Genomic DNA, 53,126 nt, shown 5'->3' on the forward strand with positions numbered 1-53,126 from the left:
CTGCCGATCTGACCCCGACCGAAGTTCTTGGCACAACAGACCTCCTGACTCTACTTACCTGCAGAAAGACAGACAGACAGACAACCTCCGTGGAAGCTCCTTCCCCATCTGCCCTGACAGCTGTAATCTGGAGGGAAAGAAACCCAAACTGTGATCTCTTCCCGCAGCCACCACTGCATTCCACACCCAGGACGCTCACGTTGGCTCCTCCCAAGACAGTATTAACAGATGATAAAAGTGTGAACACCTGGGGCAGGAAAGCCAGGTGTTACTGCAAAAACCACAGACTGGTCCTCAGATAAGGCCATGGATTGCACTCTCATCACTTGAAACTTGGAAGCCTGTGCCCCCCTTATGCCTTCCCTTGACCCCCCCCCATGCTGTGGCCTATGCCCCTTTTGTGCCTTCCATGTCTCAGCCTGTGGTCCCCTTAAAACCTGCTGTAGGACCCAGGGCCCTTCTGCCAGGACCTCTGGACACCCACAGTCTAGAAAGGGCATCTGTCACTTGGATGGGCTGGCGTCTGGATCCCTTTCTCCCTGGGGTGTGGCCTGGGACCTAGATTCATCCAGCAGGAGTGCCGTGCTGAACCTCTGGGGGCAGGGTGGGGACACTGAGGTGCTGGCTGCTCAAAGACCATTTTCCGCCAGGAGGGGGGAGGGGAAACAAGTCCCTGAAGACTGCCCTGGTGGGCCTCAGTCAGGCTCCCCACCCTTGGCCCCATGGCTCCCAGCTGGTTCTATGCCTGGTGTTCTAGCTATGCTATTCTGAGTCACGGGCACGGCCCAATACCCTCCGTGGCTCACAGGGGCCCAGACTGGCTGTAGTCCACATGGCGCAGAGCTCTGACCAGTCTGTCCACCTGACATGCAACACCCACCATTCACCACCCCGTGAGGTCACCCCACGGCGCATAGCCACCACTTTTCATATACTCCAGCTTCCCCAGTCACATGGGTCCTCAGAGCTCAGACCCACAACCCTCTCCTCTCTTCTCTCTCAGCCTGAAACAATTCCAATGCCACCTGTGCGCTGTCTCTTCCCTGACAACACTGTCACCTAGTGCTGTATAACAAAGTTCCCCCAAATCTAGCGGCTTACAACATTTCTTATTTCATAGCTCCTGTGGGTCAAGAATTTGGGAGCAGTTCTGGAATGGTTCTGGCTCAGGAACTGTCCTGGAATTACGGTCAGGCCGTGGGCTGAGGCTCCGGTCCCATGAAGGCTGGACGCAGATGCTGCTTCCAAGGAGGCCTCCTCATGTGGTCCCCCAAACAAGGCCTGAGGTCCTCACCACGTGGACTCTCCCCAGGGCTGCTTGGGTGTCCTCCCACGTGGCAGCTGGCCTCACAGGGTGAGCAGGTGGGGAGGGAGAGGCAAAAGGATCGACACCATTTAAGACAGTCTTGGAAGCCATTTGCCACATTCTGTTTATTAGAAGCAAGTCACTAAGCCCAGCCCACACGCAGGGGCTGTGGACATCTTCTAAGCCATCACTAACACCCACATCTCTCCCTGGAAGATTCTGGGTCCTGTTGTCGCACTGCAGTGCGGTCATCCCTCTGCCAGCAGCAGCCCTAATGACTGCCTCCGCAAGGGCCCTGCCCTGCAAGCTTCTCGAGGAGAGGAGCTGAGACTGTCAGTTCCCATCTGAGGTGTGAACAGGTGCGAGGTGCAAATGAGTGAACAGGGCGCAGAAGCAACAAAGGGCAGGGGCTGCGGTTCCTGAGAAGCGGCGGCAACAGGAGGGGAGGGAAGGGGCGCTAGAATAGGAGACCCTGTCCCGGTGTGCCCCTGGCCCCAGCAACGCTGGGAACACCTTGGCCGGACGATCAGGATCAGCCAAGTGGCGCACATATCGGAGGGGAGGGAGGGTCTTCGTGCAAGGGTGAGACCCCAAGGACGGGCGGGCCATGGGCCAGCCAAGACGAGGAGAGGTGAATCTCCACCGAGATCCTGCCCGAGCAAGTTGCGGGGCCCCAGGAAAAGGCCAGCACCCGCCCCCCACCCCAACGCGCTTGTCTCCGCACCCTCCACCGTGACTTCCTGGGATAGGTGGGGCGAGAGGGCTCTGGACTCCTCGCTGTGCGGGCGAGCCCGGCCCTCCCCTCGGGGCCCAAAGCCCGCCGCGGGAGCGGACGTCGGCGCGGAGCTCCCGCGGTCACAGCGCCCCTGGTGGACAAAGTCCAAAGCGGCCGGAGGACCCTCCGCGTCGGCCAACCCGGCCGCCGACCCCGGCCCCGGCCGCCGCCTTCCCGCACGAACCCGCAAGGCAGGTTTGGCCGTCTTCTGCACAGGCTCAGAGAGGAAGCTGACCAAACTCAGGGGTTGGTGGGGGCAGAGGGGAAGGCGGCGGGGCGGGGGGCCCAGGCGGGGCGGCGGAAGAGGCGGGAGGAAACGGGTCCGAGACGCGGTGGGGGTGGGCGGCGGGCGCGGCGCAGTCCTGCAGAGCTAGGGTTGCGACCCGCTTCCGCCGGCCTGCGGGCTGCTCGCAGGCTCCTCAGCCCAGCCGGCGCGGCGCCTCGACCGCGTCTCCGCACAGGTGCTCACTGCGGGCTTGGCCCTGGACGCGCAGGACGGTCAGCACCCCCAGGACCCCGCCGCCGCCGCGAAACCGCACGACAACCTGAGCACTCTTCATGTTCCTGCCGCTGTAGGCCCATCACTCCCAAATTTCCCTTGATGCTCAGTTTTGTTTTGTTTTTAAGATTTTATTTATTTATTTGACAGAGATAGAGACAGCCAGCGAGAGAGGGAACACAGCAGGGGGAGTGGGAGAGGAAGAAGCAGGCTCCCAGCGGAGGAGCCCGATGTGGGGCTCGATCCCACAACGCCGGGATCACGCCCTGAGCCGAAGGCAGACGCCTAACCGCTGTGCCACCCAGGCGCCCCGATGCTCAGTTTTTGTTTTAACAGCGAAGTGCCCATCATTAAAACTTGCATTGAACTGTACATTGGCCCCTCTGCCCGTGCCAGGACACCTCACCCCGAGCTCGCCCTGGCTGCCCCTCCGACGCCCCTCTTTCTGGGAGGGTCATCCGCCTGGAGGTCAACCTGGACAGAACCGGGTCCACACAGGAGCCAGGAGGCGTGTCCACATCTCAGGGCCACCAAGGGAAGCTGTTCTGCTCATCTTCCATCAAAACTCCCCTTGGGTCCGCTCAAGGAAGGGGAAAGGGGCTGGGACAGGGAGGGGGTGTGCTGAGATTAATGGTCTGAGAAAACCGTGTGACCCAGGGCGAAGAGCACCTTGCACCCTGGATCCACAGGGAACCTCCAGCGGCAGGGGGCAGGATGGAGTTGCAGCAGTTGGTTATTCAAGGAGAAGCTATTTGTGCTGAAGAAAAGGTAAGAGACCTCCAGGGAATCATGAACTAACCATGCCCCTCCAAGGGTACCGTCCCCTAAGGGCAGAGCCTGGCCAGGTGAGGAGCTCAGAGCATGAGGGAAGACTCACGACCTCAAGGGCCCCACCCCACGAGAGTCAGAAACACCTGCTCAGTGGGCAGGGATTTATTCTGGCCCCCAGTGACCCCTGGAGGCAGGGTCAGGGGTGGTTACATGTAGGGAAATCACACTTGTCGCATGCATAAATACATGAAGGTACGTGTGACACTAGCACAGAGCACAGATCTTTCAGCCTTGTCATGGAAATGCCCCGGCTGTGGCAGCTGCCGTCCCCCGAGCCTCCCAGGGCAGGCAGCACAGCTCCGTCCTTCCCAGGAACGACCCCCCAGAACCCAGGCTCCCTGCGGCAGAAGCCAGCCCAAAATCAGTGCTTCCTATTCTTTGCAGGTGCCTGAGGCCACCTGGCTGAGGTCTGTGGCCCAGCTCACAGGCAGAGGCAGAGTAGTCTTTCAGTGTGGCGAGTATTTCAGTAGTTTATCTGCAGGAAACAGTGTTTGCAAGGCCACCAGACTGCAGCTTCCATCTGCAGACCGGGGAGGGTGCTTCTCCGGTGACCACAGCAGGGAGACCCTCTCCCCCACACAGTGTTCCCACACCGGAGAGTTCTCACACTTGGCTCAAGGAGGCCCTGTTGAGCCCCACCCCTTGTACCAGCGCTGCGTGTGAAGCCACCCTGATGTGGCACCATTTCGGACAAATCCTGGTAACAGGAAGCTCAGGCCTCCCCCGCAGACACCTGGAGGCTTGTAAATGAAGCCAGCTCAGTCACTGGAGAGGCAGAGCAGAACCCATCCTCTTCCAAGTCCACCAGGACCCAGACAGGCGCAGGGCCTGGCCAGCTGCGTAGCTGCTGACCTCCGATTTCAAGAGAGTCAAGGAGGCCCCAGGGACCCCTAGACAGAGCACGGCAGAGCGCCCCCAGCACTGCACAGCCAAGACCAGGCATGCAGGGCTGTTTCAAGAATGACAGAGTGGCCTGAGGTGATCAAGCAGCCCACCGTCCTTCTGAGCCACCTCTGCACATCTGGACAGCCACATCTGTGGCTGATAGCTCTTCGTGCTTCTGGAGTGAAAAGCCTCTCTGAGAAAAGTGGGAGCAGGAGACAAGGACGTGACAGCAGTTGGGGCGCAGGCAAGTCCGAATCAGCAGCTCCAAGCCCCACTCCCACAGATGCCTGCCAGCTCTCCAGGCAGCTCCAAGCTCATCCAGCTGCCCCAAGGAGGGGCTGTAGGGCTCCATGCAGAGAGCACATGGCACAAGGGTGCGGGACTGACACACTGCTGTCACACCTCCAGGTATGTGCATACCAAGAGCACGCAGGGTGCAGCAGGGGAGAGGCCAGAAGAGTCCATGATGGGTAAAGGTGTTGGCGTGGGCTCTGGCCAGGCACATTCACTGGTGGGTGTCCCCTCTCTGCTCCGCACTAGGAGGGCAGCTTTAGTCTGACCTGTCCCATGATGTCACCAGGCCCTCTGGGGCCACAGTGAAGTCCACGAGTCTGACAATGCTCAGGACTCAGGTTGGGTGTCAGCCTAGAGAGCAGTGACCTGGGTGAGCTCCGTGTTGGGTGTTGACGGGCTCTGCGGGCTGACAGGCACCATGGGCAGGTCCACGCCTAGTCATGCGGGCCGTGGTACTGTCTCAGAGGTCTTGCAGGCAAGGGCCACGTCCTTGGCAATGCTGCGCACGCGGTCAGACACCTGCATCTCCCGGCGCAGGGCAGGAGCACAGCAGAACTTTCGGAAGCAGGCCTTGAAATTCTCGTCCAAGAAGGCGTAGAGGATGGGGTTGAGGCAGCTGTTGACATAGCCAAGGGCTGTGCAGAAGCGCAGGACAGCCACAGCAGTCTCACTGCCCGGCTGAACACCCAGCCCTTGGACCAGCACAAAGACCTGCACGGGCGTCCAGCAGCCCACAAACACTGCCACCACCACCAGCACCAGCCGCGTGATGCGCCGCAAGTTCCGGTCCTTCTCTCGGGAGCCAGAGAGCAGGCGGACACCACGCAGCCGCCGGATCATGAGGCTATAGCAGATGGAGATGATGAGCACGGGAATGATGAAGGAGAAGAGGAAGATGCAGATGGCAAACACGGGGCCCCAGTAGTCCTGTGGGGTGGGGATCTCCACCAGACACTCAATCTCTGCGGGGAGAAAAGCAGGGTCAGGGTGGGTAAACCAGGAGGGACCCTCTGGGATCCAGGAGACAACAGCACTGGGGAAAGGGGGCCACCCCACTGACCTTCATCCTCGACCTGTGCCGAGCCCATGATGGCAACAGGAACGCCGACGACAGACGCCAGAGCCCAGATGGCCACGTTGACAGCCTGGGCCTTGCTGGACGTCCGGACATCGAGAGCACGGATGGGGTGGCAGATGGCTACATAGCGGTCCACACTCATGGCAGTCAGTGTGAAGGTGCTGGTGAACATGTTGTAATAGTCGATGGCAATGACTGTCTTGCACAGGGCATTTCCAAACGGCCAGAAACCCAAGAGGACGTCTGTGCCCTGGAAGGGCAGGGTCAGCAGCACCAAAGTGTCTGCCAGGGCCAGGTTAAAGATGTAAATGTTGGTAGCTGTCTTCATCTTGGTGTGTCTGCGGAGAGCACAAGGAGAAGGAAGACTTCATCCAGTCCCCCTGGCTGGATCTAGCAGCAAAGGCCCAGGGCCCTTCTTATTGCCACCACGAGGAGCACCCAGTCTGAGCCCCTTGTTAAAATGCAGGTTCCTGGGCCAAGAACAAAGGCAGGGAGCCTGGGGGCTTCTGGCACACACAAAAGTGTTCCAAACCCAAAGTCTGGTCTTTGGAAAAGTTGGGTGTGTAGGGTAGCAGAGCACACACCTGACTCCACATGGGAACAAAAGGGTAGGAATCATAAGAAAAAGAACCTGTCCTCCTCCCTCCCTTTCAAGTCTCCTGAAGACCCTTCACGGACTACAAGGTTGGCCCTACAGATACTAGAGGTTTCTAAGGGCTCCAAAGTCTGTAAGAACACAACAACGGCCATCCCAGTCCATGTTGTGGTCTGGTGATAGAGACAGGAAATGGTGACAGGAATGGGAGAGGTGCTAATGAGGTTTGGTTGTATCCAAGGAACAGATCTGAGGACATTATGGCTACTTCATAAATATTTGTTGAATGAATTAATAGTTATGATAGTGGTGATGGTGGTGGTGGAGATGGTAATTATGGTGGTGATGGTAGAGGTGGTAATTGTGATGGCGGTGGTAGAGGTGGTAATTGTGGTGGCGGTGGTAGAGGTGGTAATTGTGGTGGCGGTGGTAGAGGTGGTAATTGTGGTGGCGGTGGTAGAGGTGGCAATTGTGGTGGCGGTGGTAGAGGTGGTAATTGTGGTGGCGGTGGTAGAGGTGGCAATTGTGGTGGCGGTGGTAGAGGTGGCAATTGTGGTGGCGGTGGTAGAGGTGGCAATTGTGGTGGCGGTGGTAGAGGTGGTAATTGTGGTGGTGGTAGAGGTGGTAATTGTGGTGGCGGTGGTGGAGGTGGTAATTGTGGTGGCGGTGGTAGAGGTGGTAATTATGGTGGTGGTAGAGGTGGTAATTGTGGTGGCGGTGGTAGAGGTGGTAATTGTGGTGGCGGTGGTAGAGGTGGTAATTATGGTGGTGGTAGAGGTGGTAATTGTGGTGGCGGTGGTAGAGGTGGTAATTGTGGTGGCGGTGGTAGAGGTGGTAATTGTGGTGGCGGTGGTAGAGGTGGCAATTGTGGTGGCGGTGGTGGAGACAACAGTGATGGTCGTAGTGATGATGGAGGTAGTAGAGGTGGGAGTAGTAATGGCGGTGGTGATAGTGTTGGCAGCGGCAACACCAGAGATGACAATGTTCCGTGTCAGTTAAGCTGCCATAAAGGAACCTGGGGTCAGTTCTGTGTCTTAGAGAGGGATTAGGAATAAGCACAAGCAGGCCTTCATGATGACCAAAGAACAGCAACAATGACCGCAGTGGCAGACACCTGTGCCAAGCTCTTCACGTGGATTTTATCTCATTTAAGATTTCAAAAATGCTATTTTGATCCCCCACTCTATGCAGAAGGACACGTAGGCTCAGAGGATCTAAATGGTCTTGAAAAGAGCTGGTGAAAAAGCAGAGAGGATCAAGAGAACTAAAGACGAGCCACAGACAGGAGGAAAGATTTGCCAAAGACACATCTGATACAGGACTGCTGTCAAGAATATACAAAGAACTCTTAAAACTCAACGATAAGAAAACAGACAACCTGGGGCACCTGGTTGCTCCATCAGTGGAAGTCTAACTCTTGGTTTCGGCTCAGGTCATGAGCTCAGGGTCCTGGAATCAAGACCCACCTTGGGCGCCATGCTCAGCGGGGAGTCTGCTTGAGATTTTCTCTCCCTCTCTCTCTCTCTCTCTCTCAAAAAAAAAAAAAAAAAGGGCCAAAGACTGTAACAGATACATCACCAGTTAGAACAACAGCAAGATACTACTACACACCTCTTAGAACGGGCCACGTCCAGAACACTGACACCAAAGCCTGGTGAGCATGTGGGGCGGCAGGAACTCTCACTGGTTGCCGGTGGGAATGCAAACTGGCGCAGCCACTTTGGAAGACAGGCTGGTGGTTTCTTACCAAGCTAAACACGCTCTTACATACAATCAGCAATCACACGCCTGGATATTTACCCAAAGGAGTTGAAAACTTGTATCTGCATAAAAACCTACATAGAGAGGTTTACAGCAGCTGTATTCATTGCCCAAACTTGGAAGCAACCAAGACGTCCTTCAGAAGTGATGGATTAGTAAACTGTGGTAGATCCAGAAAGTTGAATATTATTCAGTGATGAAATGAGCTATTGGGGGTGCCTGGGTGGCTCAGTTGGTTAAGCGTCTGCCTTCGGCTCAGGTCATGATCCCGGGGTCCTGGGATCAAGCCCCACATTGGGCTCCCTGCTCAGCGGGGAGTCTGCTTCTCCCCTCTCCCTCTGTCCCTCCCCCCTCCACTCGTGTTCTCTCTCCCTCTCTCTCTCTCTCATGAATAAATTTTTAAAAACCTTTTTAAAAAATGAGCTATTAAGCCGTGAAAGGACACGGAGGAACCTTAAATATATACCGCTAAGTGAGAGAAGCCAATCTCAGAAAGCTACACACTGTACGGTTCCAGCTGCATGACATTCTGGAAAAGGCAGAACTATGGAGACAGTGCAAAGATCAGCGGCTGTCGGGGCTGGGGGGTGAGGAGGGTTGAGCAGGCAGAGCACAGAGCGTTCGCAGGGCAGCGAGACTGTTCTGTGTGAGACTAAATGGGGGACACACGGCGTTTCGTATTTGTCAGAACCCATAGAACGTACACCAAGAGTGAACCATAGTGTCAGCTATGGACCTTGTGTGATAGGATGTGTCAGTGTAGGGTCGGCTGTAAAACTGAGTTGTAATTAATTATAAAATGCACTATTCTAGTGGGGATGTTGGTAACAGGGGAGACTATGCATGTGGGGGGACAGAGGGTATGTGGGAAATCTCTGTCCTTTCCTCTCAATTTTGCTTTTAACCTAAAACCGCTCTAAAAAAATAAAATCTCTTAAGAAGGGCGGGGCTTAGAACCGGTGTCTCTGACTCCTGAGGCAGCCGACCCCAGTCCACAGGCTCAGAATACGTACCCCGCACGTCAGTCTCTCTGGGGACCTTCCCTGTTTGCTCTCATCAGGACGTGGCTCTGAGTCTGGATGCCCCAGGGCAGAGGAGAGATGCACAGAAGCCGTGACGACGGGAAGAGTGAACAAGACCACCACAGGTTGGGGCACTTGTCAGCCACACACACCCTCCAGGCACAGAGGGGCATGAGTCCAGCCCCCGGGGTCAGCCCTGGGGACGGACAGCCGTTCTTCCTGGCCCCTTGCGTGAGCATGTGCACCATATTCACCAACACACACACCTTGCACATGTCCATGTGCACACCCACACGGACACACACCGGTTTTTACACATACGAGCACTCACGCATACATGTGCACACTCACGCTCGTATGTACATGTGAACGTGCTCATATATGCGTGTCCGGCTTTGAGGTACACGTGTGTGCACACATGTACACCATGCAGCACGCTAACTCATATGTGCACACTCTCGCACATACATGTGTGTGCACTAACAGTTGTGTGCCCACCCACGTGTGTGCATTCACACATCGGTGTGCGCACGTGTGTGTCCATGCTTGTACCTGTATGTACACATGAACACACACATAACTCATGCACATCCTCACACTGTCCCCATGCTGTTCCCCTACGATGTCCCCCATCGGGCAGTCTGGCCACCCCTCCTGATTCCACAGGCTTTCCCAGTCTGAGCACCAGCAGATGCTGGAGTCAGCCCAGACCCCAGCAGTGACGATGGAGCCCTGGAGCCGAAGGGAAGGGGATTTGGGCACCAGCCCAGCAAGCGCCCTGGAACAGGACGAGAGCTGCATCTCAGGGTCACTGTGAGATCTGTGAGATGCTCACACGGTGGCTCCGCAAGGAGCTGGGCCCACAGCTCGGATCAGGGAGGGTTACCTGTCAGGAGTCAGGGTAATGTTCCACCTGGGACACGGCTGCACCCTCCCTCCTCCCCACTGCCAGGACCATGGTGAGCAGGGCGGATCCTTTCCTCTCCCTCCCCCCCTCGTCAGGTGCCCCAACCATGAAGACGTGAGCATCCAGGGCCTCAGGACTGACCCTGACCCTGACGCTGCCCGATAGGATGAGCAGACACTGAATGGGCCAAGTGTGAGATCTCTGCGTGCCAGGCCCCCAAACAGCCCCGCCTGCTTCCCCTCGGCAGCCTACCTGAGGATGACGTACATGACGAGGCAGTTCCCCAGCAGTCCCCCGATGCAGACGGCCAGGTAAAGCCCCACGATGGTGACCTTGAGCCCGAGGGGCAGAAAGGCGCTGTGGCTGGCATTGAGCAGCAGGTCGGGGGGCAGCAGGCTGTGGTTGGGGCTCAGGAGGGACAGGTTGCCCTGCAGGTGGCTGCTGTAGAGGGCCTCCCAGAACGGGGCAGGGAAGAGGGACTCCATGCCACCTCCCTGTGTGTAAAGCCACCTGGTACCTGGGAGAGAACAGGAACACATGACCACAGCCCCCGACACCCGCCCAGCTTGGAGGCCTCCAAGCACAGTGTGTGCGGCCCACCAGGCACGTGGACCCCCCCCGACAGCCATAGACACGGAGGCACACACAGAAACAATGGAGACAAGCAGACACGTATGCACAGACAGGGACACATGTAGAGGCGTGTGTGCAGACAAGGACACGGTCTCGTTCGGCTTCAGACTCCCCCCAGGGACGTGCGGACGTAGTTATGCAGTTACACACCGAGACACGTGTCCACCCACAGGGACTCATGGACACACGGCCATCCATGTGCGCACACCGCCCACAGACATGTCCAAACCTGGCCTCATGCGCACACAGGCACAAAAGGGACGGAGACACACCCAGAAACCCCTGGGACGCAGGACACAGGCTGACCAAGCACACGACTTCCTCCTGCCCCTCCCCAGTCCTGCCTGAGGGCTGCAGTCTGTCCAGAGCCCACCCCCGACCCCCGACCCCCCGCAGCTTAGGCCTTACCGTGGCAACCTCCGTGGGAGCCGAGGCTGTGGAGACCGTAACCCTCAGCGCCGGCGGAGCAGGGCGGGGGTCCCACTGCCGCCTCCGCAGCCGATCTGCGTGGGGCTGCCGCAGGAGCGTGGAGCGGCTGCTTGCCAGTCGCTGCCAGACCAGACGTGGCAGCCTAGCGGAGCCGGGGGATGGGGTGGAGACTGCCGCTCCCGAGGAGGAGGGGGCCGCGCAGGCTGGAGGAGGGGGCCACAGGGAAGGGGGGTGGCCAGGCCCCACACTGGATGTCCTGTGGACAGAACCAAGGACCAGGGCACACACTTAGAGATGAACGACAGAGACAGGCTCCCACACACAGACGCAGGGACGCAGACGAACACAGGAACTGAGTCAAGGGACAGACATACACACAAGGACACACACACCAACATGGGACAGAGGCAAGATGCATAGACTGGGACGCAGAGGTGGGGCCTCGTCTAACACACGGAGACACTGCCTCGGGCGACTCAGACCAGCCTCGGTTGGCATTCTGTGCCCAAAACGGCACCCTCAGCTGGTCTCCCAGGGGAACTGAGCTGCGGCAGGCCAATAGGTGGGTGGGTACACAGCAGTGCCCCTGCCTGGCCAGGCCTAAGTGGATCAGAGCCTTGTGCACAGGCAGGATGTCTAGACCCCACCGTGCACTGCTGTGTGCCTGCTGCGTGCCCCACACGCCCATCATGAACACACACTCATCCGTCCCCACCACACCAGGTCACTGCCATCAGCATCACCTCTGTGCAGACAAGAGCATTAAGCCCCAACATTGTGAAGCCGCCTGTCGAAGTGGCAGAGACAGGCTCAAACCCAGATCCATCTGCCACTTTGAGGCACACCAAAGGTGTCTCTGCCACAGCTGGGTCCCAGAGCAACATCTGAGCATCACTCCCTCACAGCCTGGGCCCCCAGCACCTATGCAGCTGAACAGCTCCCGTGGAGCAGCCTCCTTCCCAGCACTGGGGTCACATGCCATGGGGGTGACCCCTGAGGGGAGTCATCAGCCTCGAAGTCATGGGGTCCTTCTTCCTGCACAGGCTCTACTCACATAGCCCAGACCCTGCTTGGAGCACCCGTCTCCAAGCATGGGGACCTGGTTGCTAGGCGACTGGCAGCAGCGTTGCTAGGATACCTGGCAAATCAGGAGAGGACAGAGCAGGCAGATGCCCTAGGACTCAGCATCCCAAGATCTCCCCCAGGACTTACCTCTGTATCTTCACTGCCGCTGATTCAGGGACAGTATGGAGATACAGGGCACGACCACAGAGACACTCACTCGGGACACGCAGACACACACAGCTTCACACGCCTGCGAACACACACAAAGGTGCCCAAATAGACACACAAGTGAACACACAAGCATGGGTGTATGCTCAGAAATGCACACACTCGCAGGCACAAACACATGGGCCACACACGCGTGAGCCCACACCAGCATGCACTCGAGACACGATAGACAGGAGAGCACGGGCAGACACACAGATCAAGGCCTTCAGACTGCCAGGAGGCACACACGCGCACCACACTCTCCAGCTGGCAGAGCTTGAAGCAGGACCCTGCTGACCAGCAGGGACAGGAGCCCAAGGAGGCTTGCCCTCCTGCAGCCTCCCCTCGCTGGGCTCACCAAGGTCTGAGCAGCCAAGTCCAGTCCCTCGTGCCCCAGCTGCCTGTGCCCACCTGCCCACTCAGGAGCCTACAGAGCTGCATTTCACGGTGGCCTTCAGTGGCCTCCCCGCTCAGGCACAGACTAGGAAAAGCGGGGGTGGGGGGCGTGAGGCTGGTCTGGAAAGACGTCCCATGTGATTGCACCCAGTGGGCCTGGCACAAAGGACAGCAGAGGCATATCCCTGGCCCCTCACAGGGACAGTCTTGGCCAAAGGACAGGCTCGGTCACCTGGCTCGTGGGTGGTCAGCCTGGGAGGCTGACTATACTCTCTGGACCGTGACGTTTCCCACAAAGGGAGCTGGCCGCACAGAGGACACAGCCCAGGCCTCTCTGGGCCCTTGAGGAGCCAGAGTAAGACCCAGAACATATGTGTCACACACAGGACAGCAGGGGACTCGTTATGCGAGAGAGCATTTGTGTCCCAGCAGGACACCCTCAAACACATGTCACATGCAGGCAAAACAAAACACACAGGTGATGTGGAAATGTGGGGGTTTGGAGACGACAGCCAAGAAAGAATTCTTAAGACATCTTCAATCGAGAAAGGTGTGTTTATTAAAGCACGGGGACAGGACCCGTGGGCACAAACAGCTGCACCGGGCCTGTGAGGAGCCGTTGATTATACACTTTGAAGTTGGGAGGAGGGTGGGGACACACAAGCCTCCAAGGTATTTTGGATGCAAGGTTTCCAGGACCTTGAGGGGGTAGCTATCGTTAGGAAAGGGTCATTTATTACTGACTTGTAAACCCTCAGTCATGAGACCCTTCCGAGATGTATATCGGTGGGTCATATGCTCGGGGGATGATTGCCAACGTACATCTTGGGGGTAGAGAGAAAGGAACTTTCCAAGGGAATTTCCATATGTTTAAAGTAGACCTCAGGGGCGCCTGGGTGGCTCAGCTGGTGAAGCGACCGACTCTTGATTTCAGCTCAGGTCATGATCTCAGGGTCATGAGATCGAGCCCCACGTCCAGCTCCGTGCTGAGTGGGGAGCCTGCTTGGGACCCTCCTCTCTCCCTCCCCCTCTACCCCTCCCTGCCACCCCCACCCACCCTGCTTGCACACCCTCTCTTTCTCTCAAAAAAAAAAAAAAAAAAAAAAAGAGTAGACTCCCAGGATCCTGGGGGCCGAGCTAAGATTGCCTTTTGCCCTCAGCAAAGTGCCCACATCCAGGCAGCTGAGTTCCCAGAGGAAGGTCTGCCTGTTTCAAGGACTTGTCAGTGGGCTGTAAGTAGTAGGACATTTAATTTTTCTTTGGCCTTTGTTTCCCACATCACAGGGAAACCAGGGACAGCCTAAGACACGCAGCTCCCGTGAATGAGCACAGAATTCGTGTCCACAAACCGTGGCTAGAGCTGCCTGGCTGTGCTCAGGAGTCATGGCATTTGGGGCAGGACCTGGTCCCGGAGAGAATTACACCCACAAAGCGGGGCGGATGCACTTTACTCTTGCCCAGTGAGCCAGAGCCCAGAAACGCCAGCACTCACAGACCCAGGCAGGCATGCTGTCTGCTCCCTTCCGTCGGCTTGCTTCCCTGGGCTGGGCTCAGGGGTCCCCATACAGTCACCGGAAGCCTCACACAGAACAGCCGCTCTGGGGCAGGTTAGCCCATTTGTGCTGTTAAAAAGTGAAATGATTTTAACGATTCTGAGTTTCATCATAATAAATTAGTTTGTGTGATTTTAACCGTATCATAGTTATAAAAGACAACAGGAGAATTGAGTTTTGTGTGGATTTTCAATATAATGTTAAATTCTGTAGTCATTTAATAAAGCTTTGAATTTTATTTTGGGGTTTTATTTTCAGGCTTTGGAGCCAACCAACATGCTTTTAGATCTCAGCATTTCCATCACCCCTTGAAAAACACATGAATCCTGGACACAGAAATAGATGGAAGACACCTCCCTGGTGGTCTCTCCCAGGTGCTGGGCCCCAGACACACAGGAAGCACCTCCCCCATCCCCCAGAGAACCACAAGGTGTGGGGAGAAGCTGGAAGAAACTACTTTCAGGAATGTGAGCTGTGTGGGCACCAAGCCCTCGGAGGATTTGGGAGGAAGGCTACCAAAATTTTTCCATCCTACAAAAACAGAGGGAAAGTTACAAGTCCCTTCTTCCAGGAAAGCATGCCCCCACTTGCCCTCTAAAACCCACTCCACTGCCAGGAGCCAGCAAGCAATTCCCCTGGCCCGGACCAGGGAAGCCGAGAGGAGAACCCAGACCCCCGTCTCCCCTTCTGCGAGCCCTCCTGGCCCAGACCAGAGAAGCTGAGAGAAGAGCCCAGACCCCTGTCTCCCAGAACTCACCAGTGTGGGAGCACAGAGCTGAGCCAGAAGCAGCCCCTCCCTGGGCTATATGTATCCAGGAGGCCTGCCTGGAGGAGGATGCCTGTTAGGTCGGACCCCCCCTAAGCCCTCACTGCTTCTGGATCCCAGAGACCTTTGTCTTCAACAAGCCCCAAGGTCTGTGCTGAATCCCAAGGCCCAGGCCACACCCCAAAGGCCCATGCTGGGCAGGAACAGGCAGCACACAGGGGCTTGTGCCAAGGCTTGGGGGCTGGAAGGATGGACAGTCGTTCTGTGCAGCTTGGGGCTGGCGCGGACTCTGGGATATAGGGGCACAAAGTCATAGTTTACCTTTTCACCAGGAAGCCAGAGCAAGCTTCCAAAAACCATGTGAACAATCAACAAGGTCCCGCACAAAGGCCAGAACCTCCGCTGAGACCCCAGCCCCAAAGCCAGGATAGTTCCCACCTCAGGGCAGCAGGTCCTAAGCCCCCAAGCCCTTGGCACACATCCATGAATGAAGGGGACAGTTGTGTAGGCACCATGGAAGTCACCCATGCATTCACGATTATGGACTTAATGCACTAACTTTGGCCTAATGTGAACTGTAGCATGACCGTACGAATTCATGAATTCTAGGATAAACTGATGAGTTGCATGAGTGAGTTGTAGAATTCATACATTGAGAAGTGAATTGGTTATAAAATAGTATGAAATTAACAAATACACAAATAGATCACAGAAATCTAAGTCCCAGGACCCAGAAATTTGGGGTTCAGCAAACGTGGCTCTGGGATCATGCAGGACCACCGAGACCCCAGACTTGCCCTGGAAGAGGTGAGGATCCTGAGCCCTACCCCAGTTTCCCTTTCCTGTGAACAACAGCAGCTGTGGGAGCCCTTTTGGGTGATGCATCAGGGAAAACATATCAGACAGGAAGGTCTCATAAGCTGTGCCCTCTGCTCCCAAAACTAGCCCCCCAAAGACCTCTCCAGCCAGGAAGCTGGGCTCACAGACCCCAAAAGAGTGCATTTGGGGCCGGAGGAAGGAAAGAAAGGGCACCCGGGCTGGAAAAACTGGCAGTCACCTCCTCCAGCCCGGAAGGGGCCAGGACAACCTCGGGCATTTCACCCCTTGAATTGAGGCACCCTCCAAGCACCACCCCCCACCCCCACCACCCACCCCCACCCCCCAAGCACCACCCCCCACCCCCACCCCCCAAGCACCACCACCCACCCCCACCCCCCAAGCACCACCACCCACCCCCACCCCCCACCCCCACCCCCCACCCCCACCCCCACCCCACCACCACTACCCACCCCCACCACCCCCACCACCCCCACCCCCACCACCCCCACCACCCCCACCCCCACCCACCCCCACCCCCCCACCCCACCCCCCCACCACCCCCACCCACCCCACCCACCACCCCCACCCACCACCCACACCCACCCACCCCACCCACCCCCACCCCCCCCACCCCCCAAGCACCACCACCCACCCCCACCCCCCAAGCACCACCACCCACCCCCACCCCCACTTCCCCCCTGCTCTGCTCAGGCCCCTCCTCCCCAGGGACAGCCCTGCTTTCCCGTCCCACCGTGGTGGTGGGGGTGGGGGCCTCGGAACTCCTGGTTGCCAGGCAACCGCGTCAACAAGCCCCAGTGAGTCAGGGCTCAGTTGGAGGCTCAGACCCTAGAAAGCAGAAAGTATGGGGTGTAGGGAAGCGGGACATGGAAGGGGGAGGAGGGCCAGGCCCTCCACCGCTGTAGCTAAGAATGGGGTGGGGAAGCGAGCTGGCCACCAGCAGATGCACTTTGTGGCTCTGCCTCCCATCCACAGTGGGCCAGGATGTGGCCCAGGGTCTGGGGCCTGAGGTGCTGTGGGCTAGGAAAGAGTCCGCAGGCTGAGCCAGGACCCTAGGGGCATTTCTCTCTCCCCACTTGTGGGCCCTAACTGGTCTATCACCACCCTGGGCTCTGCTCTCCCCTCCTCCTTCTAGACCCAGCAGGGGACAGGCTAGTAGCACAGGGCCCTCCCACCATCACCACCCCACCCCACCTTGGGCAGCAAGCCAGCTGTCCATTCTGCTTTCAGAGTCCCTGGCACACATGTGGGACCTCCCACAGACACACAGACTGACCCCCACACACACACACATCTCTGCCCACCCTCTCCGTCTCCAGCCCCTAACACTAAGACAGATGTGCCTAGGCCGGGGCTGGCAGACTAGAGCAGCCCTGGGGTTCCAGTGGGGTGGGGGTTTGCTGAGGGACTGGTAACTACAGACATGGGGGACTGGGGCACATCAAGGGTCCCAGAATTGTGGGGAAGGGTCTACAAAGTGTCACCCAGATCAGTCTAACATGGTCTCCATCCCTGCGTAGGGCCAGAGGTCAACTCAGGGGTCTCAGGATTTTCTCAGCGGATAAAGAAACAGCCCGTGGGCAGGAAGGGAATTTCCTGAAACTAAGTGAATCAGAAATTTCTGGCTGACTGCAAGGATAAATAGGACGTGCGCTAGGCTCGCCCAAAGGTGCAGAGGCTGGGGGCGCCTGGGTGGTGCGGTCGGTTAACCGACTCTTGGTTTCTGCTGAAGTCGAGATTGATGGGCGAGGGGCTCCCCGCTCAGCGTGGGAATCTGCTTAAGACTCTCTCTCCCTTTGCTCTTCGTCCCCCCCTCCCCCGCCCTCAAATACGTAGATATAAATCTTAAAGAAAAAAAAAAGGCGCAGAGGCTGGAGGAGCAGGACCGAAAGCCCTGGAATCTAGAGCGGCCAGGCCAGAGGGGCTGGTAGGTGACCAATGGGACTCACTCTTCCCTCGGCAGGGCCCAGGATGCCGTCGCCAGCGGGGAAGGAGGCTGCGCGCAGGGGCCCGCGGGAGCGAACAGGAAAGGGGTCCCGTGAGGAGCGAGCCAAGGGGCCGCCCGCCGCGGAGCCCCCCGCGCGGGGTTGGGCCCTATCGCTGGAGGGACTGGCGGCCATGCGCCCCCCGCAGCGTCGCCGCCACCTGCTCTTCGGGGACCTGCTTGAGGACGTGGGCACGGCCGCCTCCATCTTCCCCCGCGAGTCGGTGGAGCTCGGGTACCGCATGCCCGACCCGCGCGCGTGGACGCAGTCGCTGGAGCCGCCCGCGGTGCGCCAGGACCTGCTCCTCGGCGTCCTCAAGGCAGCCGAGGCCCGAGGACGCATCCGTGCCCTGCGGCTGCGCTACATCCGCATGCGGGTGAGGCCGGGGGCCGGAAGGAAGGGGCGCGCAGGCGGCAAGGTTGCGGGGCAGGCGGAGTGGGGAGACCGGCCCCGGTCCGCTGAGGAAAGGAGTGTGTGGGGATGGGTCAAACGGCGGGCGGGACCGGCCCGGGCGCCCCGCAGGAGGGGGCGGGCGGAGCCAGACACAACAACCCGTAGACTCAGAAACACCCCCGACCCGCACCCCGCGACCCGCAGGCGGAGGAGATCTCGCTCCTCATCCTGCAGCAGAAGTCCGCGCGCGCCGCCATCCGGCTGGAGCTGTTCCTGCCGCCGCAGCTGAAGCCAACGCGAATCCCGGACCCCTTGGACCGTCAAGAGGTGCCCACAGGCCCGGGAAGGGGGAGGGGGGCGCCCGCCTCCCCGCACACCTGGCCCCAGCCCCTCTCACCCACAGAGGAGGCGCGTGGAGACCATCCTAGAGGAGAAAGTTGATGGCAGCATCTTCCCACGTTGACTGGGACCCACAGTGGGGGAAGGCGCCCCACCCTCCCACATAAAGTTCTCATTGTCCAAGAGCCCCCTGGTCGTGACGCTGCCTCTGTCCAGGTTCCCTCCCCGGGAGGGAAGGGGAGAGTATGTGTGCTGCCTCCCCCGCATCCGGTGTCACAGACATCTGGATACTAGAGCAGGGCCTTTCCAACAAAGCCAGCAGTCAGGAGTCAGAGTAACAGAGGACGCAGGTAATCCCTCAAATCCCGCACTGCCCCCCTCAGGCAGCCTGGTGCCCTGCAAGTCTCTGAGAGCCCCCGGTCTGAGGGCGCAGGAGGGAGAATTGCGCGGGGCAACTGTCACAACCCCAGAGTGAAGGGCAAACTCAGGGAGAACGTGGGACCCAAGTGGAACCCCAGATTGTAGGTCATTCCATCAGGGATCAGAGAGGAGGGTGCCATTCTGGGCAGGACGAGTGACTGCACAAGCCAAGGGTGGCCTTTGGAGCCGGCTGTCCCCAGGAGGTCCTCCAGGGGACTGAGCCTGGGGGAGACTGGGGAAAGGGAGACTGCCGGAGGAAGGCCCCTACTTCTCCAGACAGAAAGTCACCTTTTCATTCTGAATGAGTTCCCCGGCTCTGCTCCATCCCTTACACACAGACACACATATACAGGAAGGAGACCACCCATCCCACTCTTTTTTTTTTTTTTTTAAAGATTTATTTATTTATTTATTTATTTGACAGAGATAGAGACAGCCAGCCAGAGAGGGAACACAAGCAGGGGGAGTGGGAGAGGAAGAAGCAGGCTCATAGTGGAGGAGCCTGACGTGGGGCTCGATCCCGGAACGCCGGGACCACGCCCTGAGCCGAAGGCAGACGCTTTAACCGCTGTGCCACCCAGGCGCCCCAACACCCATCCCACTCTGAACAAACCCACCTCCTGCAAAGGCCCTAGATCTGAAGAGTCTCCCAACTTTCTGGACAGACCTTCCCTTAGAGAACTTAACTCTGCTCCCTGACACGCGCTCTTTGCAGAGCCTAGAACTTGGCCGCGTCTCCCTTTTCTTCCCTCCTAGTCCCTAGCTGGCTGCAGAGGTGGGGGCCAAAAGGATTCAGACAAGCCCCCACCCATGCCAGGGAGGCCCGCTGAGTGGCCCTCGGTAAGCCCTTCTCCCCCTGCACCTGACCCTTCACCCTTTCTGTGCTGTTGCTGCACTTGGCCTTGGTCCCAGCCCACAAGTGCTTATGGAGCTGGGGTCTGCAGCAGCTCTGGGAGGAAGGCAAGAGCTATGCATGGCAGTCGTGGTGGGGGGTGGGCGGTTGAGCGGAGCTGGGGAAAGAGGAACGGGGGGGGGGGGGGAGGTAGCTTGGGTTGAGGACAAATCGACAGGGAAAGGGAGGTATTCTCTCTGTCCACGTACACCCTGTCATGAACAGGATGACAGCCGGCCCTGACTCCCCAGGACCCCAGCACTCTGTCTCTCGGGGATGTACTGGCCACCTAGGACCATTTCACCTGTTTGGTAAATGCATATCTCACTCGGTCTCTTCTCTGAGTCTCCATTTCTTTATATTTAAAATAGAGATCTTGAGGGTCTCACGCGGGCTGTGAGTGAGCACAGTGAAGGCTCCGTAAGGGTGTGGTCACTCTTCGTTGGGCGACCGCACAAAGCCCCGTGGAGAAGACCTGCAAGAGAGTGGCCTCACGGACAGCTGTGCACCAGGCACTGAGCTGACACCTGGGGGGCCCTTTGATCCCCACACCAGGGAGGGGGGCCCGAGGTCTGCAGGAGGCCAGGGAAAGTGGCTGAGGACATTTCTGTGGGGCCCAGAGGAGTCCTCCGCTGTGGAAGAGTGAGGCATGCAGGCCAGGGCCCAGTGTACTGGGGACTGTGAGGAGTCAGGTGCATTCCTGGAGCTGCAATCACGCTCATGCTCTGGACAGAGGGTCCTGGATTTAAATCCCATATCCACCATACCTGCTGCACGGCTTTGAACAAGTCCCTGCCCAGCCTGTCTGGACTCCTCCCATGGAATATGTGTATGCTCTGTGTAGAGACAGACTCACAGAGAAGGTGCAGGACACCCAAAACAGCTGGGGCAAGGGGAAGGGAGTGCACACCCAAGTGGCCAGAGGACACGGGTGAGTGGCCAGAGAAGGCACAGTGTATGGAGGGCTGGGAGGACAGAGGGAGTAGGGAATGGCATGAGTGGGGAGAGAAGCATGCTGACCTCTCCCCATGCTCAGCTGCGTGGCACATTTCTCAGGATGGAGACACACACCAAGCACCGTGGGATCAGCCTGGCTGTGTGGCGTTGCACAGGTGCTGGCCTGACTGTGGGACCGACCTCTCAGGACAATGACGTAGGCTAAATAAGCAGCAGCCACCTCCTCCTGTCTGGACAGGCTTCTGGGCTCTGCCCTGTCCTGGCCAGCCTGTCAGCTTGGCAGCCAGTAGCTCTGTGGTCATGCCAGCCAAGGCCCCTGAGCACAAAACACCAGGAGGCACCCCAGCCTCCAGGGCCCCTCTCACCTCTCTGACCTTGTCCCACACTCTCCTCCAGCTTGGCCTCCACTCTCCCAAGGCCCCCGTCCTGCCGTTCTGCCAACACTGTCCTTCGCCGAGTGACACCTCCCTCCTCTGCTCCGCGGCCCTCCTTAGCCCTCCTGACCTCTAACCCAGTCTGCCAGTCTGTTTCTTGGCTGCCCCAGGGCTGGTCGGTCTCGCTTGCTGCTGGGGCCCACTGTCTGGCTCACAGGGAACACCCAGATAATTGCTGAATGAATGAGGAGCACATGTAAAATCACCACTTCCCTTTCCATCTTGAAGAGTTCTGAGAAACGTGTGCATATCGACTTGTGCAACTGGAAGGCATTTTTTTTTTTTTAAGATTTTATTTATTTGACAGAGGTTCAGAGAGAGAGGGAACACAAGCAGGTGGAGTGGGAGAGGGAGAAGCAGGCTTCCCGCCGAGCAGGGAGCCGGATGCTTGCTGGTCCCAGGACCCTGGGATCATGACCTGAGCCCAAGGCAGACACTTAACGACTGAGCCACCCAGGCGCCCCTGGAAGGCATTTTGTGAGCCGGCCTCAGGCATCAGGAACCCACGGGGCTGAGTGCCTGCACGGGGGACAGGAGATGCACATGGTCCAAGGCCAGGGGGCACAGACACTCTGCAGAGCATTTCCAGAGCAGTGTCAGGGCCACGCTGACACTGGCCCAAAGCACGCTGGCATGAGAAATCTAACTGACCGCTGTAACGGATCATAAAATATCAGGAGAGTCAGCCAAAGAAAAGGCACAGGGCATCCGTGGCAAAAGGGAGGGTGTGGCTTTAAACTTTAGGACATCTTGGGGCAACTGGACGCTTTGGAAGAGCCTCACCCAGGCCCCACAGACAGGAACGTTTGGTGCCTCCAGATGTAAGAACCCATACCCCAGCATCCACCAGCACCGCGGCATCGGACCCACTTTCCTTGGGAAGCGCCCTAGAGCACGGTGTCACCACACTCGTAACCCCACTTTACGGGCGAGAGCAGAGAGGCTAGGGATGGGCCTGGAGGGCAAGGAGCGTCTAGGATCCCCTTGAGGGCTCTTGTGGCCAAACACTGGACCAAAGTCTCATGAACACACACAAGAATGGCAAAGCTTGACTGGCCCCCCTGAACAGAGTGGGGGACACGGCCACACCCCCATCTATTACAGTGCCAGCGCAGGCCGCCCTGGGTCCAGAGGCTTCATTATTAGCACCTCATCTCAACGCGCTACCCTAGGCGATGGTGGGGACCTGAGCGCCCCACCGGATCTGCCGGGTTGTGGGGAGGGGGCGGATGGGGCACAAGGCCAGGCGAGCGCGGGGCGGGGCGCGCCTGGCAGGGCGGGCCGGGCGCCTCCCGGCGCGAGGAAGTCCCGGCCCCGCGCTTTGGGGAAGTGCAGCCGAGGCGCCTGCGCACTGCGCCCTGCGCCCCCTCCCCGACGATCCGGCCGGACCTCGGGGCGCGCGGGCCAGCAGCGGCGGCGCGAGCGGCTCGGGAGCGCGGCCGGTGAGTGCGCGCGCGCGCGGCGCTGAGGACGGCGGCCCTGCCCCTCCCGGCCCGGGGCCCGGGGGCCGTACGGGGCGGGAGCCTCGGGAGCTGGCGCCCAGATCCGCACCCCAAGGACTCCAGCCGCGGGGTCCACGTGGACCCTGGGCCGCGGCGGGACTGGAGCCAGTCCCCCGCGCGTGGGGGAGGGGGCGCTGCAACCCGGTTCCCCTTTTTCTGCAGCTCAAAGCCTGGGGAAGTGATTGCTCAAAGGGGGGGCCCGGAAGAACCCAGGTTTCCGCGTCTCCCGCCCCCCCCCCCAGCCTGGTGGGGAGGGGCCGAGGCGGGACACCCTGTCCGCCCCCGCCCCTACCCCCTTGGATCTGGCAGCCACTCACCCTGCAAGGCGCAGGGGAGGCGCTGCGCCCCCGGCCCCAGCTGATCGGGGGCTCCCGGCGCCGGCCTCCCTCCAGAACGCCGCAGGAGTACCTCCTGCCGTCTGACTCGAGTCCCTGCTGCTGCAGTGCACGCCCCTTCGGCAGCCAGGGTGGGGCCCAGAGGGAACCTGGCCCCTCCCGCCCCCACCTCGCCTTTGGGTCGATGGTGAGTGGGGCGCCATGGCGAGTTCCTTGAGATAGGGGTGGGGGCGTCAGAGGCTGGAGGAAGGGGCCCCTAAAGGAGACAAGCTCTACCAGGCCAGACCTTGCCAGCGGAGAGAGGAAGAGAGAACTGGGTTGCCCCCACCACTGCAGAGGTGGGGTGGGGGCAAGGGTCACCAGGGTTAGAAAGACCTGGCCTGCCTTGGAGGAGTCAGGCTGGGGCTCCCCCACCAATTGAATGGGGAGCAGCAGACAGGAAAGGTACTGAGTACCATCAGAAGCAGAGAAAGGAGCCCCTCTGTCAGCCCTCCGCCCAAAGGTTATGGCATTTTTTTCTGGGATTGTCACATTTTCTTATTCTTTTTTTGGACTGGGCGGGCTCAGGGACGTTCTTTTTCCTTCTGTGGAGCAGAGTAGCAGCCACTCCCAAGGGAACCTCTGTCCCCAGAGGCCAGGCTTTTGCTGCCTGTCCAGCCTCTCCCATCCCAGACTTGGGGACCAAAGCCTAAGGGGCTGGGAAAAGGGAACGAGTCCCCTCCCAAATGCCAGGATGAGGGGCAGGAACCCCAATTCAGACCCTGTATCACCTCAGGAGAGAGTGGGTGAACAGGTGACCCCAGCCAGCCTAAGGAGGGTGAGGGAGCCAGGTCCAGGCCTGCAACTGGGACGGAAGACACTGACCCCAAATGTAGCCTCTAGCCCCAGGGCCCCCCTGGATCTGCACCCCCAGACAGAGCCCCTCCTCTAATTCAGAGCTGAGTCTTTGGGTGCTAGGGAGGGGACAGGGCCCTGCCCCCACTCACAGTGGGTGGGGGTGCAGAGGAGGAAGAGCAGTTTTCTGCCTGGCTACCAGACCTCAGAGGTTGCCACACCCCTTCCTTTCCCTAGAAGCTTGACCCCTGAGGGAAAGGCAAACTGTGGGGCTGCTGCTTCCCCATCTGCTTGCCCCGAGCCTGTGAGAGCCTGTGAGACCCGGTTGGGGGTCCCCTCCCCCATGATCTCAGGGCAAGCCAGGTAGCTGGTAAGGGGCCTCAGCCCCAGGGTACCCTACGCTTTGCCCCTAGATTTGGGTCAGGGCAGGGCCTCTGTGTGCCCGAGCCCGGGAGGCAGGGGTGCTCCAAGTGTACCCTGACACACACAGTCCCGTCATCCCTGCTCCAGGAGCTGTCCAGCCCAGGAGCACCCACCCTTCCCTCCTACCCTGGGAGACCCCAAGAGCCCAACACGGACCAAACGGGGATTGAAAGTCCACAAGCTGAGGGATGGGGGCAGCAGGGAGGATGATAATTACATGAGAAAATAAAGTGAAAGTAAGTCATGAGCCTCTGGACCGCCAACACCGGGGGGGGGGGGGGGGGGGGCAGGGGGCAGGACTGGGTGGCTCAGGAACGTCCTTGTCAGCAGTGCAGGGGAACCCCAGGCCCTGTGGGTCCTCACCTAGGCCAAGGTGGGCACAGACGGGGCTGTGATGGGGGCTGTGATGGGAAAGCGTTCAAAACTGCCCCCAGGGCATGGATTGCCCACCCTGGCGGGGACAATGGAATCTGTGGTTGGCCTCGCCCAGGGTGGGGGTGGGGGGGTCAGGCTCTTCACCCTGGCTTTGGGCTCCAGGGCCCAGTGCCCCCTGCACGCCTCCACCATGAAACGTGGATACAGACACTGAAAAGAATGCTGGCCCTCACCCCCTCCAGGGATCCCGCATCTCTAACCTGGAGAGCAAGACACCCCAACCCATTGCTACCCCCCACTCCCTTCCCCTACTGGCACCCAGGCCACACTGGTTTCCACAGCCTGGTGGGGGTGGAGGGAAGGGAGGCTGAGAAACCCTGGATGTGGTATGGTACCAGCGGGGGTTGGGGCCCTAGGGGCAGCATCTAGGACCTAGGAGCCATGGGTCCCCAGGAAGCTCATGGCCCTCCTCCCCCATGCCCTGCTCCATTCCCCACACCCTCAGAAGGTCCTGCCTCACTCTTCATGCTGCAGGCCTAGTCAGCTGCAAACAGAGCAGATCTGGACTCCTGGTGGGGAGCAACCCTCCCCACCTCCCCCACCCCCTACAGAAAACCCAGAGTGGAGGGAGCTGGGGAGGGGGTCTAAATGTCTGACCACCACCCTTATGCATTAACCTGATAGCCCCAGACTCTTGGGGCCCCCAGTCCCCTTGGGAGGGGCCAGGAGCCGGAAACCAAGAAAGAGGAACCCAGACTTCCGGCTTCCCAGGGACCGAGCAAATGGGGGTGTCCCGGAACCTCCTGTGGAGATCTTGTCTGGGGCCCCCTCCTCACTGACCTGTCCCTGCTCACAGGCCTGGTGTAGGCTGGGGCGGAGGTAGGAGCCTGAACAGAGTGGCCTGAAGGGGGGGCAGGGGGCAGGCCCCTCAGGGCTCTTGGGAGGAGGGAGACACTCTCAGGACTCCTTCCAGGAGACAAGTGGCGGCTGTAGCCCCAGGTTCTCAGTGAGAACCTCCACCTCTCTTCTCAGACTCCCAGGCTGTGGTGAGGGTCCCGGAGCCAGCACCACGGAGCCCGGGCAACCTCCTCCACCCACCCATGCCCACCCCGCATGAGACTGAGAAGCAGGTGCACCACCTCCACCCCTGCCTCTGCCCCCCTTGTGGGAACCGGGGGCGGGGGGGGGACGAAGAGCTGGGAGGCTCTTGACCGCCTGGGAGGCCAGCGGGGTGGGGGGGTGACCACCAAGGGGAGTCAGGGAGGAGGCGTGCGGGCCCCAGGTTCTGGCCTGGAGCTGAGGAAGCCCCCATGTCGCCAGCACGTAGGGCCAGAGGAGGCAGACCAGCCCCCCTCGATGTCCAGTCATGACGCGGCCCCCCCGGCTGCCCCCAGCCGCAGCCCCTGCTGCCTGTGCTGGTGCTGCTGTTGTGGCTGTTCCTGGTATGTGGGGCCTGGGGGGAGGGGGCCTGGGGGGGAGGGGGGCAGGGCCGGGGGGGAGGGGCGGGCTGTGCAGACGTGGGGCCCCAGGTCCTGCCCCCAGACCCTCAGATGGCTTCCGAGGAGTTACCTGAAGGCAGGAGGCCTCTCATCCAGGGGCTGCTGGGCCCTGCTGACCCATGGCCAGTGCCCAGACCCCTCTGCATGTGTGGGTTTCATGCCTGGTGTGTCCAAGGGTGCGTCCGTGTGCAGGCACCTGGCCAGCCCACCGTGCGTGCACTCATCTGTCCGTGTACTCGGCACATGCTGACGCCACTGTGGCCCCGCCTGAGCTGGCCCTGGGTCCTATAGAGGGATGAGACAGAGCACACCCTACACACTGTTAGACAGAGGGACCCTGAGCGGGGACCTGGCCCGGGGACAACAGGGATGAGCTTCCAGAGTAGTCTGCCAGAGGGCGGGTGTGGGACCCCCAGGTGGCAACGGGGTCCTGTAGGCCTGGGGGAAGCTGTTGGGAGTTTTCAGGTCTGACAGAGGTCTGGCCCTATTCAGGCTTCCAGCCCGTGGCTGCTGAGTAGACGGCCTCAAAGGGGTTTCCGCGGACCCGTGAGCAGTTTCAGCCCTGAGACGGGAGAGGGGGGCCATGAAGAATTAGGACACAGTAAGACTTTGGCTGTGCAGGCCGACGGAGAGTTTGGTAGGGTAGGGTAGGAGAGGAACAGAGTTCTGTCTGGCTGCTTGGGTTTGAGATGTCTGTTACACGTTTCGGTGGCCCTGGAGGGGGATCTGGCTGGAGGCATGGCTATGGAAGCCAGCACTGACACCGCGTGAAGAGCCAAGGGGGGGGAGAACGGTCCCTGGGGGAGAATCAGCAGGCACACACACAGGCTGGGGCTTTCCTACTGCATCACTGAGGCTCTGGGAGACGGGTGGCGGCCGAGGTCAGGCCAGGGAGGTCAGGTCAAGGAGGCACACAAGGCATCGGTGCAGTCCCAGAGGTCTCCTGAACACCCCTGAAACAGCCTCGGTCCCAGGGAGAAACGGGAGGGCTGGTGGGCCGCAGGTGCAGACGCTCCTTCCCTGGAGGGCGTGGAAGGAGCAGACCCCAGAGCATCCCGCCCGCAGCGGTTTACGTGTAAGCTGAGAGCCCCACGCCCCGCGCGTGTGTGTGCGTCACACGTGCGCACCAAGGCCAGGGCTCCCCGGAGGCCGCTGCCACCTTTCTCTCTGTGGGTAGGAATGAAGAGCGGCGGCGAGCGTGGCGGGCCTCCCGGGAGGACAAGCGGCAGCCTCTCCCCAGCTGCGAGGCATGGTAAGTGTGGCCGGCCGGGCGCGCGCGGTTCTGGGTGGCGGGGGTGCGGGCCTGACCCGGCCTGGCGGGGTGCCCACAGCGCCACGCCGAGCCCTGAGGACGTGCGGAGCTGGGCGCAGTCGTTCGACAAGCTGATGCACAGCCCGGCGGGACGAAGCGTGTTCCGGGAGTTCCTGCGCACGGAGTACAGCGAGGAGAACATGCTCTTCTGGCTGGCCTGCGAGGAGCTCAAGGCCGAGGCCGACCAGCACGTGGTGGACGAGAAGGCCAGGCTCATCTACGAGGACTACGTGTCCATCCTGTCCCCCAAGGAGGTGCACCGCCGTGGGGACCCGGGGCGGGGTTGGGGGCTGGGGCCACGCCCTGGGCCCTGACCCCGGCGTCCTGTCCCGCAGGTGAGCCTGGACTCCCGGGTGCGGGAGGGCATCAACAGGAAGATGCAGGAGCCGTCCGCGCACACGTTCGACGACGCGCAGCTGCAGATCTACACGCTCATGCACCGCGACTCCTACCCCCGCTTCCTCGGCTCCCCCACCTACCGCGCCCTGCTGCTCCGGGGCGGCTCCCAGTCCTCCCACGAGGCCTAGGCTGCCCCCACAGCCGCACAGACGCGGCACCCCTCCGGTGGGCAAAGACTCGGTTATCCGCGCAAGCATGTGTCCGCAGGTGTCCGGCACGCCCACGGGGGCCCGGCACCCCTGGGGCAGTCCCAGACTGGAGCCCCCTCTACCCAAGGGACCTAGTACCCTGAGGTCCTGCTAAGGGGCAGGTGTGCGGCCCCTCCCCAACCGGCTCCCCGCTGGCTGGCCAAGCGCTCCTGCTGGGGCTCCTGCCTGGGGAGAGGGACCCTCCCAGGAGCTATCACGGACCCAGCAGCTTCACTTGGGCCTCCTCCCCAGGCAGCGGGGGACCTTGAGAAATGCCTCTGATGGGAAGTAGAACCTCCGTATGGCCTAGTTGTACCATAGCGGAGACCCTCCGATCAAAGCTGTCTGCATCCCCATCAGACCCAGAACCTCAGAACTAGGCTCAAGGCAACAGGAGCCAGTTTCTTTTTTATATTTTCATTAATTTTAAACCTGGAAACATGTCCTTACTGTATTTTATCAAAGAAAGAAAAGGATGTTTTCATATTTCTCTCTCTTCCTTCTTCATTCAAAGTAGGATCTTATTATTGAAGATATTTTTAAAGCAAACATCTCTCCTTTCTTTCCACATCTGGGGGGAGATTCGAGGAGAAGAACCGTCTCAGACCTAGTGCAGGGAGCAGAGGAGACCCTGCCCCAGGGAGGGTGCCAAGGCTAGGGCAGGACGCTGATGGGGTGGCCTCCACGAGGCACGCGCTTGCCCTCTCATTGCCCAAATTTCTGGGAGGCAAAGCGATTCAAAGCTGTAGCAGGTCTAGTGCCCACACCATCCCCTCCATCGTCAGGAGCAGAGGGTCAGGGTGAGGACCCAGACGTGGCCTCCTGCCCATAAGCCCTGGACCTGAGCTACGGTGCCCAGGGAGGTTCGGGAGACTCTGGGTCCTCCGTGTGCCGAAGGCCCCCTCTGCCCACACCCGTGCTCTGTACCCCCAGCACCTGCCCCTCGTCCACAGGCACACCCAGGCAGAGTCAGCCCCCAGTGTTCTGAAGACCCACGGGCTCTTCCCCCACCTCTGCTCCATCGGGGCCAAACCTAAGTGTCACCCGATCCCAAGGAGGGGGGTCATCGTACCCCGTGGCGGGGGGGGGGGGGACCCAGCTCACAGCACAGACCGTGCGTGGTCCACCAGAACCAAGGGCCGGAAACAGCACAATGGCAAAAAGAAACGTTTAATGATTTGGGGGAAAGAGGAAGAAAGGTGTACTGCAGGCAAGGTGGGGGAGCAGGGTACACGGCCCTCTGGGGAAGTTCAGGTGGGCACAGGGCGGATCTCGAGAAGCGGTGTCTGTCGACAGAGGACGCAGGGAAGGCCGTGGCAATGTGCTGGCCACAGCCCAAGGCTTCAAACACGTCTCAAGGAGGGCTCAGCAGAACTGCAGCAGACAGAGGAGAGGCGTCCGCCACATGGGCTCCAGGACCCCGCAGGGCGGGAGGCAGAGCTGGGGGCTCCACCCACGTGCTCTGAAGCCCCAGGAGGCTGGCTGGGCATGGCTGTCCCCCATCTTGTGTCACATGGGTCTCACACCTGGGGGGTTGGAGACACCCACCTCCAGAGAAGGCCCCACATACCTTCCAGCGATTTCCACACTCATTGCAGACGACGAAGGTGGTCATGGGCTCATCAGAGCTGCGGGTCTGCACCTGAGAGGTGAGAGGGGGCCACCCCCAGCCCAGGGACTCAGCCACTTGGAGGAGGAGGCCCCGAGATGCAGGTCTTTCCTGGAGTTACAACGTGGGGAAGCTACCCATATTCTCAGGCAGTGCTGGCGTCGTAGCTCCTCACCCCCTGGGTGAGCCGTTCTCCCCTTACCAGGGACCCCTCACCTATCTTGAGGTCCACATCAGTGTCCGCCTCCATGGGTCTGAGCATTGTCCTGTGGCCACTGCCAGGCAGCACAGCACACCCACCCACCGGCCAATATTGGGGCCCCTCCATGCTGGGGGAGGCCGGGCCCCCGATTTTAGTGCTCAGAGCAAACCACTCCGAGACGCTGCTTACTGGGCACCAGGGGTGCAGGCAAGGGAGGAGGTCCCAAAGCCGACTCTGGAGTCCCGGTACCATTCATGGTGCGTGTGTCCAGGGCTCAGTGGACCCGGCCCCCCAGCCCCGGGGCAGGGGCAGATGCAGGCTCCAGGGAGCGTGCGGCCAGGTGACCGGGGCGCACCTGCGTGTAGGTGCAATTCTTCCTCCTGCACTTCCCGCAGGTGAACAGGTCCGTCTGTGTGCCCCCCGTGCGGGCCATCTGGTGCTCTCGGATGGCCTCCTTGGTCATCGCCTTCCGGATCTCCTTCAGCTCGTCACTGGCCATCTCCTGGGCAAGGAGCCATGGACTTGCTGCCGTGCCCAGGGAGCACCCCCAGCCCCGCAGCAGGACTCACCTCCGAGGTCATCACCGCGATCTGCTGGGGGGTTATGACGCCACACAGCACGTTCCGTCGTAGGTCGGGGTTCTTGGCATCCTTCAGGTTGGAGATACGGCTCCGCACACGGTTCTTGTACTTCATGTCCGTGTTCCCCACGTCCCGGAAGATGCGTGCCGGTGTTTAAGGACCTATCAGAGGCCAGGGCTGCTGCCTCTCACCCACCCCATGGGGCCAGCCAAGGGAGGCCGGTGAGGGAAAGGGGACCCCAGCAACTCAGTCTGCCCACCCACTCCTGGCAGCGAGGGGAGGGGCTGCTGAGTGGGGCCCCCACAGTGGAAGCCCGGCTGCAGGTTCAAAACCCCACTGACCCAGGCCCCACCAGCAGGCAGAATCAGTCCCCCAGCAGGTCCAGGGAGGGCCCTCCTGGTCAACTGACCAACCGCCTAGTGAGGGCGCTGAGGCCATGGCCACCAGGGGAAGCCGGGCCTAGCTGTCCTCACGACTCTACCAGAAACCCCCAGGCCCCAAACCCCTGCATAAAGGATATATTCCTCAATCTGGGCCGACAGGCCCTCGCAGTCCGCACCAACGGCCATATAATCACCTGCAAGAGGCAGCCCTGACTAGCCGCTCCACTCGTTGCACCCCACTTCCAGCCTGCCCAGCACCTGAGGCCCAGGATCCAGGTGCTCCGGTAACCCCAAAGACCCCCTGCCCCCCACCTGGGGTCAGCTGCAATGGGCTGGGGGAGAGGGCTGTCCCTGAGATCTCTCTGAACTCAGGCCTCTGTGGACAGGCAGAGTCCAGGCCACCCCAGGACTCGGGGTGCATGTCAGGGGCGCTCACGGTCTGTCTGCAGGGCAGCGGTCAGCATCTCACGGCACTTGTTACGCACGGCATCGCAGGTGACCGGCACCGGGGGAAACGTAGTGATCCTTGGGGCCGACGGCATCCTGGGCAGCTCTGGCCTCTTGCGGCTGGAGAAAGACAGGCCCACTCAGGCCATGTGCACCCCCATGACACACAGGTCCCCAGAAAAGCCAATGGCACAGCCACAATCCCCCAAATCCTGTTTCTTCTACCTCGACGGCAGCCCATGGTCCTGCCCCCCTGCAGTCCGGCCCAGCATGCCCTAGGGGTCTGCCCAGTTGGCCAGAGGCAGTAAGGCCCATCAGGTGGGGCATACTTTCCAGATGAGGGCACCATGGGGGCAGTACCCCCGTAAGGGTCCCTGCCCTCCAGGAGGCCAGAGCACAGGGTCACACTGCTCAAGACCAGCGGCCGTTCCAGGGAAAGGCAGACAGTGTTGGGGTTCGCCCCATCCAGCATGGAGGCCTCTTGAAGGGCTGGGCACTCCCCACAAGCTGCCTGACGACAAAGTCTACCCAGCCCTCCCCTCACACCCCTGCGTCTCATGACCCCCACATGAGTCAGGGGGAGCAGGGGTCTCCCGGGGGGAAAGGAGCAGACAGGTAGATGAACCCACAGCCCTGCACAACTACACTGAATCTAGAAGTCAGCCTTTGCCGGCCGCCCACCACCTCTGCCCAAAGCAGCCCATGGGCCACAGCCTGTCCCTGTGAGGACCCCGTCTCCATGACTGCCCTCCCTAGGGCCGCAGCAGTGAGGCCTCAGTGCCCCCAGAGCTCGCATCATGCTGTAGCCTGGGGCACCCAAGGGGAAAAGGCCTCAGCAGCAGTGTGACCCAGGCTAAGGGCGCTGCTCAGCCAGAGCTGGCCAGGGAAAACCAGACCCCGGGACACGGACGTGGAGCTGTAGGATGGCGGCACAGGGCTCCCACATGGCTCTCCGTGCAGCCGGGTGGACACAGCCTCACCCACAGATGGTTGGGGCTGGAAAGACACAGGGTCCAGAGGAGCTCTGGAAGAGAATTGAGCAGCAAGAGGCCCAACCAGGCCAGGCACAGCTCCCGGGGGAAAGTCCCTCCCGAGGAACTGAAAAGGCTGATGTGTTCCCTCGGATGGCCTCAGCAGTCCCAGGGCACAGGGAATCCTGCACTTCATCTGCCGAGCGAGAGGGACAGGGGTCTGTGGTGGAGGCAGGAGGGCGAGCACCAGTCTTCCAGATGCAGTACCTGGAGTCCTTGGCCTCGGTGGCCTCCTTCGAGGATGATGTGGGCAGAGGCCCGCCCCTCCTCTGCTCCCTGGCTTTGGCATCTGACGCATCTGCAGGTGCCAGGAAAGGGGGAGGCTGGCTAGGGGAAGGCGGAACCAGAGGGCAGGGCCAGGCCAGGGAGGGGAGCAGATCACCACCAAGGCACAGCCTCAGTCAAACCACCAGCCCTAGCCCACCCGCCCTAACCCCACCCGAGCCCCCAGTGCCGAGCCTTCTACACGGGGGCCCTCTGTCCTTCCTCCTCAGAAGGTCCCAAGACAGCCCCCACACCCCTTTCCTACCCAACTCAAACAGGCCACCTAGGAGGCCTCTCTGGGGTCTGCCATCCCATCTGCCCAAAGTGACCCTTGAGTCCGGAGCCCACTGAGTGACAGCTCCCACAGACGAAGTGTTTGGACGTGGACAAAACCAGGCGTGGTCATTCCCCAACTGGACCTTGGGGGTCACAGCGAATGGCCCTCCACCGAGCACATCCCCCACAAGGCTCCTGAAGCCTGAGCATGTGCTGGGGCCACTGGGTGAGGCGCATTCCCCACACCACCAGAATAAACACACTGTCCTACTCCCAGGCTATGGCCACAGGACCAGAGAGACCCAGGACACAAAACTCTATTTCGCAAGGGTTTGGACAGAGCCCAGGAAAGGCTGGGAAGGGAGGGGGGCCTCAGGGTCCCAAGGTGGGCATCCCTGCCACCTCCACTGCCCCGTCCCATCTGAATGCCTATGCCCCCCTTCTCCTCCTCTCTCCCTTGCCCCCCAGCTTTCTCCCCTCCTCCTGTCCCCCCACATCTCCTCCGGCTCTTTGCCCTCTAGCCGCAATGACCCCTCTCTCTGTATGACCCCCGCCCACACCAGCTCCCTCCAGGGCCCCCAGCCACCCTCGGTGCAGTCCTGCTACTGCCTTCAGCGTTCTTTTCTCCTTGCTCTCAATGGATTCCCTGTCGTCCCAGCCCCAAGCCTTCCCGGACCAGTTCTGGAACACCCCCACTCCCAGGGGGCCCTGGCTCAGGGACAGCACTGCCAGCACCCTACACAGTGCTGACCAGCGAGGGGCCCCAGCTCCCAGCCCGCACCGCCTGACCCGCACCCAGGAGCTTCTTCCAGGACTTGATGAGAGACTTGGCCAGCGCGATGACCTCCTCATCGGAGCTCTGCTTCCGCAAGGCGTTGACAGACATGCCGACGCGTGTAGACTACAAGGCAAGCAGCCTGGGCTGGGGGGATGGCAATGAGACCCTCCTCACAGACCCTCCGAGGCTCCCAAGGGGCAGGGGCTGGGTGCCAGCTCGTGAGGTAGATACCCCTTCCAAGGGCTACTGTCCCATATGTGGAACCTAGGAGCCTCAGCGAGAAACAGGGTGGGTTATCCTTAGATGCCCCTTTGTCTTCCTGAGCAACAGAAACAGGCAGGGACCGTCTCCTCCAGGACAGACATTTGTGTCAAGCAAGGCCCCGGGGCAGGGGCCAGGAAGCCCGGCCAGGTGCCCAGGAGCTGTCCCAGGCAGGAGGCAGGCAGGGCCCTACCTGCAGCAGGTGCAGCGTGACGGGCATGGCCTTCAGCTCCCGCAGCAGGTCCATGGCTCCCTCCTGGAAGGAGAAGGGGGACCTTCATAAATGGCTTCCAGGTCTCGATGGACAATGCCGCCTCCTCCTCTACAAGAGGGTGGGGGGGGGCACAAGGAGTAACAATTTGGAGATCCACCAGGGGTCAGACGCCCAGGAAGGGCTAGAATGAGAAGGAAAGCGGCTTGGCAAACTCAGTCCCAGTGTTTTGGGTCACTGACCAAACCATGGCTGCGGGGAAACAGCTCCAAGGAGCGCAGCCCCTCCCCAGCAGGAGGGCCACACCCAGGTGAAGGTGTACCCCAGGGGTGCTCACTCCCCCGTCTCACGTCCCTCGTGGTGGGTTGGGCAGCTTCTCCCTGAAGTGGCCCACCCAACAGCCGAGAGGGGTTATCCCGGGCAAGGTCAGTAGCCCCTGCAGAGGCCAAACACTCCACTCCCATCACACCCACACCCACACCCAGGTTCAAGTCCCATGGCCCCACCCTTCATCAATCCTCCAGGCCTTGCCTTAACCCTCAGGCCAGCCACCTTCTCCTTCTAGACCCTCCCACCTCCCATGTGTTTCTTCAAAGCCCCCCCTCCGCCCCTCCCACCCCACACCAAGGCCATGCACAAATGGGCTCCTCTCTCCACTCCAGGCTCAGCTTAAGGTTCCCAAGTGTGAAGTTGCTCGCCCCAGGACCTTTGCACCTGCTGCCCCCACTGCCAGAAACACCTCCCAAATATCTACAGATTTGTACCCTCTGTCTTTACAGTTTATTCAAAGGACACCTTCTTGGCAAATCCCCTCCTACTTAAAACTGTGAGCACACCCCATGCAACACCTCCATCCTCCTCCCCTGCTTTGCTTTCTTCAGATGTTTCCCTTAATACACTGATGTTTTAACGTGGGGGTCTTTCCCTTGACATAAAGGGGGCAGAAGGAACCTGACCCAACCACGCTCATGTCTTGCAGCCCAGGCCGTGGGAAGGGCTGGCCCTACGCTAACCACCCCCCCCTCATCTGGGTGACATCTGTGCTCAGCAGTCCCCTGCACCTCACCCCCAGCAGGTCCTGCCCCTCAGGCTGTGCAGCCCTGTGTGACCTCCTCAGGATAAAAAGATGGTTGTCTGAGCCAAAGACAGTGCTGCTCACTGATCAGTTTTCTGCGGGCTCCACACCAGAGGCAGAAACACAATTCCTGACTTCCCAATCATGGGTCCCAAATCCCCGAAGGAGCCTCCCAGGCACTGGGACGTCTGCTATCTCTCACTGCCCATGCCACAGTACCCCCAAACCCTCTAGGCGCCTTCCTGGTCCAGAGGGTGGTCAACTCCCCCTCCTCATGCTCTGCTGTGCTTCCACCTGGATATACCTTCCCCCAGCTCTGCCTCACCCCACCCTGCCCTCCGTGGGTGACCCCACCTGGGGGGTGTTCTTTATCTCTTTCAAGAGAGGTAGCAGCTTCTTTCTCCGGTCATGTCTGGAACAGCTCTAGGTTGTTCCCACACCCTTTTCTGTGCTGCCCACGGCCTCCCAGGGGTGTGAACACTGTCCCTCCCTCTCTCTCTCTCTCTCTGTGTGTGTGTGTGTGTGTGTGTGTGTGTGTGTGTGTAGGGGGCTGCTGTTTGCTGGATGAACAAATGAGTGGGAGCCAGCTCTCTTTTAGGGGCCAGCGTAGACCTCTGTCCAGAATCTGGTCAACGGGAACCCAGGACAAGCCTGCTTAACCCAAAAAAACACCCAAAGCTACCGGAGCAAGCAGACAGTCCTGCAGTGGCTGCCCAGGCATCTCGAGCCTGTGATCGAGCCTCTTCCAACACCCTAACTAGCTGCTCACAGTCTGGGGGGCACCAGGTTGTGTTTATTGAGCCTCTCAGGGAGCCAGCCAGGACCCTTCCCAACATCCTAAAGAAAGGTACCACCCACCAAGGATGCTTCCATATGAGGCTATGCTGAAAAGGGGCTGAAATTGGAACCCCATCTACCTAGTTCCTCTTAGAGACCACTGCACAGCCTCCTCCAAAGACTCACTGGCCACAGGACAACAGAGGCCGGGCAGCACAGTGAGCACAGCTGGCCAGGGGCTCTATCACCAGGCCAGGCTCACCCGACCTCCCAGGGATCTATCCCAAGGGTCTCTATGTATCTACCCACTCCCCGGTTGCTGCCGGCTGAGTCCTGGCTACGGAAGGGAAAGAATTTATTAGGGAAACCTGTTCTTGCAGGGCAGGGGCAGATACAAGGAAAAAAGGGGGCCTCTCCACCAGGAAAGGCCTCTGGCCTGCTTGTGAAGGGGGATGATGAGGGCCATCAGCCCCAGGCCGAACAGAGGTAAGGGAAGCGCTGTAGCTCTGGGGAGGAAAAGGGGGTCCAGTCTCACTCCAAACTCCTGCAGGCTGAGAAAGGACGTGGGAGGCCTAGGGTGGGACAGAGAGCTCTGAGTCGGGGATGAGGCTCTGAGGAGGGTCCTGGGGCTGGGGCTGGGGGTGGGGGTGAACCGTGAGGATGGCCAGGCTGACAAGGAGAAAGACACGGGGGGCGGGGCAGCCAGTACGAAAGCTCTGAACAGGCTGGGGCGTCGGCAAGGCCTGGAGGGCGGGACCGAGGGATGCTTCCGCTGGCCGGGCTCCGGTAGCGTTGGGGCGGGGGGTAGTCTGGAGTTAGGGGCAAGGAAGGAGACGGATCTCAGGTCTGCGGGGTCTCGGCCTGGTAGTTGGGGTCTGAGTCCAGAGAGGGCGGCTCCCGGGACCGGGTCCAGTCCCGATTGCGGCCTCTGCCGTGGGTGCGGAGTGAAGGGCAGGGCTGGCCCAGGGCAGGGGTCTCGGCCACCGACGGGGGTCTCCCCACGTCCCGGGAGTCTTTGCTGGGACGGGGTCTCGTCCTGCCCCTCGGGTGGTCTCCCCGACCCTGAGGGGGGCTCGGCAGGCTCGGCGGGGGTCGGCGGGGCGGGGGTCCCGGGGTCCTGGCGGCCCGCGCCCCTCACCGCACTCTTCTTGGTCACCATCTTGTCCAGCCTCCGGGCGATCCGCGCAATCTCCTCTTCCTTGCCCATCATCGCCTCGGGGGCAGGGCCCCCAGCGCCCGCCGCGCCAGCCTCAGCCTCCGGGCCTGGACCCCTACCCCGCTCGTCGCCGTCGCCCGCACCCGTCGCAGCCGACGCAGCCCTACCGCGGGCGGGAGACCCTCCGTTCAAACCCCCGGCCCCCGCGGTCGCCGCGCTGCATCATGGGATATGTAGTTCCGGCGGCCGCCGCCTCGCGCTCACTCGCCCCGCGCTGGACCACAACTCCCAGTAGACACGCCGATTTGCATGGCTTCCTGGGGAGTGTAGTCCTGACGCGGGCTGGCGCCGGAGGCCGACGGGGCCGAAAGTCTCGCAGTCCCACAAGCCCCCGCGCGAGCCGGTTAGCCGGCGGAGGGCGCTGCGGTAACGCGAAGCAAGAACGTGCGTGCCGGAACCGACGCGACTCCGAGTTTGTCCGTCCCCCACTCTCCGCCCGGCAGCGGCCGGTGGTCCGACTACGCAGGACCCACAGAGGCGCATTCGGGTCTGTCTCCTGTCTCCACCCGCTTGAAGCCCTCTTCTTCCACCGGACAGCCGGACCCTGCGGGAGAACCGCCGACCCCGCCCCCCAAGCCTGCGCGGACCCCCTGCGCCCTCTGGCCTGAATGCTGGCCTCTGAGCCCGGGTGCGTGGTGCCCGGAGGAGGGAGGGAGCAGGAGACGGATGCGGGGGTCGGAAGGTGCCAGGGGACTTGGAGGGGCTGCGTGGGCAAGGCCCCTGCCTCCGGAGTCGGCTGCCGGCTGTGAACCCCGGGCTCTACACTTCAGACAAAGCACTGACCACTCTGTGCCTCAGTCTCCCCATCAGTGAAATGAAGATGGTAATATTGTCGGCCTCACAGGGCTCCTATCACAATGTCGTCGGTGGGTAACCCTCCACTGAGAACAGCTTAGGGGACACAGCATGCGCAGTTCAGTTGTCACCTTTGCCGCTGGAGATCCCTGGCAATGGCCAGATGGCACTCAGTTGGAGGGAGGGCCCTGGCCGGTAGAGGGCTGGGGAGGAGCAGATGGGCGGAGCTAGCGTCTCCTCCAGATGTCTGCCCCTCTTCAGTGGTTTGCTGGACAGGGCACAATTCTAGGGGAGGGTACAAGCCAGGGAATTGATGTCTCTAGTGCTGTGGGCCCCACCCCACAGTCACTGAAATTCCTGCCAAGTAACTGTGAGACCGGGTGGCAGATGGGATGACCAGACGACCTCGGCTGACCAGGCCTTGGACTCTGGGTGGTATTAATTAGATATGACTGAGCTTCCCAGCAGCCAAAGTGAAAAGGAAAACATGGTTACTTGTGAAATTACTTAGTAATCATAAGGAAAAAGCATGGAATTCCTTATTGGGAGCCAAGGTTTTCCAGGACAGAGGCCCACCTCATTTCCAGACCAGCTCTGGTTCTGCCCCTCACTGTGACCTGGGGCCATAGCTCTGACCTGTCCCAACCAAGCAAGTTCTTAGATGGCCAGAATCCCATGGTCTGAGCATGTGTGCAGCCTCTGAGTGTCTGACCACACCAGGGACACTGGGAAGCCGGAGCCACACACCCTTCAGCCCTGCTCTGGGCAAGCAGTGACTGGTGAGAACCAAGAGCTGGCTGGGCTCCTGCACAACAGGCACCAGCAAGACCCCCAGAGAACACATCCTCAAAGACTCACACTGGCCCCCATCGCCCACGGGGGCGCATCCATGGAGGCTGCCCAGCCAGGCCTCTGAGACAGACACAGTAAGCTGATTCAAGGATTTCTTGGAGCGAATTCGCCGTCGTGCTGAAGACCTCCAACCGCCACAACCAGGCATCTTGGGACGCTGAGCTCAGCCATGGCTTCTGACAAAGCCTGGACCACAGGGTAGGCAGGGCAGACATGGCTAATATGGAGCAGAGCCCTCAGCCTCTCCCCTCCGGAGCAGGGAGGTGTGTGTCCAAGAGAACACAAAACAGCTTCAGGTCCCTAAGATTGGAGACAGAGAGGAGATCAGGATAGGCCTCTCAGGGGCACCTGGGTGGCTCAGTCAGCTAAGGACAGGTGTCTCAGAAGCATCTCCTGGTTGTCAAGAGGGTTTGTGCCAGACACCTGACCTTGGCCAAGGCATCAGTTGGGGCAGGGTCTGGGCTGTCAGCACAGCCCCCTGGGGCAGGTCACTGTCAAGGCCCAGCCTCAAGGTCAGTCCCCATCCGATCTCTCCAGGGGACAGATGAGCACCAGGTGCTGGGGAGGAGAGCAGGCAGGCAGACACCCTGCAAAACCAGTGTGGGGATTCACCCTTGACCCTGCCTGGAAAGACCTGCTAATGAGGGACTGTCCCGCAGTCTGTGCGAGAGACTTAGTGTAAGGGATGCCTGTCAGTGTGGGGCTGCTTGAATGGTTTAAGCCACAAAGATGTGACTAAAGCATGACCAAGGAAGCTGGTTAAGAATGAGGCCTCAGGGGCGCCTGGGTGGTTCAGTCAGTGAAGCGTCTGCCTTCGGCTCAGTCATGATCCTGGGGTCCTGGGATCGAGTCCCACATCGGGCTCCCTGCTCAGCCTGTTTCTCCCTCTCCCCACCTCCCGCACCTGCTCTGTCTTTCTCTCTCAAATAAATAAAATCTTTATTTTAAAAAAGTGCTTAGGTTTCTATATCACACATTTTTTTGTTTATATCACACGTTTTAGGAAATATTTTGATAACTGTTTTACTGTAACTGGTTTCCTTTGTAACCCTATGAGCTTTACTTTCTGCACTGCCCCCATGTGCACCACAGTAAGGACATGGAGGAGAGGAGGCACTGTCCGCTGAGAACTAGGGCCCCTCCCCTATACCACCATAATGGAAATCCTGGCCTGCCTGCCTTGGACCCTTTCTCCGCCATGAGAAACTCGAGGGTCTCCACCTCCAGAGGCTCCAGGGATAGGCCGCAGAGACAGCTTGTAAGGAGCCTGGCATGTCCTAATGGGTCTTGTTTGAGGCCCATGAGGTTGCAGATGAACGGAGGCCAAGACACTGGGGCCCCTGAAGGATGACGGCCAGGAGGTGGGGGCCCCCCACAAGAGGAATGCCCAGCAGAGGACTGGGCTGTGGGAACGCAGTGGGGCATCCCAGGAGCCTGGTGATCCCAGGCAGGGCGGGAGATGGGGAAGAGGAGTAGACAGAACAGAGGAGGCAGGGTACTTCCAAGCTGGAGCCCTGGGGGCCACAGCTGCTCCCCTGTGACAGGAGCCCTGAACCCGGGCAGGTCCAGTCCTGCACGGAAGGGGTGTGGCCCCGTGCAGCTGAGTGGGAAGCCCAACGTCCAGGTAGGGTGATCCCTCCGCGAGGCCTGTGTGGCCCATGGTGAGCAGTGGCCTCTAGGTGGCAGGAAGGAGCCACAGACCGGCGGGCCAGCCAGGTGTCCACCGCCCTCCCCCGGGGGAGGTGCACTCCTTTCTGGCCACAGCTGTGAGGCCCTCATCTGTGGGGGCTGCAAGGGCTCCCACCCTCACCAGGGCTCAAGCTGGGGCAGCACCCCCCAACCCCAAAACTCAGTATCCCACCTTCGAAGTCCCTGGTCTGGGGGGCCCTCATGAGTTCATGACCCTTGGAACCTCGCTCAGGATGTTCACAGCCCACCCCAGACCCCGCACGGACCCTACCCAACCTTGGGAACGTCCTCCTCCAAGGAGCGGCCTGGGCCCCCAGACCATCCGGTACCCTCAGAACACTGCTTCCGGAGCGTAGCATCAGAACCATGGGATTCTCCTGGAAGGGATTTATGTAAACCTGGCCGTACCCCACCAGGGTACTCCCCAGGGCTGGGGCCTTCTAGACCCTACCCTGACCCCTCCGCGAATGAAGAATTTCCTTTCCTCTCTGATACCCACGTGCAACCCGAGTCACAGGGGAGGCAAGACGCTCGCATGTGCACGCAACGGCCGTACCCGAGGGTCCTCATGCACGGACACTCAGACCACCCTGGACGGTCCGTGAGCTGTCTGTTTCCCAAGGACTGCTCAGCTGGGAAAACAAGGCCTTCCATCCGCCTGTGCCACACCCCCAGCCCAGGACACATAAGAGCTGCTCAGTAAATACGTCTCACGAAGGAAGGACAAAACAATAGCACGCAGGGGGCGGGAAGGAAGGGACCCACACTCACTAGCCACCGCCCAGCAAGGGAGCCCCAAAGACAGGACCCACCCCCACACCCAGGGAGGGCCAGCTCAGGACTGACCCCCCTGCTGCTCTGGGTTGAAGGCCTGACACACAGACCCTCCTAGAACCAGCCTCTCCAGAGATGGGCCCAGGCAGAGGAGAGGGTGGCGGACAGAGAGCTGAGAGCCAGGTGGACCTGACAAGGTGGGGGGGAGTCAAGGCAGGGCCTCAGGGGGTTGGGAGACTGAGCTGTGAAAATGTAGGTATGTGGGCGGAGGTCCGGGGGCTCCTGGTTGGAGGTCAGAGGTGGAGAGTGATCAGCAAGGAGCAGAGAAGGAGCCCCCAAGGGGTGAGGGGTGGGAGACAGACTGCTCACCTTCCCAGACCCCCCCCCCCCACCTGCCTTACTCCAGAATGCCCTCCCGGACACTCCGCAGGCCCGCCGCCTGGGGCCCTCCCTCAGTGCCCGTGGGGGTCCCATGGGGCAGCCCCCAGAAAGCAGAAATACTCGGGCCTGCCCTCAGGGGCCTCCCGTGTGGGAAGCCCGGCCCCGTCCTGGGGGCTCTGAGGGGGATACAGCCCTGACAGGGACCTGGGGACACCCCAGTGACACCCCCAAGGTCCACAACACACAGGCTGGACCACACCTTTGGCCCAGAGGTCTGCCCCTCCCCCATCCTCAGTCCGGAAACATCGGAAGCTCAGGCCATTTATTTTTCTATTTGCGTCCCCCACCCCCTGCCCGCCCAAAGCCGGCCGTGACCCAAGCAGGTCGCATCCGTGCTTCCTTTCTGGCTGAGGCAGGGGCCTCGGTGGGAAGGCCCGTGCTGCCCCACTCACATGGAGCCCCACCTTGCTTCCCATGGCCCCAGAAGCCCCCACCCACCCCCTGCTACCTGTAGGCAGCAATGCCCTGACCTGGGTACCCAGCTGTTTCTGCACCTTGTCCGCCTGACCTGCCAGCCCACCACGGTGGCCGCCAAGGGGCTGTGTAGGGCTGTGACCCCAGCCAACCCGGTTGCGGCTTCCCTCGGATCCTGGCCTCTGAAGTCAGGCAGGGCAGTGACCAGGGACTGAGATCCAGCGGGAGCCCCTGTCCCACGCTCCAGCAGATACCTTGCTCTGCCGTTGCCGCAGCCCTTTCTCTGGGCCTCAGTCTCTCAGTCTGCAGGATGGGAAGAGCTGCCCAGCCAGGGTAGCGTCTTTAGGAAAGTCCCCAGCCCAGCCCATAGCCTTGGCCCGGTCCCAGCTCCCTCCCCCAGAGGCAGCACTTGGGGGAGGCAGGAGGCATCCCCCAGAGGCCAGCAGCAACCCTGGCGGCCTGCTCCAGGCTCGAACAATGTGCTTCCCCCACACAATTCCCAGAAATGCAGCCCTCCCTGCCCTGCCAGCCAGCCTGGCGGCCACTCCACCCTCCCCATCCCCAGGGGCCCTGGGCGGGGGTGGGGGGAGGTGAGGGGGTGGGGTGGTCAAGGGCCATGGGTGAAAGGAGGAGGTCTGACTCCCGGGGCATCAAAACCAGGGGTCCCTGAGGTAGCATCTCGCAGGGGTCCAGGCACACCAACCCTGCTGTCCTCCTGAAAACTACTCAGGGAGGCAGCTTTTGGCTGAGGAGCCAGGCCCGCTGCAGGAGCAGTCCCCCTCCCCTTCTTTCCTGGTGGTGAGTCCATCCTTCCTGAGCTGCCCAGGCCCAAATCCACACAGCAGCTAAGCTGAGACTGGGGAGAGCTAAGTCACCTCACACCCTCCTCTCCTCAAAACCCTCCCAAATCACCAACTATCCTTCAGAGAAAAAGCCCAAGACCCTCCCAGGCCTCACGGAGCTCCTTGTCCACTCCCTTCTGTACGTATGCTCCTCCCACACATCAGCACCCCCTCTCTGCCCCAGGGCCCTTGCACGTACAGCTCCCGCTGTGTCCAACACTCTTCTCCAGGTATTCCCTCATCTCTTTGACATGCTCCCTTCGGGGTTGGCTCAAAAGTCATCTCATGAAGCGACAGGCCACGAGCACCCTCGACACAGCCCCTCCCTCTTCCCCAACTGGCAGCACCATATTCCAGAGCACACACCACAGCCTGAAGCCCCATATTCTGACTTGTTTGTGGGTCTGCTGATTGTCTGTCCCTCTCCACCAGAACGGGAACCCCCTCCCCAGGCAAGGACTTGGGGCTGTTTTGTTCACTGTCTCCTAGAACAGAGCTGAGTTCATAGCTGGCACTCAATAACAAACAAATGAATGCATGAATGAATGATTCCTGCCCCGAGTGAGAAGGGATGGGTGGTCCCCAAGAACACAGACCTGCCCCCCAGCCCATTTGGCGGTCCCAGCTGTTGGACCATCAAAGCCACTTGCCACCAAAGCTCGGGCAGCAGCAGAAAAGAAACATACAGCTGCAGGGCCCGCTGGGGGCTCTGCTCCTTCCCTGCACCATTCCCAGGACAGCTGAGGACTGTCACCAGAGCCTGGCAGGAGAGAGAGAGGCCAGGCCAGCCCAGGCAGGGAGGTCAGGATGGGCACTGCCCCGCACACCCATGGCTCCCCATGCAGAACACTCAGACAGCCCCGCTTCTCCTCTTCCAAGAGCCCCTGAGGGGCGCAGGGCACAGCTCCTACAGGACTAGGACACCTGCAGACCCAGACCCAGGGCCCCCTGATTTGAATAAAGACAGCCGTGGCAGCAGCTGCGCCATGCCCAGATCCGGCAGCACGCGGGGCGGGGGCGGCAAAGCTGGGGGCAGGAGCTCCAGGCCCAGCCCGCCGGACGACTGGACAGACAGAGTGTCTGGCGCCCTCGCTCCCTCCTCACAGCTGTGGCCTTCCTTCCTGAGCTGGCGTTTCCTGGCTCCTCCCTGCTGTTGCCACGGAAACCTAGAGCCTGGTTCCCATGGAGCCCCTGCTGAGCCTGAGTGGGGCCCACACAGCTCGCAGAAACCCCCAGGACATACACGGCCACACCACGCCCCCACCAGGGCTCACAGAGCCCAACAGCCCAACACAGCGAGAACAACACCCTGGCCTGTGCAGCAGCCCTCGACACCTGGCACGTCACAGAAGTCACTCCTGCCGCATGGGACCCAAGGCTCCCCTGTCACCCCCCTCACACCCACAAGGCCCTGTGCCCCTCCACCCAGAGAAGCCCCCACCTGTTCAGTCCTGCCGGCCCCTGTCCTCGCCACACGCCCAAAATGCCCAAGTGACAGCACCACACCCACCCCCTCTGCTCAAGACCCTCAGCCAGTCTGACACCCCATGAGCCTACTGACCCTAGTTCCCAAACACCTAGCTCGGCGTGTCGCTCGGGTCTGCACAGCTGGCAAACTACCCCCTGATGCCAAACCCAAGCCTTGTGACGGCTGCTGCCGTGAGCTCAGGCAGCCGTGCCTGCTCCCTCACACGTCCCCGCCCCCAACCACCTTTTCCCAGGAGCAAGGCCCACAGTGTTCTGGAAGCCCAGGGGCTCTGTGCACACCAGGCCCAGCACCCTGGGGCGGACAGCAAGAAGGCACCGGGCGGAGCATGAGTCCCAGCATCCACCTGGACCAGGCCCGTCACTCGGGGAGGGACAGGCACGCATATGCTTCTAGGCCATTGGGCGGCTTCCTCAGAAGCCCTGACCCCTGGACAGAGGTCGAGGCGGACCCTGCACCTTGCCTTCCTGCACTGCCCCAGCCCTTGCGGCGGAATCTGAAGGAGGAGCATCGGGACAAGGGCCAGGCCCAGAGCCCTGGTCTCAAGGACCCTGAGGGGTCTGAACTGAGCGGCCCAGTTCCAAAGCCCAGGTCTCAGGAGACAGAAAACTCCCCTCCACCTGGACCTGTGTCTGATGGGGACCCCACCCCCACCCTCCAGGACAAGGAGGGTCTGGACCCAAGGGACTCAGTAATTGGTCCCAGCCTCCTGCTCCTGCAGCAGCCAGAGCTGGGTGGGTGGGAGCCTGTGAGGTCTGTGCCCCGGGCAGCGCCTGGGAGGTCTGCCACTCCCAGAGCCCAGCCAACCCCCACCCAGAGCCACCGACGGGACCGCCCAACATCCTTTGCAGGCTTCACCCAGAGCCTGGGGGTCTGGTCCTAGCTGAGCAAGGGAGTGGGTGGAGGCCAGGGAGGGCAGTGTCCACTCAACACTCAGCCCAGCCCCACACTTGCAGAGAAAGCTTGCCCCTCTACTCCAACTTTCTGTCTGGGGGGTCTGGGGGCTGCACACAGGGCCCCCATAAGGGTGGGCAGTAGCCAGCCTGGGCCAGGCCAGCCAGAGGTGGGTTCTAGAGGCACAGAAATGCCCCCGAATCACAAATCACCCCCACTTCGGATGGAGCTGGGCCCACTCTTGGGGACCCCTCCTTTGGTGGGTGCTGAGGGTGAGGACTTCACTGAGCAGGAAACCCATTCTACACCCTGTGGGACCCCATCTCGCAGCAGAGCCCAGCCTCTGCCTGGCTCCTGAAGCCTTGGGCAGACGGCACCACTAGAGCCCACCTCACCCCACGCTCTGGCAGACACACACGGACCACACACAAACGCACAGACACATACAGCTCATGCCCCTCCCCCCAGCACAGCTGACCACACCCACACCAGCCCTATGCCTCTGAGGTCAGGGCCACCCCGACGGCAGTCCCCACTCCCACCGTCTTCCCATCTGGACAGTGGGCCAGAGCCACAGTCCGCACCCCTACCAGGCAGCACACACACGGGAGGACAGCCTGAGTCCAGGCAGGTTCTCCTCTTGCCCTGCCCAGCCTCAGCCCACAGGACATGACAGCTGGACACCTGAGTAGCACAGCTCTGTCAAGAGGGAGGGTCGTTGGCTGGCGCCAGGCAAGGCGGCTCACGGGGGGGGGGGGGGGCGGGGGGGGGAGCGCTGTAGTGGTGAGGTAATGCCAGATGATGCCCACAACTGCATTTGGGGCCACTTGGTCAACTTTGGGCTGCAGGAGCTGCAGAGGGCCAGGCAGGGCCTCTAAGGGAACCAAAAATCTATCCTAATGTGGGGGGGGGGCTGCAGTGGAAGACCCTCTAGGCCTCCTTCCCAAGCCCCAGTGACCACCATCCCAGACCAGCTACTGCCCAGGCTAAGCCAGGCCCCGGTAACCCCAGACCACACCTAGAAGGACAAAGGTAGTCTCTACCAGGTGCTGGCTCCTTGAACCCATTCTTCAACCTTCAGTCTCCCTCACACATCTCTCCCCCCACCCCTGCAGGGTGCCCAGTCCACCCACTTATACTGGTCGAGCAGGAGCTGGCACCACTGGGAGAGGACTGTGCACCTGCCCACTCCAGTGCCCCCCATTCTTGCCTGCCTCCCAGGAAAGGCGAATCTTCCCCTAGACCCAGAGAAGCCACTTGCTGCTGTCTTGACCGCCCCAGTACACCAGCCCAGGCTCCACATCGGGAATGAAGCTGGGAGGCCCGGGGCGTCTGGGTGCCAGTCTGGGACACCCAGTGCTTTACTCCTCCAGCTGATGGACAAGACCCAACATGACAGAACCCCATGTACAGACAGGATGGACGCCCAAGAGCCCTCAGGGCGAGGGACCCCGTGGGGGTGCTGGCCTTTCCTCAAACCAGGAGGGTCACTGGGGGCAGCTCAGGAGCAGTGGGGGCAGCTATAGGACCCACCCCATTCATAAGCCCTGGCTCTGCGGCCGAGCAGCACTCCAAGGGCCAGGGGACTGAGAGCCTCTGGCCACACAAGGCCAGGGTCACTGACACCTGCGGCCATGCACCATGGAGCTCCCAACGTGGGGTGGGAAGGAGGGCTGCACAGCTCCAGGCTATAAATCGATGTACGGGAGGGAGAACTCAGATACCACTGCGGAACCCACACCCAGGAGCTCCATCCTCAGCAGAAGGGTAGGGAAACAGTCCTGGGGGAGATCCCTCAGTTTCTGGAGCCCAGGTCCCCTCCCCAACTTCCAGGAGGCTGGCAGCTCCTCTGGAAACCCTCCCAGGCCCAGGGGAGGGGCTCCCCCTTCCCTCCACCTGCCCCAACCCTGGATCCGGCTTCAGTCTATTGTGATAACGGTGGCCTGAGCTGGGCAGGGCAGCCAGTTACTGCTGGTCCCAGCCCCTGACCCCAACAGGCCCTGGAGAGGGGGAACAAGGCCTGGGGCTCCGCACCTTCCCTGGTGGTTCGTCTGCCCTCTGGTATGGGTCCAGGGCATCCAGCGCTGAGGTTTTCCCTGTTTGGAGTGGGCTTGGGAGTGATGGAGGGGACACCAAGTCCGTCTTCTTGAACCCCATGGACAGACGGGGAGGCTCACCACCCCCAGTGGTGAAAATTCCACATGTGTGTGGAGGGCCGGGGACAAGATGTCCTGCGGTTATCCAGAACACGCTCCCCCAAGATACAGGGCCCTTTTTCCAAAGTGCCCGCTCCTTTTGAGCTGGACCCCAAGAAGGCTTCTTGGAAAGCCTCCCAAGAACATGGGTCAAAATAACGCCCCTCTCCTCCCAATGTATTTTCATGAGGGGGCAGCCACCCTCCCCCGGTTACCGTCCGGGGGTCTGACTCCGTGGGTGGGGACGGCAGCGCGTGAAAGTCTGACAGCCCCCATGAGGACGCCCCCTTCCAAGCTCCAGCCCACACCAGCGGCCCGTTCCCACTCGGGGTGAGGTGGGGGGGTCCCTCCTTCAGAGAGGGTGCGGGGGCAGCTGCGCGGAGGGGGCTGCGGCGGAACCCGGCGGGCCCGAGAAGAAAGGGAGCCCCCGGGGAGGGGGCGGCCCCACACCGCCCCGCCCCGCCCGCCCAGCCGCCTATTGGCCCCGCGCCGCTATATCTGGGCGCCCACCCGGCTCGAGGCCACCGCCGTCTCCGCCGCCGTCCGCCCTGCCCTCCGCGCCCGACCCCGAAGTGCCTACCATCCACCCACCGCGCTCCCGCGCTCCGTTCCGCCCAGGCCGCGCCCAGCTGGAATGCAGAGATCGCCGCCCGGCTACGGCGCACAGGACGACCCGCCCGCCCGCCGCGACTGTGCATGGGCCCCGGGACCCGGGGCCGCCGCTGAGCCGCGCGGCCTCCCCGCCGCCCCCGCCGCCCTCGCAGCGCCCGCCGCCCCCGCCTCGCCGCCCAGCCCGCAGCGCAGCCCGACGCGAAGCCCCGAGCCGGGGCGCTATGGCCTCAGCCCGGCCGGCCGCGGGGAGCGCCAGGCGGCCGACGAGTCGCGCATCCGGCGGCCCATGAATGCCTTCATGGTGTGGGCGAAGGACGAGCGCAAGCGGCTGGCGCAGCAGAACCCGGACCTGCACAACGCGGTGCTCAGCAAGATGCTGGGTGAGGGGCACGGGCGTGGGGGGCGGCGGGGAGGAAGGGTGAGCGGTCGGGGGAGGAGAGACCTAGAGCAGGGGTGGGCCAGGGCGGGCGGGGGCCGCGCCCCACCCTCGCGGCGCGCCCAGGGCACACTCCGGGCCCGGCAGGCCGCCCGCCCGACGGCAGCCCACTGACCCGCGCCCACGGCCCCGCAGGCAAGGCGTGGAAGGAGCTGAGCACGGCGGAGAAGCGGCCCTTCGTGGAGGAGGCGGAACGGCTGCGGGTGCAGCACCTGCGAGACCACCCCAACTACAAGTACCGGCCGCGCCGCAAGAAGCAGGCGCGCAAGGCCCGGCGGCTGGAGCCCGGCCTCCTGCTCCCGGGCCTGGCGCCCCCGCCGCCGCCGCCCGAGCCCTTCTCCGCGGCGCCTGGCCCGGCGCGTGCCTTCCGCGAGCTGCCGCCGCTGGGCGCCGAGTTCGATGGCCTGGGGCTGCCCACGCCCGAGCGCTCGCCGCTGGACGGCCTGGAGCCCGGCGAGGCCGCCTTCTTCCCGCCACCCGCGGCGCCCGAGGACTGCGCGCTGCGAGCCTTCCGCGCGCCCTACGCCCCCTCCGAGTTGCCCCGGGACCCCGGTGGCTGCTATGGTGCGCCCTTGGCCGAGGCGCTCAGGACCGCGCCCGCTCCCGCCGCGCCGCTCTCCGGCCTCTACTACGGCGCCCTGGGCGCGCCCGCACCGGGCCCGTACCCCGGCCCGCTGTCGCCACCGCCCGAGGCCCCCCCGCCCGACGGGGCCGAGACGCTGGGGCCCGCCGCCGACCTGTGGGCCGACGTGGACCTCACCGAGTTCGACCAGTACCTCAACTGCAGCCGGACTCGGCCCGACGCCGCCGGGCTCCCGTACCACGTGGCGCTGGCCAAGCTGGGCCCGCGCGCCATGTCGTGCCCCGAGGAGAGCAGCCTGATAGCGGCGCTGTCCGACGCCAGCAGCGCGGTCTACTACAGCGCGTGCATCTCGGGCTAGGGCCCGGCCGGCGCGGCGTCTCCGTCTCCTCCGCAGCTAGCGCGACTGGACCGCGGCGCTCTCCTGCTCGCTCTCTCCCGCAGGCGCAGGCGCAGGCTTCGGCTCCTCTGGGGCGCCCTGCAAGGGCGGCTCCCGCATGTCCTGGGGCTTTTCCAGGAAGCCCAGGCCTGGGACCTGTTGTCTGGCCCCGCCAGGGTTAAGTTTCTGAAGCGTCTAATTCTTTCCTTGCAGTCTATTTTCTAGAACCAGGCTGTATTTTTTACTTTGCCTTTTTATATACTCGATACAACATATTTAATTTTTAATTAAACTTTTAAACTTTTTCTTCCAAGGGGTTTCAGTGACCAAAAGCACCGATGTAGCAAGCTTTCTAAATATGAAAAATACCACTGTTTGTTTGCTTTAAAAGGGGAGCAGGAGCTGGGTCGCCCCCGGGCCAGGCGAGGCCACAATAAAGTGACTCGCTGTTTCCTCTGAACACCCGAGTCTGTGGTCGTTGGGGGAAAGGGGAGCAGTACACCCAATGACCCTGGATTTGCCCTCCCCCCGAGAGCCCCTCCAGCTTGGGCCCCAAAGCACCCACTTCTCCATCCTTCCAGGCTACTCAGCGGACCGAGTTGGTGGGAGGCATGAGGTGTGGGCCCTCCCGGACCCTCCCAGCCTTCCATTCCCTTCCTGTCCCACCCCCCATTTTAACTGAAGCCTAATAGAGGTCAGCAATCCCCTCACGTGCCCACCCATGTTTCGTCATCTTCGTCTCCTCTTTAAAACTTTCTTCTAAATAAATAAATACATACATAAAATAAAAATAAATACACAACTAAAACTTTCTTCAAGCCCAGGGACTACTGCTCAGGGCTCTCCTCTCCAAAGGAGATGGGCAGGGTTGACACCTATTAATAGACATGGCACCCTGGGGCCCCTTCTGTCATTTTTAAACCAGAGGCCCCAGAAGGGGAAGCACCATACAGCCATGCTGCTCCCCACAGTGATCTTTCCAGGCTCTGCCCAGTGACAGAAGGTCAATGACCTCACAAGGAGGCTCAGGCCCCCATTCCCAAACCCTCTCACTCTAGCCCTTCCCCACTTGCAGCATAACTGGACACCCTCTTTCCATATTCCTTGGTCCCCAGCCCCTAACCGGGGAGCTGAGCTCTGACACCCTGATGTGGAAAAGTCACTCACAGCTCAGTCTGCTCTGTGTCTGTGAGCCGTGTGGTTCTGTAGGGTGCTGCCTGTCCTCCGTGACTGCAGGTGAGCCAGCGTATCCAGGCCTGTGTGTGCACAGGAGGCTCCGAGCATGGGTGTGACACTGTGACACCGTGACCATGTGACCATGGGAGCACCCAGGAGGATGACCGAGTGACAGTCTGTGTCTGTGTGCACACAGTTGTGCAGTGAGTCTGGGACTGGATGTGCGTGTGTCCGCACATGTGCGGCTGCTGCCTGAGTGTGCAGGGGCAGTGAACAGGCTGTGGGGCTGTTCTTACAGGTACCCTCCCTCTGCATTGACTGGCAGGAGCTCCACACCTCAGCTGGCAGAGTGGGGTGGCTGCACCTGCCCCCCCTCTCCCCGCCCCATCAGCAGCCAGGTCCAGAAAACTCAAAGACAGAGACAGAGACTTAGAAGAACAGAACAGACAAGCTGAAGAGGGCAGGATGAACTCACAAGTGGAGAGAGACACCCAGGGTGGGCGGACAGGCAGGAATAGCCCACAGGACACCAAGGACACCATGTGCCCCTTCCAAGTGTGAATAGGAAGTATGCACGGCAGGGACGCTGAGGCACAACGGGAAAAGGTGGTCCAGTCCAGCCACGTCTCCCATGGGTCTGGGGACTGGTGCTCTGAGGCCCCCGGGGCTGAGTCCTGGGCTCATGCATGGAGAGAAATGTGCATGACCCTTGAGCGTACATCGCTAGCTCTCATGGCCCAACTCCTGCTCTGCTCTGGGCCTGCCCCCTAGTGGGGGGACAGATGACCCACCCCCTAGAGCCCCGGGTCAGCTAAGCCAAAGTGTGCCCCGCTGTGGGGACCCATAGCAGCCAGAGTCCAGGAGCCTCTCACCCAGGTATGGAACCTCCTCCCCCCTCACTCCACCCACTGGCCAGGGCAGGTAGGAGGCAGAACCAGCCCAGCCTGTCCCGTTGCCTACAGCCATGTGAACAGCCCCACTAAGGACCTCCCTGCCTGGGCGGAGGCACTGTCCATTGTCCCACCTGTAGTCCCCTGCAGAGACACCCACGGACACACAGGGAAAGGTTCCAGACAAGTAGACATAGCCAGCGGTGTCTCTCCTGTTTCCTGGCACAGGCTAGAGCAATATTCTCCCATCCTCTGTTCTGGGCTCTTCACCCCACCCCCATCCCACCCAGAGGGTCCACCCTTCCAGGCCCCTTGGGGTCAGTAGGGAGAAGGCAGAGGGGCTTGCTGCCTGGAAGCCCCTCTGGCACAGCAGGAGGCCAGTGGGGGGCCGGGTTTGGAGAAGTCCCCATCGCCAGGGGCTGGGGGAGTCCAGGAGCAGAATCAGAACATGAGAGGGCCTCCCACAGAGAGCAGCTGTTTCCAATAGCAGCTCCTCAGCAGTGGTGGGCCGGCACAGGAAGGGTGGGTAGGGGTCTCCTCAAAGGACCCCTGCCCCGTGCCCTGCCTAGGGAGCTCTCCAAGGGGCCTGGCTTTGCCCTGTCTGGACAGAGCAGCCGTCCTGGGCAGAACCACAGCTCCCCCCCCCCTCCCGCCCCACCGGGGCCTGGGTGGCTCCAGCCCTGGGTCAGGTTTCCCACCGCTCCCCTGCCTGGCTCCACCCACCTGCTTCCAGGAGGGTCAAAGAAGGGAAGTCCCCACCCCCAGCTCCCGCTGAGTCAGGCTGGCCAGGAACAGACCCTGGTGGCCTAGCGCCTGGTGGGAAGTTCTAGCAGCCCTGCCTGGCACAGGCCTCAGCTCCCACACCCAGGACCCAGACTGGACCTGGAAGGACCTGGGCCCAGGTGTCGAACCCTCCCCAGCAAACAGCCCAAGGGAGGAGGTCAGGGAGGCTGGGGCTGGGAGCAGGTTAAGTGCACCCTCTCCCCATAGACGTGCTCATCCCCTGAGACACACCTGGGGACACGACACGCACCACGAGCCACAGAGCCTACCAAGAGACACAGCAGGGCCAAGGCTGTGCTCATATGCCCGACCCCAACGAGGCCATGCTGGGCAGGCAGGGATGGGCCTGCAGCACCCCCACTCAACTGGACAAGCACTCTAGGCCATCCAGCCACTCAGCTCACATTCTACAAAACCTAAGTAGGATTTTGGCATCAAGGTCAGTGGATCTAGTACTTGGAGAGAAGTGTGTGGGGCTGTGTGGCCTCCGTGCCTCTCATTCCAACGTTCTCCCATCTCCTCACTTGTGGGGGTGGCCCCCCAGCCCTCCTCGCCTCCAGCCCCCTTCTCTGTGGTTGGCCTGTTGTGGACATTTCACAGAAATGAAATCATACAATACATGGATTTTGAATGCGGCTTTGTTCACTGAGC

General features: G+C 61.2%; 5 protein-coding genes across 12 annotated transcripts; 3 read left to right on the forward strand and 2 right to left on the reverse strand.

The window, feature by feature from the left end:
• Positions 1–4,676: 4,676 nt before the first annotated feature.
• Positions 4,677–10,438, reverse strand: OPRL1 (opioid related nociceptin receptor 1). Of its 2 annotated transcripts, none has more exons than XM_044385634.2 (3): positions 10,221–10,438; positions 5,651–6,006; positions 4,677–5,552 (listed from the first exon to the last, which is right to left on the reverse strand). In XM_044385634.2, exons 1-3 carry the CDS (start codon positions 10,436–10,438, stop codon positions 5,029–5,031), a joined length of 1,098 nt encoding a protein of 365 aa, XP_044241569.1. In that variant the 3' UTR covers positions 4,677–5,028. The 2 variants fall into 2 exon arrangements, with proteins under 2 accessions (XP_044241569.1, XP_026359752.2); XM_026503967.3 differs by having other exon boundaries at positions 10,206–10,438.
• Positions 10,439–17,810: 7,372 nt separating this feature from the next.
• On the forward strand, positions 17,811–18,680 carry LKAAEAR1 (LKAAEAR motif containing 1). 2 transcript variants are annotated; one of them, XM_026502883.4, is made up of 3 exons: positions 17,811–18,200; positions 18,422–18,544; positions 18,621–18,680. In XM_026502883.4, the coding sequence occupies exons 1-3, from the start codon at positions 17,811–17,813 to the stop codon at positions 18,678–18,680; spliced, it is 573 nt and encodes a 190-aa protein (XP_026358668.3). The 2 variants fall into 2 exon arrangements, with proteins under 2 accessions (XP_026358668.3, XP_057168697.1); XM_057312714.1 differs by having other exon boundaries at positions 18,422–18,658.
• Positions 18,681–22,473: 3,793 nt separating this feature from the next.
• RGS19 (regulator of G protein signaling 19) lies at positions 22,474–28,612 on the forward strand. 5 transcript variants are annotated; one of them, XM_026503963.4, is made up of 7 exons: positions 22,742–23,283; positions 24,441–24,589; positions 25,761–25,858; positions 26,049–26,170; positions 27,405–27,479; positions 27,559–27,793; positions 27,875–28,612. In XM_026503963.4, the coding sequence occupies exons 3-7, from the start codon at positions 25,829–25,831 to the stop codon at positions 28,064–28,066; spliced, it is 654 nt and encodes a 217-aa protein (XP_026359748.2). In that variant the 5' UTR covers positions 22,742–23,283; positions 24,441–24,589; positions 25,761–25,828; the 3' UTR covers positions 28,067–28,612. The 5 variants fall into 5 exon arrangements, with proteins under 5 accessions (XP_057168388.1, XP_044241882.2, XP_026359748.2 ...); XM_044385946.3 differs by having other exon boundaries at positions 22,743–23,283; positions 26,056–26,170; XM_044385947.3 differs by lacking the exons at positions 22,742–23,283; positions 24,441–24,589 and adding an exon at positions 22,575–22,701.
• Positions 28,613–29,283: 671 nt separating this feature from the next.
• TCEA2 (transcription elongation factor A2) lies at positions 29,284–50,882 on the reverse strand. Of its 2 annotated transcripts, none has more exons than XM_057312406.1 (10): positions 50,794–50,882; positions 34,152–34,214; positions 33,715–33,820; positions 32,587–32,677; positions 31,338–31,468; positions 31,039–31,095; positions 30,507–30,661; positions 30,293–30,439; positions 29,697–29,768; positions 29,284–29,500 (listed from the first exon to the last, which is right to left on the reverse strand). In XM_057312406.1, the coding sequence occupies exons 2-10, from the start codon at positions 34,203–34,205 to the stop codon at positions 29,492–29,494; spliced, it is 822 nt and encodes a 273-aa protein (XP_057168389.1). In that variant the 5' UTR covers positions 34,206–34,214; positions 50,794–50,882; the 3' UTR covers positions 29,284–29,491. The 2 variants fall into 2 exon arrangements, with proteins under 2 accessions (XP_057168389.1, XP_026359744.1); XM_026503959.4 differs by lacking the exon at positions 50,794–50,882 and adding an exon at positions 37,160–37,337.
• On the forward strand, positions 48,152–51,946 carry SOX18 (SRY-box transcription factor 18). The gene is made up of 2 exons (XM_026503958.4): positions 48,152–48,611; positions 48,803–51,946. Exons 1-2 carry the CDS (start codon positions 48,254–48,256, stop codon positions 49,606–49,608), a joined length of 1,164 nt encoding a protein of 387 aa, XP_026359743.1. The 5' UTR covers positions 48,152–48,253; the 3' UTR covers positions 49,609–51,946.
• The last annotated feature ends 1,180 nt before the right edge of the window (positions 51,947–53,126 follow it).

This window comes from Ursus arctos, unplaced genomic scaffold (assembly GCF_023065955.2).
Source record: "Ursus arctos isolate Adak ecotype North America unplaced genomic scaffold, UrsArc2.0 scaffold_16, whole genome shotgun sequence".
NCBI classification, from domain to species: Eukaryota; Metazoa; Chordata; class Mammalia; order Carnivora; family Ursidae; genus Ursus; species Ursus arctos.

What these genes read in the sequence shown, in the direction of transcription:
- LKAAEAR1 (XM_057312714.1), top strand. Translation starts at nt 17,811, where the DNA reads ATGCCGTCGCCAGCGGGGAAGGAGGCTGCGCGCAGGGGCCCGCGGGAG. An exon ending in TGCGCTACATCCGCATGCGG is followed by an intron (nt 18,201 to 18,421) that starts GTGAGGCCGGGG and finishes CGCGACCCGCAG; the next exon opens with GCGGAGGAGATCTCGCTCCT.
- RGS19 (XM_057312405.1), top strand. Translation starts at nt 22,489, where the DNA reads ATGGGGCACAAGGCCAGGCGAGCGCGGGGCGGGGCGCGCCTGGCAGGG. An exon ending in GCGGCTCGGGAGCGCGGCCG is followed by an intron (nt 22,702 to 26,048) that starts GTGAGTGCGCGC and finishes CCATGTCGCCAG; the next exon opens with CACGTAGGGCCAGAGGAGGC. An exon ending in TGCTGTTGTGGCTGTTCCTG is followed by an intron (nt 26,171 to 27,404) that starts GTATGTGGGGCC and finishes CTCTGTGGGTAG; the next exon opens with GAATGAAGAGCGGCGGCGAG.
- SOX18 (XM_026503958.4), top strand. Translation starts at nt 48,254, where the DNA reads ATGCAGAGATCGCCGCCCGGCTACGGCGCACAGGACGACCCGCCCGCC. An exon ending in GGTGCTCAGCAAGATGCTGG is followed by an intron (nt 48,612 to 48,802) that starts GTGAGGGGCACG and finishes ACGGCCCCGCAG; the next exon opens with GCAAGGCGTGGAAGGAGCTG.
- OPRL1 (XM_026503967.3), bottom strand. Translation starts at nt 10,438, where the DNA reads ATGGAGTCCCTCTTCCCTGCCCCGTTCTGGGAGGCCCTCTACAGCAGC. An exon ending in GTCATGTACGTCATCCTCAG is followed by an intron (nt 6,007 to 10,205) that starts GTAGGCTGCCGA and finishes TGCTCTCCGCAG; the next exon opens with ACACACCAAGATGAAGACAG. An exon ending in GGCACAGGTCGAGGATGAAG is followed by an intron (nt 5,553 to 5,650) that starts GTCAGTGGGGTG and finishes TTCTCCCCGCAG; the next exon opens with AGATTGAGTGTCTGGTGGAG.
- TCEA2 (XM_026503959.4), bottom strand. Translation starts at nt 37,231, where the DNA reads ATGATGGGCAAGGAAGAGGAGATTGCGCGGATCGCCCGGAGGCTGGAC. An exon ending in GTCGGCCCAGATTGAGGAAT is followed by an intron (nt 30,662 to 31,038) that starts ATATCCTTTATG and finishes AAACACCGGCAC; the next exon opens with GCATCTTCCGGGACGTGGGG. An exon ending in AGAATTGCACCTACACGCAG is followed by an intron (nt 29,769 to 30,292) that starts GTGCGCCCCGGT and finishes CTCACCTCTCAG; the next exon opens with GTGCAGACCCGCAGCTCTGA.